At 45.7% G+C, this 72,089-nt stretch overlaps 1 long non-coding RNA gene and 2 pseudogenes across 1 annotated transcript; all 3 read left to right on the top strand.

Moving 5' to 3' along the window:
* The first annotated feature begins 14,581 nt into the window (after window positions 1-14,581).
* On the top strand, window positions 14,582-17,010 carry LOC136503889 (uncharacterized; annotated as a pseudogene).
* Window positions 17,011-33,324: 16,314 nt separating this feature from the next.
* Window positions 33,325-51,815, top strand: LOC136503888 (premnaspirodiene oxygenase-like; annotated as a pseudogene).
* Window positions 51,816-52,143: 328 nt separating this feature from the next.
* On the top strand, window positions 52,144-54,512 carry LOC136505947 (uncharacterized). Its single transcript, XR_010771362.1, has 3 exons — window positions 52,144-52,373; window positions 52,471-52,610; window positions 53,651-54,512. It is a non-coding gene; the product is annotated as an uncharacterized lncRNA (long non-coding RNA).
* The last annotated feature ends 17,577 nt before the right edge of the window (window positions 54,513-72,089 follow it).

The following is a 72,089-nucleotide window of genomic DNA, read 5'->3' as shown; positions in this document are numbered from 1 at the left end:
TTTCTGGGCCCTAAGAAACACTGGCTAACCGTATTATGATGATAAAACAAAAGTTGCATTGTTTTCTACAAAATTTGTACTTTAATTTTTTTATTAAAATCCCAAACACACGTTCTATATTATTGTCGCTCTATAAAAATCACTTTTCAAATATGCTTTAAATCAAAAATTTGAGAAACTCGTTTCAGAAATTTTTCTTAGGCCTAAATCATGGTGCTAAACAAGATCGTAACAACAGGGGTGTTACAGTTGCATAGGTCCGTGGCCCGAGCGAGTTTCTGGCAGACTCGTCTAGGAGTTGCCGGCCTTAGGCCCGGGGGTACCCTCCTTTCTAATATAGGCCTGCCATGGGTCGGGTGATGGAGAGCGTCTGGGCTTTGGCTCTGGGCAACCTAATCACCCAGCATGCACGCCATTCTGGGGGCTTCGGTAGCAGGCCCCGATCCTCTCGGGCTGACCTTAGCAATCGTAGGTCAGGGTGCAAGGACAACACCGAGCTCAGACGAGGCCCTCGTTGGGCCACCACTAGGCGGTTCCTGACCCAACTCCGGGAGTTTGTTGTTTGTGGGGGCATGCCGCCTGGGCACCCGTCGATCGGTGGGATAGATTCTTCATCTGGGGAGTTGGCGTTGCTCCTGAGGCTATCGTGGGGCCTCCTTGCTAGCAGGCGAGGCGGTTTCTAGATGCGCCCCTCCCTCCAACACCCCACGCAGGCGGTTGATGGTGCCTGGGCTGTCGTGCCTACCGGAGGAGTTATGGCATGCACTCCTACGCCGTCCTAGTTTGTCTATGAGATGGTTCATCGGGCCACGTGGAGCAGATCTAGCGGAGGGGCCGCGGCACTTGGTGTGCATGGACTCGGGCCATTGATGGAGGCTGGTGGGCCCAAGGGGAGTCTGATCCCCTCAAGTCCCATGAAGAGGTGTGCGTGGAGTGGGCAGCGCGCATGGTGGAGAGTGGAGCGCGGACTTGACTTGTTGTCAATGCCCTCTCTAACTCTACCTTCACTGCATGGCTGCCATCACACAATCGCCCAGGGCACATTACGCGGATTGAAGGGGTGCCTGGCCAGTAGCTCCCACGAAAGTATAAGGATGCCAGCGAAGGGAAGCCAATGGCACGGCATGGAGGAGGATGTAGAACCACAACGTTGTGTGGGGGATCGGTGCCTCCAGCATTGCTGGTGGCTCGAGTGGCCGTGGTCTTCTCCTCAAGTGCTGCCAACGCTGACGCTTTCCCTTCGCTGAGGCCCGTTGAGTCCCTATCCCACTGTCCTTCCTTGAAAAATTGAAGGATCCCAACAACGTGGATCGCTCAGGGTCCTTCTATTTTATCAGTGGAAGAGCCAGTGGTCCAAGGACTCGTTGAGCCTTTACACTGGTGAGCTCAGCCAGGAGCCCCTAGCTCAGCATGCGGTTTTGGCTGGCTAGAAGGCGCCTCTGACCTCGGTGCATTTCCGAGCGCCGGTGGGGCAGGGGCTGACCCGGCCCTCACTATGCCTGTCTGTGTGCCATGGAAGCTCAGTCAGGGGTTCTGACCGAGCGACCATGACTCTTGCCACCATGGCGACGGTGTTATAGCGGTTTTTGCTACCCTATATTGTAATCATTTCATTCCTAGTCAAAAATGAAATGAAATTATTTCTGTTTATAATCTCATTGCTCGTGAGTCATGCTCGGTGACTTAGGTCCCTCGTTGGGATGGGCTGTTACGACAATGTCTTCAGTGGCGAAGATTACCATGCCCGTGCTACTAATGGGTAAGCCCGTGAGAACCCTAGGTTTATGGTTGTTCGATGCCCTGATCATGTCCCCTAGAGGGGAGATCCTCAGCTTCCAGACCGTTCCACTCGTCTAGTTCCCAAGCCCATCGTTTAGTGCTCGGGGGCTCGCTACCTCCCTCAGTGTGTCACCACGAGCGGCTCGAGGTCAATACTAGGACATCATTTGACGGGCGACTGGTTTCGCTTATGAGCACCTGGCTAAGGCCTCATGTGCCCACCCATGAATGTCCCTCACATTTTTGGTGCCTCAGGCGGCCTTAAAGCCTGATGGTCCAGTGACAAGATCCTAATATATGGGTATATTAAGCCTCAGGTCCAATGGTTCCCGAATGAAGAAGACCCCCCATTCGACCCCTCTAGAATCGCCTAGGGGCTCGGGGGCTATACCCATCGGGTACACTAGCGCACACCCTCTGGAGGAGAAACCCTGCCGAGCCTGACTATGCCACGACCTCCACGAGGGCTAGAGAGCTTGCCTAAGCCCAGAGGCCCCCGATCTATGCCAGCACTTCGGCCCAACCCTTGGCTCCTACCCAGCCAACGATGCTAGCCAAGGCCTGGGCATATGAAGACACGCCTAGATCTACCAAGGCTCGGGGGCTCCCCGGCGCTACCACTTGGGCATGGCATTGCCGGCCACTTTCCCGACAAGGTCACGCATGGGGCGTAATACAAGAAGACAAAGCTTCCCTGTGGCCTCTAGGAGCTTGGAGGCTCCCAGGCCCACACGTCAGCCCCTAGAGCCGACCTCCTTCACCGCCAAGAAGACTCTAGAAGGTCCACCAAGGGGAGGCTGGTCCAAGCTGACATAGCCTGACATGCAGAGTGTCAGAACAGAGCAGTCAAACAACTCCCAAGGCCTCTTTGGCTCCACAACATCGCCATGGTCCACAACGCATCGCTGCAAGGCCCTCCTAGACTCCGGTGCATGTAGACCATAGACTCATTCCCCCAACCGCCATGTACCTGACATATCTCATTATATAAGGTATAAGGTCAGACCTAGAGAGGGGGATGATCATCAGAAGATCATTCCATTCATTGGCCTCTACTCAGCATCGAGAGCAAGGCAACCCACAGAGGGGCACCGAGAGCTCCTCCACCACATCCTGTCATCTTCCTCCACAACAATGCTTGCCGTGGTTTTGACCCCATGATAGCTGGCCTTGAGACCCTCAGCGATGCCCCTTCTAGGGGAGCCCCGCGCCGTCATGTGGCTGAGAGACACGATCTGCTGTAGGATCAGGAGACAAAGAGATAGTTGCAAATGAAACGAAATAGAAAAAAGAGAAGGGAAAGATGACATAGCTGGTAACATGATGGTCAGGGCTATGCCATTAGCACTTGCAGATTCTTTGCCTAGTTCCCTCATCACCTGGCTCATTCCATCCATCCTAACCCCGCTCGCCCGGGGGCCTTCAGTCGCAGCCTTCCTTCAGAAAAGAGCAACAAGTGATGAGTTAGCTGTTCCTTCGGCATAGCCGAGCATCTACCAAAGTTGCTCAGGAAAAGGGGAACAGTAGTGAGGTGGAGTGAGCGGAAAGGTCAGGAGAACGAGAATTATCTTGGTTTTTTGTTGTTGGGGAGGTGTGCTGGCGAAGGAGGTCGGCCGGCGCATCTTGGCTCAGGAGGCCGAGCTACTGGGCGAATGGACCGGCATTGGCCTTCCCTCATAGAGAAAGGTCAGAACTCACCTCGATCGAGTTAGCCCCTTCTAGGGGTCGAGCGCCCTAATGGAGGGGCCAGTCGTGACATCGCTACCGCTAGTTGCGTCAGGCACTTTATCGGTGCTCGGTTGATCGAGCGTCGCTGTCACCTTGGCTCCTCTCACCGGTGCCCTTCCTACATCATGGCTAGAGCCAGCGGGATCATTGGGGACAAATAGTGTGGCCACTTGGGCGATGCAGTCTTGCTCGTAGTAGTAGGCCTGCTCGAAGTTGCCCTCGGTGGTGATGACCCCATTCGGGCCGGGCATCTTCATCTTTAGGTAGGTGTAGTTGGGGATGGCCATGAACTTGGCCAAGCATGGCCGGCCAAGGAGAGCATGGTAGACATTGGGGAAGTCCACCATCTCAAAGGTGAGTGGCTCCTTTCAGAAGTTGTCCAGCTGGCCAAAGGTGACATTCAGCCTGATGCACCCGAGAGGCACAACTTCCTTCCCCGAGATGATCCCATAGAATGGCACCTTGCTAGGGCACAGGTTGCTCTGCGGGATGCTCATCCTATCAAGGGTGTTGGCATAGAGGATGTTGATGCCACTGCCCTTGTCCTTCAGCACCTTGGAGAGGCGGGTGGTGCCCACGATCGAGCTGACCATGAGTAGGTAGCGTCCCAGATGGGGAACACGATTGGGGTGGTATCCCTAATCAAAGGTGATGGTCGTCTATGATCACTAGAGCCATGTCGGGGTGGCGAGAGTGTGGACAGTGTTCACCTTCTACTCAGTGATGCAGTGTTGACAGCGGGACTCGTACGCCTAGGAGCCCTCGAAGATCATGAGGCAGCGCTCGGCCTCGAGGAACTCGGTATCCTCCTAGGCGCTGTCTACCGGTTAGCTAGCCTTCGGAGCTAGCTTCTAGACCTTGCCCTATTGGCTGAGGGTGCTACAGATGTAGCCCCTCATGTTAGCACAGTCCTTAAGAAGGTGCTTTGCATGCCCCTGTGCAATGGGCAGGGGGCCTCAAGTGCCTTCTCAAAGTGCTCAAGGCGCGTACCCCACCTGTGGGGTTGAGGCCTAGTGGCGTAGTCGACCATGGCCACCATATCCTCCCCATGGTGCTTCATGTCTCGGGCCCTCTTCTCACAGCGATGCTGGACTAAGGCAGGGTCATCGATGCCGTCTCTACCGCTGAGGTGGCTGACGGCCTTGGCCTTGCCACTGAAGTTGGCCTAGATGGCCTCTTCAACCATGGCAAACTTAGTGGTGATGTCTAGGAGCTCTTGCGTCATGTGTGGGGTCTCGCGACCAAGCGCATGGACCAGCGCTTTGTAGGTCATGCCACAGGTGAAGGTGTTGATCACATCGGTGTCAGTGATGTTGGGGAGCTCATTGCGCTTCTTGGAGAAATGTTGAATGTACTCTTGAAGGATCTTGTTGATCCTCTGCCTACAATTATGCAGGTCCCATGAGTTTTTAGGCTGGGTGTATGTACCTTGGAAGGGACTGACAAAGACGGAGCAGAGGTTGTCCCAGCAGTGGATGCAGCCGGGCTTGAGCTACTTGAGCCAGGCTTTGATCAAGCTTGACAAAAGTAGGGGAAGGTACTACATGGTGAAGTCATCATCCAACACCCTAGCCCTCATGGCGACGCGGTAGCCCTCAAGCCAGTGGTCTAGGTTGGCTTGCCATCATACTTAGAGATGTGCGTGGGCGGCTGGAAGTGCCTGGGGTAGGAAGCCACCCAAATCCTAGTCCTAAACGCTCGGGAGCCAAAGTGATCCTAGGGATGGCCTCCATCCCACCTCTCAGGAGTGTAGGACCACACCTGAGCATGGCATCTGGCCTCAATGGTGTAGCGCATGTCGTGGTCATCACCGATCCAGATGCGTGTGGGCAAACGACGAGGATATGGATCATGCCTTTGCTCCTACCGGGGCTTGGCGCCCCTGGTCCATGGATGGTCGGAGTTGCTGCTGAAGGTGTCACCGTCGCTTCCTCCCGTCAGTGGGCCATTTGCATCGGAGCGGTCCCCATTGATGGTGGCCGTTGGCTGGGATGACCTGGAGGGTATGGCATAGCACCGTGAGCCTAAAATCTTGGCCTGCTACTCGAGGGAGACGTGAAGTAGCTGCCTTGCCTCGTGTAGTTGCTCATTGGTCTTTGGGTCCGGCATGTTAGAAGATGTCCTCCAGATGATAGGCGATGGCCACCATGTTGTACGCCACATGAGGGAAGCGTAACAAGCTGGGAGCCCTCATGTGGGCATCGTCGTCGTGGGCAGGGGCCTGCATGGCTTGCTGCCATGCAAGCTCCTGCCTTTGGCACTCGAGCTCTGCCTCATCGGCCTCCAGGTCCACCTACCGAGTCTGTAGATGAGCTATCTTCTCATGAAGGTAGTTCACACATCTGCAGGGACTCTGGTCCAATGGTGTGAGCTCAGGAACCTCCCCGATGGGGTCCTTGCCGTCGATGTGGAAGCACATATGAGATGAGGCGCCGTAGTCGATGTCGTCGGAGTCATACTCTGGGCTGTTCCCCAAGAGGACCTTGAGGAAGGTGCACAGTGAGAGGACGTCAGTCCCCACTGTGCCATAGAGGATGGAGCTCCGTGGCGCCTTGCGGTGGACGAGGTGTTCTAGCTCCAGCTGGAAGGACGCCGCCGCATTCTAGATCCCAAAAGGGAGGTCTAGGAGGTAGTACAGAAGCGCTCGAGCAGCGGGAGCACCTCGCTGATGGCAATCTGGTGATGGACGTTGGCCAGTATGTAGAACATCTAGCGCTGGCTCGATACGGTGGGGTTCAGGCTTAGACCTCATCGGATCTACCAGGCCAGGACCTCAAGATCTGATCCTAAGAGGCCCGACAGAGAGTGCAGTGCCAAGGGCTCACTACCCACCGGTGTAGCCACATTGAGCGGGTGGAGGTCACCATAGCAATTGGCAACATAGGCTAGGCTCCCAAAGTTGAGGACCTGGCCTGGATCGAAGGTGCCGGCTATGATGAAGAACTCGCCGGGGAAGCGGATGCCACTGTCTGGGGTGGCGCCGCTTGCTCCAACAACGTGGTGGGTGGCTCTGGCCACCGTAGAGCCTAAATCGCACTTGACGTGCTCCTCTACCTAGCGTGCCAACTATTGTGGGGTCAAAACCACGGCAAGCGTTGTTGTTCATGGTAGTGTCAGAGTGCGTGTCTCCGGTGGCTCGAGTGGACTCAAGAACACAAGAATCATAGAGGTGACACAACGGTTTATCTAGGTTCAGGCAGATTGGTGCCCTATGTTGGTATTTCTTAACGCAAACAGAAATAATCCGCAAGCGCGTGGAATTACCGTTGTAGCATTTCACTCGGGAGTATTCAGGGTATCGTATTTCCATGAGGAATAGAGGTGTAAGTCTCTTAAGCTAGTTCACCTAATGATAACAAGAAGAAGGATAGCTCAGGTAGCGAGGTTTTCTAAGAATAGAGATCCTAAGCTAAGATAGCTTTGCCACTATATACTTACTTCGGGCACTGGAGCGCACCAGGTCTGCAAGACGATATCGGCTTGTAGCCTACGTTGAACCCAGATGTGGGGGAGTATGAAGGATGGACAGGGCTATCACCACCTGCCGCCTACCCCACAACCCTAGGGAACAAGGCAAACAAAGATACCCTCTAGCCTAGACACCACGTCTACGCTATCGACTACTACTCTAGCATCGATCAGGGTTATCCGTCTCTATCGGGGCCCTTTACTAGAGTATTTGTCACAAGGACGCATGATAAACCTACATGTAAATAATGAACAAGACTAACATAAAGTAGAACTCAGCACCAAATATAAACACAAACCTTATACTCCAAGTAGCATTCAGAATGTAGTGGTACAAGTGGAGAGAAGCCGACGATTTTTAGCATTCCTTCCGCTAAGTGTACAAGGGGCCCAAAGTACACAAGTGGAGGTAGCTGACAACTCCGATACTTCTCCACTCTTACTCACTCAGTCCCTACACTAGAACTAGCTAGAGAACTAAGATATGAATGGACCCCTTCTCTTTTTGTCACATTGTGACTCTCTTGTGTTGTGTTGTGTTGTGGAAGCCCAAATGGTGTGTGTGAGAGAGGGGGGTACTCCTCTACTTATACAAGGCTCTAAGGCGGTGCTCTGGCTATTCTAGGCACGAAGCCCAGGGCTGAACCACCTTAGCATGGAGCCATGCCACCGCCTGTCAAAGGTAAGGCTGAGGAGCGCTAGTAAGGGGCTGGCCACCCCCTAGGACCGACCTCCCCTTGACTGTGCCACCTCGCCACCGCCTTTGTGTGGAAGGCCATGGGCTAGACATGGTTCACTGCTCCATGGGTTTTTGCCCTGGTTGAATTAATTTGATGGGCGTCTCCCTTGTTCTTTTGCGCAAATCAGTGTCAGAAAGCACCTTTCAGTGATTTATTCCATGTATTTGTGTTTGTGACCTGCAAAATAATGTTCTCCAAATACATGTGGAACTTGATTAATAGTAAATGCATATATGATTAAAATTCCTAATTTCTCCTCTTTTTGAGACTTATTTGGCGGTCGGATTTGGTCGTTTAGGACCGCCAACAAGCTCCCCCACACTTAGTCCTTTTTTCGTCCTCGAGCAAAGTTTAGAGATAAACGTAATCAAGAGCATAACATCCTAAGATATATGCCTTACATAAAAGTTATTCCAACACATTCTTTATACTAGTGGGATATGTGGCGTTAGCTAACATGTTTCCTTGGGTTGTTGAAAAGTGGAATAGTCCTTGAAACAAAGTCATCTTCCCAATTTCACATCTTAGCAACTTGGAGTTTTGCAAGTTTTTTCTCAAGAAAAACCATAGTTCACTTTATACTCCTCAAATGGCACTCTCAAATCACTCAATGGTGTATAAATCCTTACCAAGGCATAGCAATGTTTTGCCTTCTTTTGTTTTCTCCTACTTCTAAAAAGGTTTATGTGGAGCTTTAGGTAGGGATAAACAATATAGCATACTTGTATTGCATATGTTGTAAAGTCAAATCGAGGATCCAAGGAGAGAGGTGCCATACTCTTAGATCAAGATGTGCATGTGCGTGGAAAAAGGTAAACTAAAACTATATTTCTTTTGTAGATATGATCTCTCTTATAACTTATTATTTTGAAACATGGCTATCTTTCTTCTTTCCCTTTTTTCAATACATGAGCCTTCATGTGCTCATCATTTTTTTTTCTTTTGTACTTGGACCTTCATGTGCCCATATTTTTTTTTCTTTTTGCATAGCCCATGTCTCTTCTTCTAAACCACATATTTAGAGATAGATCATTATCTTTTTAGAACATAGAGTATTTGTCTAACAATATTTTTTGTCTACCCCCAGTGTAGGAGCAGAATTTTTTTAAGGGATCTGGATGGAAGCATGTTTGTGCGTACTCCTAATATGGGAGCAGCAAGTATATGTGGGCGTACATGATCTTAATCTTGGGAGCATGATAAATCTCTCAACAAGGGTCAACAAGACTTGACCAAACTTAGCACAATAACAAGCAGCTTATGTAGAAGGTTTGAAACTTGCAAGATGTCATATTTAGCTTTGGTAGAAATTGCTCACCAATTGAGGAGTATGTGATACTATGATTCTATATTTTATCAAAACAAATTCTCCATGTACTTTGAACAAAAATGGTAGGATTTCTAAGTCAGAACTATATCACACCTCACAACAACTTAGTCAACATGATTATCCTATTAGAATATTTTCCCACGGACAAAAGTGTATGTATATGGAACAAACTTTATGCAAGCTTCTATCTTAAACGTGTTATGAACATGTCACTTTTCAAAAATTTAAGTGTGGTGAATAGGGGCATTGTTCATCAAGAGAAGATATTAGGGATAAATTGAGTTTAATTTTAGTGATCAACATTTATATTAGTTCAAACTCAAAACTGGAGGGAGTTCAGGGTTGTGTTGTGCAAACCATCGTTGAAGAAGAAGGAGCTAAGTCAGAGGTGGTTTGACCAAACCAAAGGTTTGGTCAACCCTCTCTGGAGCTATCCATCTATCCTTCTTGCTTGTTGGATTATTCGATGTTTGTGCAACTTGTTGGTGGGAGGTTTTGAATGTGTGTTCATTGTGCACGAGAGACCCCCCCACACACACTTATTATTGTACCTGTTTATTTAAACAAAAAGAAACAAAGGTAGAAACAAACAAGGGCTCTGCTGGTTTGACCAACGGGGAGCCTAAATCTTATTAATTTTATTATTTATTTATTATTTTTTTAATTTGTTCACCTAACATTCTACCATAACTCATACAAGGTTAAAGTAAAGTTGCAATTATTCCTAGCCTTGGTTTATCTCCATATTATATTACCTCCATTGTTTATGAAAGTAATTGCTCAAAGTTCATTAATCAAAATTCAACACCACGTCAAGTTTTGACTAAAGAAAGCTATTTTAACATAAGCACCATGCTTAATTTAAAAGAGCCTATGGATGTATCACATGTGAATACACCCAAACTAGAGCATACGACATAAACAAGATAAGCATGAGTTTGTATGAGCAAGTTTCTCTTATGGAGATAAAACATGAGTAAAGGAGTTGGTGAACTTTTTATTTACCTTTGCATACCTGAGTGTTTTTACAGGCAGCATGTGTGGATGGAAGCTTTGAGGCTACTGCAGCAGTGGCTTTATTGCTCATGGTCCATCTTAGGCGAACAACAAAGCAAGGCCGTACACACAAATAATGTGCATAGACCCTGGGCCTTGGTTGTAGGAGCAAAGGTCTGGAAGAGGAGAATCCTCCTTCTCTCTCTTTTTTTCATGTATATCTTTTTTCACTCCCCATTTTTTATATAACACTCTCTTTTTTACTCTTTTTTATAGCAATATAGAGCTGGCATCTTTTCTTTTTAACCAAGATGACCTTTGGTGTGAACGGAACATGTGACGAGGTCCTTACCATCCTCCCCCACACTCACTACGCTAGATTCTCACATTAGGAACGGGGGCATTTTTACTGTAGGGGCGGCTAGGGTTGGGGCGCCCCTACAGTGGGCGTCCTTGGGCCCCAGCAGCCCAGCCACCCCTACAGATGGCACTGTAGGGGCGGCTGGTAACCTGAGCCACCCCTACAGTTGGGGTTGATCTGTAGGGGCGGCTCAATCACCAGCCGCCCCTGCAGTGCCCATTTGTAGGGGCGGCTGCCACCAGCCGCCCCTGCTGTTCGACTGTAGGGGTGGCTGAATCACCAGCCGCCCCTACTGATGGTGCACGAATAAATAGCAGCCACCCCCTTCTTCCACCTCAGGACGCACTCTTCTAAAAAAAGGTTAGGAGGCCTTAGGCTCCTCCTAAAAATTGCTCTACTAAGGGGGGAGGTTTTGATCTCAAATCCTTTGGTGGAGAGGCTCTAAAAGGTAAGGAGATGCTTCTCCAACTCTTTATTTGAAGTTTAATTCGTTGGTTAGTGAGTAATTTGATTTTTGGTTTTCTCTCTCTTTCATGGAGCTTGAGCTAGTTATGAGTGAAATTGGACCTTAATTTTCACTATACTATGGTAAATTAGGTAGGGAAGTAAGATTGCATCCTTTGTTAGTACATCTTTGTTGATTTTAGTGTAGTATTAGTGAAGTTTGGTGCATGTGTCATGAAACCCTATATCTAGATCTAAATCTAGGATTTTGTTTTTTTTTCTTTTTCAATTTTTTCTTTATGTGACTAGGGTTTGCATATAGGTGAATGTGTAAGATTTTAATTGTTGCTAATGTGTAAAATATCCTCTACCATGGCTACTAATTATCATTTAATATTTATTTTGATTCCTTTCTATAATGTGTGTTTTTAATTAGTTATGGATAAATAGGCCATTAATTAATTATCCTCTACCATGAAATTGGAATGGAGTTTGCATGAATGGTGGTGGATGAAATATTAAATGTTGCTAATTGTTTTCTTTGAAATTGTTTATTTGAACCAATTAATTTATATTTTAAAATATTTATGCATTAATAGTCAATTAATTAACTATCCTCTACTACCATGGTGCATGTCTCAGGTATATACAATTATTCTCGAGTAATATTCTTTCTTTGGTTGTTTTGTTTCTATAAGATGGACTACAGGAACTCTTGGATGTATGGTTCGTTAAGACACGACGCTCTTTTCCGTGATGAGGTGGACAAATTCATCAAAACCGCAGAGAAGCATGCAGCGACATTGAAAGAGAATAGTAACACGATTATTTGTCCCTGCAAAGATTGCAAGAACCTTATTGCATTTCGAGATGTGAGTACCATCAAAGAACATCTGATTAGGAGAGGATTTGTTCTGGACTACACAGTGTGGATTCATCATGGTGAAACAGTGGTTGTTGATGACAGCAACGATGATCTAGCTGATGAAGCTGAAACCCAAGCATACTTGTCTCGATTCACAGACGATCTTGAGCAACAAATGGATCGTGACTATGGCAATCAACAAGGTGGTGGCTTTGGCAATCAACAAGGTGGTGGCTTTGGTAATGAACAAGGTGGTGATGATGCTGGTGATGCCAGCAATGATGGCGAAGCACGTGAGGGGGATGCAGATGACGGTGACAACTTGGATGAAATGCTTGGGGCCTTTGGACCAGAAATATTAGAAAAGAGCAAGAGAGGTCTAGAAAATCTTGAGAGGGTGACAAAAGTATCGAAGAAGACTGTGTATGATGCTGAGAAGGGCTAGCTAGTTTATGTAAGTGTGTCAATGTTCGTAAGACTACATTCATGTATGTGTGTGTGAGACTACATTCATGTATGTGTGTGTGAGACTACATTCATGTATGTAAGACTACATTTATGTATGTGTGTTTGAAACTACATTTATGTGTGTGTGTGTTTGAGACTACATTCACGTATGTTTGTGTGAACAATGTGTACTAAGAATTTATCAAATTATGAAATTACCAAAATAAAAGTTGTAGATCTCCATGAGTTATTCAACTTTGGTATTCATTATTTTTTCAGTTGAAATGATTTGGGGGTCCAAATTATGGTTTCAACTTGTCTTTTTTCAAATTTCAAAATTTGAAAGGTTCAAATTTAGTCAAATGACAAGATAACCAAAATAAAAGTTGTAGATCTTGATGAGTTGAACAACTTTTGTATTCATCACTTTTACATCTGAAATCATTTAGGGTTTGAAAAATTGGTTCGAACTTGTCAAATTTTAAATTTCAAATTTTAAAATGTGTAAAACATTGTCACATCCAAGTTTGATCAAACTTAAATACTGAAGCATGATTTTAGAAATTTTTAGGAAAAAAAACCATCACATTTAGAGTTAGTATGAGGGAGAACAACTAGTTACAAAGTTTACCCACAGATTAAAAAGAGAAATCACACTGTTCTAGATGATCCTTACATGATCATAGTGTACAGTGTGATTTCTTTTTTTAATCTGTGGGTCAACTTTGTAACTAGTTTTTCTTCCTCATACTAACTCCAAATCTGATGATTTTTTTCCTAAAATTTTCTACAATCATTCTCTATCAATTTATTTTGTTGGTTTTGTCAATATATACATATGAAAAGTTTGAGATATTTAAATTTTGAATTTCAAAAAAAATGCAACTTCAGACAAGATTTTGGTACCCCAAATGATTTCAGCTGAAAAAGTGATAAATACCAAAGTTGAATAACTCATCAAGATCTACAACTTTTGTATTGGTCATTTCTTCATATGACAAAGTGGTAATGACATTGTTCACAAATGTGACACATCTCTCATAAAGGTTTTATAAACATGTGTAAGATTAGTGAACAATGTGTGCTAAGAATTTGTCAAATGAAGAAATGACCAAAATAAAAGTTATAGATATTCATGAGTTGAACAACTTTGGTATTCATCACTTTTTATGTTGAAATCAATTTGGGTCCCAAATTTTAGTTCGAACTTGTCGTTTTTCAAAATTCCAAATTTGAAAGGTTCAAATTTTGTCAAATGACAAGATGACTAAAATAAAAGTTGTATATATTAATGAGTTGAACAACTTTGGTATTCATCACTTTTTATGTTGAAATCATTTTGGGTCTCAAATTTGGTTCGTACTTGTCATTTTTTAAAATTTCAAATTTAAAAGGTTCAAATTTTGTCAAATGACAAGATGACCAAAATAAAAGTTGTAGATCTTCATGACCTCTACAACTTTGATGTTTATCAAATTTTCATTTGAGATCATTTGATGTCTCAAAATTTTTTTAGTAGTTTTGCATTGGACCTCCTTGAACTCAATTGCCTTTGCTAATCTTCCTTGTCCAGTCTTCTCAAGTCATCTGCACTGAACTTGCAGATAAGGGCCTAGGCGATTTCTACAATTGCATTGGAGCTCCTTGAACTCAATTGCCTTTGCTAACGATCAATTGCTCCAATGCACTTGTTGTAGTAAAACATCTGAAATAAATGGCCAAGCACAAAACACAAACACAATTGTTAGAAAATTCCAGAGAAGCAGGGGAGTTTGGCCGCCAACCAGGGTGGCCACGTCGCCCGAAATTCCGATGGCCGTCCGATTCTCCTATCCACGGTCCAGGCTGCCTCCACCGTTCGCTACAGTGCACCCCACCCGCGATGAAACCCTCGTCGGCTCTCCCGACCCCAACGCCCTCCTCCTCTCCGCTCTCTCTCTCTCTCTCTCTCTCTCTCTCTCTCTCTCTCTCTCTCTCTCTCTATCCATGCCGCCATGGCGACCGTGCGTGGAGCGCACCGGCGGGCCGATGCAGGTGCGGCCGCCCTCCTCCTCCCCTCCCCCCCACACCCCCACGCCATGTGCTCCCCCCCCCCTCTCTCTCCTCTCCACTCGCTACCTCTCTCTCCCGATGCGGCAAGGACGACGGCAGCCGCTGCGCGCAGCCAGGGCGACGCGGGCCGCAACCGCCGCCAGCACTTCCGTGGGAGGCCTGGCCACTAGCCTCTACTACCCGGCCGCTGCGCAGGTTAGGGTTCGCTCTCTCCCTTCCTCCCCCTCCCCTTCCCACGCCCGGCGCCGGGGGCGGACGTTGATGTAGCCTTGTCAGCTCAGTCTTCCTTGCTGGCGGAGGCCCAAACCGATGGATCTGGCGGATCCGGTGCCTCCCGTCTGATCTGTGCAGGCAACAACCTTCCGGAGGCCATGGCCGTTGGTGCCGTGGTGGATGACCGTGGGCCAACGACGGCGCTGCCCACTGCCTCCGTGGCGGTGGCGCCCATCCTCCTCCTCCTCCTCCTCTGCCCTCCCTCCCCTTACTCTCCCTCTCTCCCCTTCCCTCCCGAAGCGGCAGTGAGCGCGAGGCGATTGCTTTCTACACTTCGGCTGCAGTTGTCGTTAGCTCAGGGTGGCACAGGCCCACCCGCCAAGCAGGCTGCAAGCCTCCTAAGAGCACACATGGTCTTAGACATTTTATTTGATACATTCATGTCTTAATTCGATGAAACTCAAATTTGATTTGATACTCAAATGGTACATGTTGCTATGTTCTGGCTTCAGAGATACAAGTAGAACTACCCCTGTGTCGAGACTATAGATCAGCATTTATCTACATGTTTGAGTAGCTTTATAGAATAGTTTTCTCGTTGTTCTGGAAGGCTGGGTGCACATAAGCACCCTTCAGGTACTCTCTCAGATTTTAAGTCAGGTTCATGTTCCTGTTCTAATGTGTCCTTTACCATGGCATCCAGCAAAACAGAAGTGTATGCCGGTTTATGTCAGAATAGGTCCCATTTTTCTATGCTGTTCAGACTGTTCTATCTTAACATTGATTTATTTACAAATTAGTGAGCTAATTTCCTGTCTTACTTGCAAGGGGAACTTCACAAACACTGGTTCAAACTGCCCTAGCAAACATAGTGGAACCAAATGGAGAGGACAGGAAGTGGGAGAAGGGCAACAGTGGACTTATTTGCTTCCTATGTGCTCAGCAGTCCCAGTAGGAGGATTTGTGATGCTATCAAGGCTATGATTAGTCGCATGTGCACATCTTGCCAGAATTGTGCACCACTTTAGTATTGCTCAGAATGACTTGCAATTTGGAATGGAGGGAGTATCAGGTATACTGATATTTACGTGTTTGCCAATAACATCACCTTGCTCCTGATTTCTTGCTACAAATTTGTCATTGCTAGGTTATACTACTACGGTTGCCGGAGGCCTCTCATCAGGGCATGATCGCAGGGATGGACTGGCACAGAATGCTACTTTCACGGTAGATTTTGAGCTTGTTTATGTCCCCAAAATTTGTGCCCTGTTAGTAGCTGACAGAGGAAATCGAATGGTTAGACAAATCAATCTAAAGGCAGAAGATTGTGCGCGTGAAAAACAGTCAGGTAAATACTGAATGGACCTCCAACTTGCTTTAACTTAATACTGCTGCATAGGTGTTGTGACTTAGTAACTTATGTTTAGTGCTTGACTTTATTGTCTTTTACTCTGGGCACCTGTTATGTCAACAGCATTTACCTGTCATGGTACCAATGTCTTCCAATTTAAAAATTTCATGCATAGCCTAAGATTATTTGTGCACAAAGGCTAGTAAAATGTGCTGATTGTTCCAGTGTATATAAGTAGCTTTTCTTGATAACATGTATTCTGCCTTATCCGGATATGCATCAGGGTTTTTGCTCCATCATTCAACTTATATTTGAGATACTTTATAATTAGTTTCTACTAACTGCTTTGGGGATTCAATGATGACAACTTCATTTTTCCTTGTCTCGTATTTCTGGCCTCAAAACATTTTCATCTATAGTCTGTTAGCAATGCCTGACAGGTTTCATAAAAAAAACTGACAGTGTTTTACTTAGAATAGTGATAGTGATATGGTGCTATGTGGACTCCCTGCTCCATTTTTTTTTGAGAAATCGTAAACATATACTACAGTGAATAGCCTATGTAGTTGCTAGTCTTGCTAACGGGTTTGTTGTGAAAGCTGTGACAATATCACGCTGCCGATGTTTGGCTTATGGATTTGCAGGCTTGGGGACTACATCGGTGTCGGTCATTGCAATATTGTGTGCGTTGCTCGGTTCAATTATCGGGTTCTTAGTTCGTCATTTTTACCCTGTCAATGTGAGTATTCTTCTGCTTCAATTCTTAATTTAGAGGAGATGAATACATGCACAAATTAAGACAGTGCAATCTGAAACATATAGGCAGGAAGTCTCCATCAACCACTTTTTCAGCAGGATACAGAAGCAATTCCTCAGGACACAGAGGAAGGCAACTCTGATTAGCTTCTACGACATAAAAAGCGCAGTTGCTAGCCCCATGGGCTACACCCTCCTGCTTAGACTGATCAGACTCGGCCGTGCCTATCTAGCCATGGTGTTCCCTAGTGTTAGGTTACAGCAAGAAATTCCCCTTAGGCCTTCTCGTCGTCGTCCTGAGTTACGCAAAACTTGCACTGCTCCTAACATTGGTCTTAACAACAAAGCTCCCCTTCCTCCTACTAGGCAACTGGGGATCTGATAAGCTTTGCTGGAGATGCCGGTGATAAGGAGGGTAGTGGTAATGCCAATAGTCAGGAGGGTAAGGTGCCATCTTATGTGGGTGACTTGATGGACTAGTGTATATTTGTGGCGGTCAGATTCGAATTTGAATTTTATATATATATGTGGTCAGATTTGAATTTGAATTATTTTTTTGCTGGAAAATCCACTGTAGGGGCGGTTCTTGATTGAACCGCCCTTACAAATACACATAGCAGGGGCGGCTGGTGATACAACCGCCCTTATAGAAGTCCACTATAGGGGCGGCTGATATTACCAGCCACCCCTACAGAGGGCACTATAGGGGTGGCTGAAAACACCAGCCGCCCCTACAGAGGCACCCTCTATAGGAACACCCTGAGAAGGACGACTGGCACAGCCGCCCCTACAGAGGCTCTAGAGCCGCCCCTACAGTTAACTTCTGTAGTAGTGACTTAGACTTTTGTGTAAAAGTCAAGTGTGCAGTGTCGGTGTCTCCTCTTGAGTGTGTTCCTTCACCAAAGGACATCGACGTGTATGGTTGATGCAGCTCCCATGTTCTTTAGCATCATATGTACCTTGTTCTTCTTGACCTCAACCTGAAAGGGTTAACAACCAAGAATACCCGAAGGTGCATACTAACTTGAAAACATGTTCTTGCTTTTATCGACAAGAAAGTTATTTTTTCATTACTATTATTATTATTTTATGATAATCCGGGGTATCTCACGGCAGTGCTTAGTTTATGGTCATAAGCTTGACCGTGGGAACTTTATCTTGCAACTATCAATGGTGGTGTAGTTCCCAGCTTCACCACCAAACATATAACATTATCGTTCAAGCTGCAAGGTTAGCGCCACAATGCATCTATCGGATTTGCAATATTTGTGATAAACAAAGGCATTAACAACCATCCTCTTTAAAAGTTTGGAGAGAAGGATCAAGAGGTGGTTGTGATCCTTATGGAAGCATGTGGCACCAAGCAGAATGCCCATGGCACAGAAGTTTTTGTTCTCAAGAAATACATTGGTTGAATGTAGACCGCTATTAAGAATGACGTTTGGATAGCCATAGGGACCTAGCTTTGGTTCGAGGGAGGGTGGTGATGGTCGTTCTATTTCACAAGCAAGGTTAGGTGAAACGAATGAGAATTTGAACTTCATCTCCTTGAATGGGTCATGGTTGGGATGATGTTTCGCCATTGGATTTTTTTAGACGTGGCGACAACAGTTTTCCCGACCTCTTCATCAAGGCTCCCATAGGATGATTTTTTTTCTTGAAAAAGTTTTTTTAGGGTAGCCTATGAGAAGATCAAAATCGAGGCTAGCAAAAGGATGTGGTAGTCAGAATGAACCTCGGTTTTGTCTATTGATTCAAGGTATTTCCAAAATCGTCAAAAAGTTCGTCCTCGAAAAATAGAAAGTCTTCTGGTTCGGGTGAGGGTCTCTGGATGGGAGGTATTGGTTTGGCCTTAGTCGAAGAGACTTCCTCATGGCTTGATTCTACACGGAGGGTTTCGATGGAAAGGGTGTTTTCTAGGATGTGATCTAGAAGCGCTTCTCCTTCCGCTATGGTTTTGTGGTCAAATGACCCTTTGGTAGCGATATCAAGCTATAGGGCAGATTTCTTGCTTAAGACCTAACCAAAAGTGTTGTATCAAAACATGGTTTGGTATAAGCTAGGCTGGGCAAGAGTGTGTTAAGATTGAAAATCTAGCCCAGGCTGCACCTATGGTTTCCTTCTCATGTTGGTGGGAGTTGAAAATCTCTTGTGGCAGGGAAGCAATTTAAGATATAGGGAAGAATGCAAAATAGAATATGTCCCTCAATTCTTTCTAATCTCTATTTACCTTCCCTACGTTGTGGGTGGAGGTTGTTTCGCCCTCTCAAAAGAAGGGAAATAGAATATGTCCCTCAATTTTTCCTAATCTCTGTTTACCTTCCCTATGTTGTGGGTGGAGGTTGTTTCGCCCTCTCAAAAGAAGGGAAACAACTTCTACCGAAGGTTTTCTTGTGCGATGCCTGAGATTGTCAAGCATGCACAGAGGTGCTCAAAATTCCCATAGATGATGGTAAGAGTTTTTGTAAACTTAACCTGAGAAGGTTTGTTCCCGAACCATGGCTATAAAGCCAGGACGGAGTTCATAGCTAGAAGCTGTGATTGGCTTCAATGGTGGTGGCTCTGAGAACACGTCCTTAAGAGCAAAAAGATTTTTAGTTGAAGGGCTTAATGATGAAAAAGTATTTTTTTTCTTTTTTTTGAAAGGTAAAACATAAGGATACATGGGTGAACTAGGTTTGGAGATAATATAGCAACCGTTCCCCAGCAATGGCGCTAGAAATGTTTGTTGGTATTTCTTAACGCATACAGAAATAATCCGCAAGCGCACGGAATTACCGTTGTAGCATTTCACCCGAGAGTATTCAGGGTATCGTATTTCCATGAGGAACGGAGGTGTAAGAGTCTCTTAAGCTAGTTCACCTAATGATAACAAGAAGAAGGATAGCTCGGGTAGCGAGGTTTTCTAAGGATAGAGATCCTAAGTTAAGATAGCTTTGCCACAATATACTTACTTTGGGCACTGGAGTGCACCTAGTCTGCCAGGCGATACCAGCTTGTAGCCTACATCGAACCCGAACGTGGGGGAGTACGAAGGACGGATAGGGCTGTCACCACCTGCCGCCTACCCCTCAACCGTAGGGAACAAGGCAAACGAAGATAGCCTCTAGGTTAGACACCACGTCTATGCTATCGACTACTACTCTAGCATCGATCAGGGTTATCCGTCTCTATCAGAGCCCTTTACTAGAGTATTCGTCATAAGGACGAATGATGAACCTGCAAGTAAATAATGAACAAGACTAACTTAAAGTAGAACTCACCACCAAAGATAAACACAAACCTTATACTCCAAGTAGTATTCAGAACGTAGAGGTACAAGTGGAGAGGAGCCAACGATTCTCGGCATTCCTTTCGCTAAGTGTACAAGGGGCCCCAAGTACACAAGTGGAGGTAGCCGACAACTCCGGTACTTCTCCACTCTTACTCACTCAGTCCCTACACTAAAACTAGCTAGAGAACTAAGATATGAATGGACCTCTTCTCTTCTTATCATATTGTGACTCTCTTGTGTTGTGTTGTGGAAACCCAAATGGTGTGTGTGAGAGAGGGGGTATTCCTATACTTATACAAGGCTCTAAGGTGGTGCTCTGGCTATTCTTGGTGCGAAGCCCTGGGCTGCACCGCCTTAGCATGGAGCCATGCCACCGCCTGTCGAAGGTGAGGCTGAGGAGCGCCAGCAGGGGGGCCGCCGCCCCCTAGGACCGACCGCCCCTTGACTGTGCCGCCTCGCCACCGCCTTTGCATAGCAGGCCATGGGTTGGACATGGTTCACTGCTCCTTGGGGTTTTGCCCTAGTTGAATTAATTTGATGGGCGTCTCCCTTGTTCTTTTGCGCAAATCAGTGTCGGAAAGCGCCTTTCAGTGATTTATTCCATGTATTTGTGTTTGTGACCTGCAAAATAATGTTCTCCAAATACATGTGGAACTTGATTAATAGTAAATGCATATGTGATTAAAATTGCTAATTTCTCCTCTTTTTGTGACTTATTTGGCGGTCGGATTTGGTCGTTAAGGACCGCCAATACCCTACATCTAGCAGCTGATGATCCTTATACTCAGGAGCACCCAAAATCTGGGGGTCACAACAGAGTGTAAGGGAGAATGATATAGATTTGGTAGGGGGTTGCTCGATGCGGATCCTAGGACGCCTCACCGCCAGTGGGGCCTTCCCCCTCGCTAGAGAGGAGGAAGACGACGGGTGCGGTGGAGGAGCTCTTGGGGCCCCTCTCTAGATTGCTCTGCTCTCGGTGTAGAGCTCAAATGGAACCGTATGGACTCAAATGATCTGCGTCGAATTGTCCTCCCCCCCCTCTTAGGATCCGACCTACCCCTTATGTATCGAGGTAGGTCGGGTACATGGCGGTTTGGGGGAGTTGTCTCTATGTTCTACATGCGTCGAAGTCCGGGAGGGTCTTGCAGCGGCGCCGTGTGGACTGTGGCGATGTCGTTGAGCCGAAGAAGCTCTGGATGTCGTCTCGCTGCTCTCTTCTGACACGCTGAGTGTTAGGCTCCGTCGGCTTAGACCAGCCTCCCCTAGGTGCACCTGCTGGAGGCTTCATGGTGGCGAAGGAGGCTGGCTCGATGGGCTAATGTGCGGGCCTAGGAGCCCTCGAGCCCTTGTAGCTAGCGAAGGAGTTTGTCTTCTTACATCACGCCCCGTGCGTGACCCTGTCGGAGGAGTAGTTGACAGAGCCGCGCCCGCGGGGCGGCGCCTCGGCGCTCTGGGCGCACCTTCTCATACCCAGGCCCTGGCTGGCGTCAATGGTCGGGAGGGAGCCAAGGACCAGGTTCAGGCTTCCGTCGATTGGGAGCCTAAGGCTCGGTCGAGCCCCCGAGCCCCAAGCAGTGGTGGTGGGCGTGCTTGGCCTCGGCCCGATTCCTTGGCCTGAGGGTACGCGCGAGCGTACCCGATGGGTATAGCCCCCGAGCCCCCGGGCGAAACTGGAGGGGCCATCAGGGGGTCTCTCGGTCAGGAATCTTTGATCCCGAGGCTTAACATACACCTATGTTAGAATCTCGTCACATGTCTAAGACAATAGTGATCATAAGGATATCTCTAACAGTTACAAAGCGAGCAAGCAGAGTTGCTCAAAATGACACTGCTGGTTCTAATCTTAATCTGACAGTGTTTTTAAAACTATCAATGTCGGTTTAGGAATAGAACTGGCATTGATGTTTTTTATCACTACCACTTGCCCACCGTTGGCTCAATTTCTAGCAGTGATAGGGGGTATTGACCCGGCAGTGAAGTGCTACTACGAGGTAATGCACTTTGTAGTTGATGACCTTTTCGGTTGAATTCATTTAATGCACAAAAAAATTCATTTATTTTTATTTTTTTCAAATGAGATCGGCTGGAGAAAAGTCCTAGATCAAAGTTGTAGAACTATATGAGATCTGAATCTTTTCAGTTCAAACTTTTATCATTTGAATTCATTTATCGTCTAAATATCTATTATAATATTCACTACCGTGAATACAAAAGGAATGTATCAGCCACTTAGTCATAAGAGACTCTGTGTTATTGAAGCAATGAAACCTAAGGTTGTGAGTTTGATCCTCCAATTAAGGCAGCACCCGCGCAAAAATTCATGTGACTTGTGATTCTTCATATTTGCTATTTTTTATCTAATTTTAAAATTCTGAAAAATAATTTTTATAGACGGCTAGAATTCGACCTGCCTCTAAAAGCCGATTTCTAGCGGCGGGCCGAATATAATCCTGTGGCCTAAGCCTGTGTGCGGTAATGATAGAAGCTAAAGGATATTACATAAACTTTTTTTGACAAAAGGATATTACATAAACTTGATTATTATGTATGTATCTTTGCAATGCTACTTTAATTTCAATAGGTATCGGTTCAGGCAGTGTTACTTACATATCAACGTGATTGAGACGTGGCAGCATAGATTCCTACATGGCCGTTTGCTAATATCCGATTGTTCTCTATTTTTGTCGTATTTGCAACTGCTCATTAAGTTTAGATCTAAATTGCACTGTCTCTTTTAAAAACTATCTGTAAAAATGTATGTATCAGAACTGCACTGAAAAATAATTAATTGATTCCGTACGTTAACAGCGCGGGATCTGTCTCAAAAACCTAGATCTGACAAAGTAACTTGTGTGCCAACCAAATAACATGTGTGTGTGCTCAGTCTCGTATGTCCCTGTTTACAGATGAAGGAATCTGTCTCACGGAGAACATAATAATCAGTACAAATCAAGAGATACAAGAATTTGAGCAATGAAATTGAGACCTACGAGCATCTCAGCCGGTGGAGAAACCTCCTATCACCACCAGTTCGGTGTATGGTCTGGCAGCGAAACATACCCTAGAGATCACCGCCAGATCGTACGCTGAGGCACTAGTGAAAATACTTTTTATTGTCGGTTGAAGTGCCGACTGCGTCTTGTCGACCCTCCAACAATGTAGGTTACAAAACAGTTTCACCGCCTCTTACAAAATAAACAGCAGTGATAATGGTGCCGGGATGACCCTTTTCATTAGTAGTGTAGGTTTTTCCTTCCACATTGTAGATCGATGTTTTGTGAGTAGGGGAATCAAAGGGGTCACACATGGGAAACATATGTATACTGGTTCAAATACAAGGTACACTCTATGTCCAGTGGAGAATGGATCTCTTATCTTGCAAGCTCGGAGGGCTCCATACCCCTTTTTATATAGTGACGGGTAGGGTTGCAGATGGTCCTACACAGTTACTAATAGGGTTTCATAGTTTATTACAAGAATAATCTAATAGGATCTTAGCAAATCAAAACAAACATCTTGGCTTCCAAGGCTTTGTGACCGATGGTTTGCTTTCCAAGTCGTGACATACCTCGTTTGGGTTGTGCTTCTCCTTCGACAAGCTCGGCCGACTCTGTCCATGTTGGGCTCCTTTTTTAGACAGTGAGGGTACCCATGGTCCATGACACCAACGGTTTCGGTCTGACTCTTCTTTTGGAGTACCTTATCTGATGAAGTCGTTTTGTAATAATTTGTGTCAAATTTACGAGGTGGGGGTTGGAAGAAGCTATTTTTTTCCAGCTATGGCTCACAAAAATGGCTCTAGCTCCTGGGCACGGCTCCTTACAAGGAGACACAAGAAGCCAGACCTCGATCCGTGCCAAACTTATGAGTAATAAATCAAAAGGTTATAATAATAGTAAGTGGCTAATTGAAATACAAATTAATCACCCTGTTCGCTGGTTGGTTTTAGCTAGGCTTATTCAACTAGCCAATAGTGTTTTTCTCTCACACCAAACCAGCATCAGTCAGTCCAAACCAGCCCAGAAACCCACCAACGAACACGACGAATGAGTTATGTATCCTTTATTATATGGATGGATAATTTTTGAGTCTGTCTACCCAACAACCATGTGTTTTATGCAGTTTCAACACATGAATTTTTTTGCACCATAGAATTAAGATTCAACAGCCTCTATCCTCCTTCTACCTCCAGCCTTCTTCTATCTCCAGCCTTCTTCTCCCTCCAGACAATCACAAATCACAAGATCACAGATCCACAGATCACAAGAAACAATTTTTTTCTATGCAAAGACAAAAGGACAAATCGGACCAGCCCCGGGCGATTTTTGCAGCCTCGCCTCGCTCGCTGGTATGCATGCATATGTCTCGCTCGCTGGTATGCATGCATATGTCTCGCTGGTATGCTCGCTGGTATGCCTCGCTCGCTGGTATGCATGCATAGAAGCAACAGTTTGACTGCATAGACTAAAGACAGTTGAAAAGAGAGAGGGAGAAATCCATGTGTTTTTTTGTGCTAAAACACATGTGTGTTGTATAGCATTTCTGTAATTTTTTATGTGTTTTTTTGTACTTTTCTTTTGCTCGTGCGGACTTCTGGGAGTTTTGATTTTTTTCCCCTCTTCCCGTTAGTCCGTGTGGGACAATTTTTTTCCTTTTTCTTTTGCTTCCCTGCATCGTGAATGGAGTTCTTATTTCTTTTTTTGTTTCCAATAAATACTAAAACAACAAATCATAAAAGCAATGATTAAAGACCATTGAACTCTAAGCCTTTTATAGAATCGAGATTTTCACCACCACATTGTTACTTATCTTACTAGAACATGGTTTAGTTAATGGTCCGATTAATTAAACTGTAAACTAAAATAATTAGCAATTTTTTGTCTGGTTCATTCTAAATAAATACGTCTCTGCATGGACCAGTACAATCCATGACGAGTGTTGCCATGTGGATAATAGGGAGAGATGTCCCTTCATCATCACCATCTAACACACCTATACTTGACATATCAACAACTAATTCCTTTTCAATTTAAATAAAAAACAGAATTATAGAATTTTACGGATCCTCAAATATTATCAATATCAACTTTTTATATTATATATTATTGATGTCATTTATCATCGTAAAAACAAATTGTAGTTTTAAAATTTTATAGCACTCCCATTCTTATTTTTCATGAATATTTTTTATACCTTATTTTCTAAGCATTCCTATTCTCGTTTTCCATAAATATTCGATAGCTTTTTGTTTTCTCCTGTTGCCGCGCACGAGCATATTTGATAGTAACTAAAATTTTCTTTGCGTCTCAATATGGTAAGGGGTAGTTGCATCGAGAGATTAAGTTTTCAAGTGGATGCATGAAGGATTGAGATTTGACTTCTTTATATATGGTTTGTTTGGATCCACCAACTAAACATTAACTGGTTATATTTAGCTGCTAGGGATTCAAACGGCTCAACTAAAAGACCAGCTAAAGTTTAGCTGATTTTAGCTACTTCAACCTAGCTAAACCCAGTTAAAGTTTAGCTGAGTCTATTAGCTGGAGGATTCAAACATCCCAACTAAAGTTTTGCTAGGAGAAATTTTAGCTGGCTAAAGTTTAGCTTTAAAATTTTAGCTAGCTAAACCTTAGCTGGGTGGATCCAAACCGGCCCATATATAGGCAGTGGCGGAGCGTGAGCTAAAATCAAGAGGGGGCAGTTCCATATGCTCATGCTACACCTAGCTAGCTGTAACTACCTTCCGGGTTGCGCTTTGTTTATGAGCAAGAGAAGCCAGCAAGTGCATGAAAAATGAGATGGCGTGATTGTGCACGTAAAGATCGTTTGATGACACTGTGTACGATCTCCTACATCATTCAGTACAATGCCCATCAATACTTTAAGAAAAGAGAAATGCTTGAGAGCCGTAATGAGCAGCAAGTGCAGTAGATATCACACCCTAAAATTTTTGATTTTGGGTTATGCAAAGAAAACACTAAATAAAATAAATTATTTTAATATTTAGATAAAATTTACCAAGTTTAGTTTGAGCTAGCGCAAATTTAGTTATAGGAAAAATATGATTTTTTCAAAGTTTTCTAATTTTGATGGACGTTTGAATGATGTGATGTTTGCTTGTTGCTTCTTTGTGTGTTGAGAGTGAGCAAAGTCTTCAAAATGCGTTAGTAGGTCGATTTTCCTTCTCCGGCATGTATTTATCTTTTTCTACAATCAAATTCTTTGTTTCTCGACTCAAGTTTTCGTTTGGAGCTTTCTAAAATCTTTTCTTTGTAACGTAAATCACTCCTTTTACTTCCTCGTCCGTCAATTAATCTCTACAAACTTCTCAGAAATTTTTCCAGCTTTTTCTGAAACTTGTTCCTACTTGTCTATGAGCATAATTTAATTTTTAGATACTCCAAATTATCTTATCATGGGCTCTAAATACTTTATTTGGGTTCGTCATGTTCTATAATGTCTCTGGGAATTTTCTCTGAATTTTCAGAGTTTTCAGAGTATTTTTCATAGCTTAAATAATAATTCTAGACTTTTCTGGAATTATTTTATCCATGAAATTAATTAATTCCGAAAATAATAAATCTCTCATTTTCTTCAACGCTCAAAGCCCATGTGCAATAATCCTAATAAATCCTAAAGACACATGCATTTATTTACTAATGGGCTTTAATGATTATTTAGGCCCATTAATAAATGTGGAGGATGCAATATCAATTAGTACCATATTGTTAATTGATGTAGATATGGGGAGTTTTTCTCCCAATAAATATGTACCAACCCCTTAGACAAAGCACACCAAAACTATCATAATTTGAGAAATCCCTCATGTAGTAACTTAGATTTTTCTCATCCTTCTCTCGCTATTGCCGTCGCCGTTGTCGTCGTTGTCGCCGCGCTGCCCAGCCTGGCGCTGCGCCGCTGCCGGCCAGTAGAGCCCAGCCGAGCCTCTCTCTGTGACGTTCGGTACGTGGATGGATGGAGGTAGAAGATGCCGATAATTACAAAATTACCACTGGTTAGTAACCTTCATCGTTTATCCGTTTTTAGTGGTTCAAGTTGCGTTAGATTCGTGTCGCCGAGATCTACGCAGTAGAGTTATTAGTTTATATGTCACATGTTTATGAATTTATTTTATTAAAATATTAATTGTGTTTATAATTAATTAATCGATGTTTAATTAAAGTCGATTTAGATTTTTGATTTCGATTCGATTGCACGAGTTTCATCGCAACGTGTGATATGTGTTCATGACGATGTGTTCCATGTTACCTTATTACGCTTTCATAATTAAATATTAATTTGATTAACATTTATTTAATAGTCTTTTTAATTAAAATCAATCTAGTTTTTAATTATGTTTCCGATCTACGCTCACTTTGTAACGTTATATGCTAGGCGATGACGATGTTATATTCCATGTCCCGTGTTTATAGTTTTCAACACAAATATTAATTGGATTAATATTATTGCTCACACCGTTTTCTGAATTAAAAGCTAATTAGTGTTGTAACTTCGTTCTTACTGAGTTGCGACCGTGCCGACCATAAGATAGGTGTTAGCAGCGATGTTTAACCTATCTCACATCTTTGAAAATTTATAAGTTAAATATTAATTTGATTACTGCTTTATGTAATCCAGATTTTAATTAAAAGTAACATAGGGTTTAACATTCGCATTTTTATATGATAATGTTAATTTGATTAATATTGACATAAATGTATTTTAAATCATAATTTGCTTAGCTTAAACACATCGCACATGTTAAAATTGAATAGATACTCTCACATGTTTATTTCCTATGCAAAGTAAAGTTTAAATGGCTTAAATAATATGAGATATGTTGGTAAATAAAATATGACTAGTTTAATCTGGCTTCTAAAATAAAATGTGAATTTATGTAATCTGAATTAACATGCTTCATATGGTTTTGCTAAATTAAAACAAATCAAGCATGTAAGCTTTTCTTTTATAATATAGATCTCCCGGTAGTCGTTTCCTTCAACGGTAATTCCATTCTCGGTGTTTCTTGTGATCTTGTGACCATAGTGACGAGCTCTCTTTTAGTATGTTGTTTTTCTCTCATGTGGTGAATTGTTCTTAGTTGCTTTTATTTATTGCTTGTATGATTGCCTATGTGTAGTGCTTGCTACGAGTAGACGAGAACCGCTTCTGGACGCGGAAGATCAGAAGGTGATGACCGAAAGCTGATGGTATGAGAGGAGCAAGTGTTTAAGGCAAGTATAGCATGGGATCTTTCTTGTTGTTCTATACACCTTTTAATCATTTAATTCATGCTTCATGTGTCTACCTTGACTAGCACTACGGATATCCTAGTCTTTTGTACTTGTACCTTACCTTTGCGTTATTGCATTGGGTAGCTATGCTAGTGCTCAACCAAAGCCATGATCTTGTAACTTGACTAATGGTATATGCAATAAACATTAAAAGATATTTTTTAGCAACATAGAATCAGGAGGCTAGAGCATTGGGCTGTTTTTATGGTGCTCTAGATTCCTCTTTCTAAGGACTTATCTGTAAGTGATCATCCGGGACTTATAGTACAGCTGTGAAGGCTACATGGCTCTGGCTTTAGCTCAGTATGAGGACCTTTTCTAGCTTGTTAGTGGTTACCTTTATGGCACAAGAGGGACTCCGACTTGTATGATCTCGGCCTGCCAAGAGGGTGCACTTTGGTTTTTTTGTATTTTGTTAGTCACTCCTTGGAGGGGGTTCATGTTTATTGATGGGGAAACCTTAGCGGCGCTAACTTGTTAGACGAACCTTTAAAAGGCTTCATAGTGAACCCTGCCGACCTTCTTAGGTAGTGGGTCAAGAGGCTGATCACCTCGGGCGAAAGGGTAAATCACGACTCACAGTGAAAGTGTACAACCTCTGCAGAGTGTAAAACTGGTATATCAGCCGTGCTCACGGTCACGAGCGGCCTTGGAACCCTTACGGAATAGATGGTGAACACTGATGATACTGATGATAAAGATACTCACTAATAAATATTGTTTATGCTATTCATTATTCATGTTTACCTGATCATATGTTTATATGGTGATAAACTTATTGCTACTCAATTGCTAAAATCATGACTCATTAAAAGCTAATTGCAGTTAAACCAGTGTCAGCCTTTTGAGTCTCATGAACCCCGTATTATATTTGTTGAGTACGACACGTACTTACGCTTGCTTTATTTTTTTTAAATCTTTGATAAAAATCCCGGATGGGTACCAGATTACTAGAGTTTGTAGGAATTAGGCCTATGATCAACCAGTCAGTTGTCCCTGTGGAATTAGAGTCTTCACCTGAAGATCAGAGTTGTCTTTCCGCTGTTTTCTGTCTAAGGTTATATTCTTTATACTAAGTACGTTATATATTGAGCATTGTCTATTGATATTACCCTTATTTATAGCTATATGTGCGATTTGACTTTCTAGGCTCACATATGGTGTGTATCTGGTTTTGTTATTAAAATCGGGTGCCACAGTAGAGCCGTCGCTGTCAGACATACATTGTCTTACTTAGCAATTGTTGTACGCAACATCAGCCAACTGCCATGGGGAATCTTCCACTTGTATATTTCCCAGGCCAAAATAGAGGGCACCCGGTAGCGTAGCCAAAACCAAAATAACGAGCAAATGCGTCTTGTAGCTCTTCCACTTGTATACTTAGGCCCTGTTTGGTTCCTTATGACTAGGGACTAGAGACTAGATTGTAGCCTCTTTTAGTCTCTAAATTGCCAAACAAGAGGACTAAAAGAGGGACTAGTAGTCCCTAGTCCACTAGTCTCTTGAGAGGTGCTAATTGGGACTATATGCCCAAATTTCCGGCCCATACCCCCTCAAACCCTATCATCTCGCTCACTCCTCCCCGCCGCTGCCTCGTTCACCCACACGACACCGCCTCGTTCCTCCCCACGCCGGCGCAGCCCCTCCCACTCCTCCACACGGCGCATCCGCCATGGACGGCCAATACAACCACTACCGGGATTTCTTCACTCAGGCATCGCTTTCTTCCTACGCCGCATCCGGCTCCTCTGCTTATCCTGCCTTCCCCGCCGCCGACGAGTTTGGCCACTATTCCTAGGTCCCGCCTTCTCCCTTCGCCGGCAGCAGCCAGTCTGCTCCCCACATGCGTAGGGAGAACCTGGATTTGAATTCCCAGGCCGACGCCTTCCCCCACCTCGACATCTTCCCCAACCAGGAGCAGCTGCAAGCGGATGGAGGTCGTGGCGGCCATGGCCTTCCTCCGCTTCGCCCTGGCGGCAAAGGCAGTCTCAGCCACTTTCACCCTCCACGCTCGAGCTCTCATAGCCGATCTGGAGGTAGATCCGGCGGGCGGCCATCACAATCCGGTCCGCAGGGGCATCCAATGGCCGGAATCGATGGTGGTGACCACAGGGGAAGGGTGCCCCTCTGCGTTGGCCATGGATCCACATCTACGGGCACTGCAGAGGATGTAGACCGCGCCGACGGAAACGAAGGACAAGACGACAACGACTTTGATCCGTGTTTTCAGTCGGTAAGATCCACATCTACGGGCATGGAATGCTCGAGCACTAGTAGTCAGTTACTACTAGTTTTAATATTTCTTGTATTATATTAGATTGTTGGTTAGCTTAGCTACATTCTATAGATAATAGATTGTAGTTGTGGTAGAGCAGAGTAGTGCTTTCTATTTTCAGCTTTTCTGTTCTGGTCAGTGGTAGGTACCTTTGCTGCTAGTTCCATGCTACTTATGTAGTTACCTCAATCATATTTATTTTAACTAGGAGCATTTCCATGCAACATATTTGAGTATTGCTTCAACCATGCTACTGTGGTAGCGTAGAGGAACTAGCTAGACCTCCAAGTCAACTTGGAGCAGGGCAATGCTGCTATGCCGAGTCCATACTCCATAGGTTTTTGTTGGTTTCATGGACTAACAGGAGCTGGAGCGCTGCGAACCCTGTTTTTTTAATAATGAAACTAAGTTCCAGCCTCTACCATCCGAGGACGGTACATAGCTGAAAGCCTCTGCCATTCGAGGATGGTACCCAGCTGAAAATGCTGTTAGCTGTGTCCATCTGTGTTCTTTAGAACGCGTTTCATCTGTGCTTCAGTTGCGTTTTTGTTCGGTGCTGGGTTCCTTGGGATTCCCCTTTTCTTTCATCGTTTTTGTTTGGATCGGTAATGTCTAGCGGTGCCACCTTTAGGCTTTGGTGACTGAAATTACTACTTGTTCGTTTCTGTTTGTATGCGCACCAGGACTAGTGTTTCCTTGTGTTTATGATTGTTTTCGAGTTCTGACTGACGGGGCGCAGGTCTGTGTTGGTGTTCTCTTGTGGAACTAGAACCAAGGATGGAGTGGGCTGGGTTGACCCAAAATCCAAATCCAAAGAAAATTAGTTGGACAGAATGGGTAGTGTTTGTGACAACCAAGAAGGCGCGCGCGAAGCGATACTGTATTATGCATTTATGCTTATGCATGAGCTCTCTAATTTAATCTAAACACTAGATCATCATAAAATGGTGGTTTCTAGCCCTTAAGTGCAAACGTGGTCACTTCTTTTTAATACCATGGTAATGATACAATAGATGACCAATTAACCATGGATGCGACATTCCGTGTGAGTACCCACAGAATAATGTGAAGTTGTTGTATTTATTGCCATGCTACTTGTCTAGTTAGAGTTAGACTACTTTTTACAGTAGCATTACCTTTTTATAGTTTTAGTTTATTGTCTTCATGTGAAGTAGTATGTGACTGTTATTTCAATCAGCTGAATCCTCAACTACCTCTTATTTGTCTGCATTTTGTACACCAATTTACAGTTGAGTTTTGCCGCATTCTAGATATGTGATGCCATCTTTTTTCTGTTATAGAAGGATTATGACAAGGCACATTGGAGTGACCAAAACATATACTATTTCTGTGAACTTTTTATTGAGCAAATGAGAAAAGGGAATTGGAATAATGGGACCATGACTACTAGAGGTTACAACGAAATTCGAAAAAAATATTACCACATCACTAATCTCTGGCATGACACCAAATGCATGAAGAACCAAGTGAAAAATTGCAAGACAATGTACCACTTCTGGTTGAAGCTTAATCAAAACACAGGGTTAGGCCGAAAACCTGATGGTACAATTGATGCATCGCCTGAATGGTGGACCAACAACACAAAGGTACTTACTGCTTTGGTTTCACCTAGACCATGCGCCAGGCTCGCCGTGATGTGATCTAATCATTTGTGTTCTTCATCTGTGCATTTCAGGGACAAGCAGAGTGCAAGAAATTTCAGTCGGGCAATCCTGCTTACTTGCACCTTCTAATCGAGATGTTCCAAGGTGTGACAGTAGATGGGTCATCTTCATGCATCCCTAGGCAGCAAGCATGTGATGTTGTAGGGGATGACGCGGTTGATGTTTCTAGGGCTGCTGCTTGGAGTCCTGTAGGAAGTGATGCAGATGTGTTTGGGAACAGTCCAGTGAGTAGTTCCAGCCGCAAGAGGGCAAGCAGCAGTGCCACTACAGCCGAGAGTCCATCCAAGAAATGCAAGTCAGGCGACAGTCCACCCAGGAAAAGCAAGACACCTTTGCTGAACATGATGAGTGGAATCATGGACAAGTTTGATCAGGACAGCAAGCTTTCAAATGAAAAATTGGATCAATACAGAAATAGCAAGGTACTCAGACATATGAAGAAGAAGCAAGAGAAGCAGGAACAAATAGACAGATGCTTGGCCCTGGCGAAGGAATGTGGGGCAGCTGAAGAAACAGAAGAATTCTTCATAGCTACAACATTATTTGAGAAAGAATACAACAGGAACATCTTCTGTAAACTCACCACATCGGAGTCAAGGTTTCTGTGGTTGAGAAGATGGTGCCAGCGCAGCAGCGGGTGAAGTGTGAACCAATGGAGTGTTTGATGTATCTATGATGGCTGTAGTATCTTAAGTAAAGTGTAGTATCTTTGGACCTATTATGCGTGATGAACATCTTCTATGCTTGTTAAACCTATTATATGCTTAATGAACCTATTATGTGTGATGAACATCTTATGTGCTTGATGAACCTATTATCTGTGATGAATTTATTTATGAGTGGTGAACCTATGTCTTGACTCTTGAGTGGTGAACTTTTTTTATGAGTGGTTAACCTATGGTCTGATGCGGTTTCCTGTTTGTGTGTTCAGGTCGATGATGTTAATGTAGCAACACTTGAGGGAGATGGCACTAAAGATGATGATGATGATTCAGAGCAAGGGTCAGATGATGATTCAAGTGACAGTGCTAGTTTGGAGGATGATGATTCAAGTGACAGTGATAGTTCGGATGATGAAGATGCTGCAATAGAAGAGTATTTCTTGAGGGCTCAGAAGAGGAGGTGGCAAATGGTCCTTACTGCATCCATGATCGGTATGATTCACTTCGACAAATATATATGAACAAAGCTGAGTATAGAGTACCTAAAGAATCTGGATACGAATGGGTCATGAGAAACCTAGGTAATAGGACTGGTTGTTACAACATGTTTAGGATGCACAGAAATGTTTTTGATAAGCTTCATAATGTCCTTGTGGAGTCATATGGATTGAAGTCCACACGTAAGATGTCATCAGTGGAGGCTTTGGGGATGTTCTTATGGATATGTGGAGGACAACAAGCTGTTAGACAAGTTGAAAATAGGTTTACACGATCACTCGAGACAGTTAGTAGGAAGTTTGAGAAGGTGCTGGCTAGCGTGTCCAAGCTAGCAGCTGATATCATTAGGACAATTGATCCTCATTTTAGGTCTGTGCATCAAAGGTTACAATCCCCTCGGTTTTCTCCTTTCTTTGATAAATGCATTGGAGCCATAGATGGAACACATGTCCCTGTAGTTGTGCCAACTAATCAGGTAGTGCAACATACAGGGAGGCATGGTTACACTACTCAGAACGTGTTGGCAATATGTGACTTCAATATGAGATTTACCTTTGTTGTGGCGGGATGGCCTAGATCCGTTCATGATATGAGGGTATTCAAGGATGCAATTGAGAAGTATGGCGACAAGTTTCCACATCCACCTGAAGGTATTGATGTCTACTATCATCTCTTGTTTCACCTAGATTGACATACTTTTCATGTTACTTTCCATGTATCACCTAGATTGTGTTAGCCACTGTTACTTTTGGCGGATCTTTTTCTGTAGATTTAGTCCATGCAAGTGCAATGCTTAACAGTGGCTCAGTATGTGTGCTAGTGATGCAATAGATATTGTGGTGTTGTTGCAATCTTACCAGTAGCCATGCAAATAGCTAATATTTGAAAAATACATGAGCTGAAATTATATTCAAATACATGAGTTTGTATGAATAGAATAGATAACGAAAGATAACGGAAATACATAAGTTGAGTTGGTGATGAAGTAACAGTCAATTTCTGGGCTTCCCCATTTGTCTGGCAATCAGGTGCAAGGCTTTGCTCAGCCCTTGAGATATCACTTAACAAAGATTTGCGCAGTACTCTGCCTTTTCCTCCAAATAGAGTACTACTAGATTTTGAATCTTCTGTTTCCACCAGAGAAGAGTTCCGTTGAGACTTTGACTTCATGATAGGATCAAGAATTTTCTTGAATGGACTAGAACGAGCCTTTTTGTTGCCAACACATTCTGATGGGCATGTAGCATCAAAAACACCCACCTTTTGCAGTGGAAATTAGGGATCCTGTCAAGGCACGGCTCTCCCAATGTTTCATCTGTGCATTTCAATCTGTGAAACTTGCTTGCTTCTGTTTCTCTGCTGGTGCTCTCAGTTTCATCACTGATTGATTTCATGCTGCCCTTACCTGCTCTTTGCCGAGAACGGTTCCCCATAGAGGTTCCTGCAAATGAAACCACAAACATAGCTAGCTACTTAGGTCCAAAACCAACACTTGTTTTGTAGGACAGCATTTCTTGTTAGCTAGTCATAAATGGGGATTTTCTTATGGCACATAAGGTAGTCACAAATAAAGGATGCTGTACTGGAACATCAAAGCAAGAGGTCCATTTTTTACCTATTAATGGAACAACATGGAGCTCTCTGTTTCAGGGGAAAAAAATGATAGGTCAAACTTGAAGATAGCTGCAAACAGTTCTTGCAGGAAAGCTACTAGATCGTGCAAACAAGAAATACTGGAAATGCATCAATCAACATTGTTCTCTGAATGGTAAAACAAAACAGCATTATCCAAAGACATAGTAACTAAGAGTTTCACTTGCCTGTGTGTATGTCAAATATAAACAAATTGCATTTCTTGAGAAGTTGATCGGTTTTCTCATCAGAGTTTCAATCTGTCCCCAGAGGAGAAATAGGATTTGGATTGCCCAATACACAGTTATTTTGCCGGACAAGGTTTTTTTCAAGTTTTTTCCCAAGTGCAATTTAGACCCTGTTGAAATATCCCCTGAAACAAAGAAAGCTATTGCTGGGTCGATCAAACCAACCTTTGGTGAGCAGACCAATCGGCTAGCATCACAGGTCCAGACCGATATGTTGCAGTTACATTGTCTAGATATTGTGCCTGCTTGCTTGCATTTGTCCCGCAACTGCTTCCATACCATGCAGCGGACATTAGAGAGTTAATAGCCATCAATCTTTCTGATTAGGTCACTAAGAGTTTCACTGTTAGAATCAGAGTTAGGTCACTAAGAGTTTCACTGTTAGAATCTCCCAGTTCCATATTTCCCACCAATCTTTGATGGTGCAGACATAGTAACATTGTTACTCTGTCTTTTCTCTTCAGCTGTACCCTTTCCAAGTGTTATGGTTTTCCCACTGGTTTGGCCAGATTCTTTGTTGTTAGTCTCAGCCGCTTTGAATTTCTTGGGGGGAGGGGGATAGCCACCTTCAGTTATCTTAATTCCACTCTTAAGAGTTTTCTCAGGGCCTTCAACTTCCACCTCCCTTTCAAAATGAAAATATCATCTCCAGTAAGAAAAAAAAATACATGCTGTTACTAGTTAGTGCAATAGTACTAGTGTACTCTTGTTCCTTCCTCAATCCTCGATCATTAGTAGCTACTGCTAGAAAAAAAAATATAAATCCTCAGTAAGAATAAGTATAAGTATAGGGAGAAATAAATGGAGCATAGAACCAGTTATATCACAGATAGCTTATATAGACAATCATATACTCCTTGTATTATGAACTAGTGGGGAATTTGGACAGAAATACATGCTGTTTACTTGTTCATTCTCTAATTTTCATGGGGGGTCCTAGATAATTGATACAGTAGCAACATAGACAGTATCTTAGTCAGTAGCTCTCCTTTGGCTGCCTTTTGAATCCTTGATTTTTGTCTATATATTGTGGTGCGGGTTTAGTTGCTACTTATCTGTCTTATTTGAAATGTTTTTGCTGTTGAATGTTATTGAGGTGAAGTTTTAGCTCCTTGATGGTAGATTGACAGCCAACTCTCTCATTGTTGTTAACTGTTGAGGTGAAGTATTCTAGTTGAGATTGTTCTTTCAGCTTCTGGACACTCCTACTGTGAGCGTGGTAGGATTTGTGTTATCCAGCTACTCTGAAACTGGTACTCCAATGAACTTTAGAAAGTTTCAATGCAATGATCTGAAATTCAATCATCAAGAGTGGTTTCGGCTACGTTAATATGTCTTCCCCCAAAAGAGACCTTTACTTTATTACAAGTTGAAACCTACTTTCAAAATGAAAGTTTTCAGCCATTGACTTGTTTGATTTACGTACTGTTGTAAATCTGCAACTGCATTTATGTCTTAATTCCATGTTATGTAGGGAAGTTTTATCTTGTAGACTCGGGTTACCCAAACCGAACAGGTTACCTTGCACCATATAAGGGAACAAAGTATCATCTCCAGGAGTTTCGGCAAGGACCAATGCCAAGAGGTAAAAAGGAGCTCTTTAATTATTCGCATTCTTCACTTCGAAATGTCATCGAGCGGTCTTTTGGAGTTTTGAAGATGAAGTGGAGGATATTGTTAGATTTGCCGAGTTATCCAATGGCAAAGCAAAGCCAAATAATTATGGCTTGCATGGCCGTTCATAATTTCATTCGAGAGACTGCTTTAGCGGATACGGACTTTGATATGTGTGATCAGGATGAAAACTACGTTCCAATTGCCGAAGCATCGTGTTTTTCTCAAGGAAATAGACGACGTATACGTCAAGGGGACGAAGATCAAAATATGAATCAGTTTCGGGATTGGATAGCTGATGGTTTATTTAGGAGATTGTAGGTCTGATGATTTGTAATATTGAATATTTATGAACTGCATGAACACTATTTTGAATTTTTCCATGATTTGGGGAGAGGAAAGCCTGCCGGCAACGCGGCAAGGCAAAGCAAGCAGCACGGTCAGAAAAAGCAACACGGGAACAAGGGTACAGCCCCTAGCTGATTTGTGTATTGAATAGGGGTATCATGGTCTTTATGCAGTAGATTAGTCCCTTGAACCAAACAGCATGAGGGACTATAGTTTAGTCCCTGTGTAGTCCCTAGTCTCTAGTCTCAAGAAACCAAACAGGCCCTTAATACTTCGCAGGCCAAAACAGAGGCACACAGTAGTGTAGCCAAATCACCAAGTTTGGCAATCATGGACCACGGTGTGTGTACTACTGTCTTGTAGCTCTTCTTCCACTTGTGTACTTCCTTCTCAGGTCGTTGTGCAAGAAAGCTCCCCTGGGATCTGGTAGCCGCCGTGGACTCCAGCTCCCTCCAGGCCCATGGCAGCTCCCCGTCATCGGCAGCATCCACCATCTCCGCGGCTCCCTTGTGCACCGCGCTCTGCGGGACCTGTCCCTCCGCCACGGCCCTCTCATGTTCCTTAAGTTCGGCGAGGTCCCGGTGGTCGTAGCATCCACGCCGGACGCCGCGAAAGAGGTGATGAAGACCCACGACGCCATGGTTTCGACGAGGCCACTGAGCTTCGCATGAAGACGGTGACCAAGGACCGCCTGGGCATCGTCCGGGCTCCGTACGGCGAACACTGGCGGCAGCTCCGCAAGATCTGCACCATGGGGCTGCTCAGCGCCCGGCGCGTCCAGTCCCTGCGGCCTGCCCGCGAGGAGGAGGCGTTCCGGTTGGTCCGAGCTGTCTCGTCCTCATCGTCGTCGTCCACCGCAGCAGTGCCGCTCGTGGACCTCGGTAAGCTGGTCGCCATGTACGTGGCCGACGCGTCGTTGCACGCCATCTTGGGCCGGCGGTTCAAGGTGAAGGACAGGGAGACGTTGCTCCGCTACTTGGACGAGGGCGTCCGGCTGGCCGGCGGGTTCACGCCCAGAGACCTGTTCCCTTCGTCATGGCTGGCTCGTGCTCTGAGCCGCCGGGCAGTACGTGCGTGAGGTACAAGCCTACTACCACTCCCTGTTCTCCTTCATGGATGGAGTGTTAGGTGAGCACCTAGAGCGACGAAATTCACGTGAAGAAGAAGGCGAAGAACGCGACGGTCATCAGAAGGATTTGATTGACGTTCTCCTCAGGATCCAGAAGGAAGGAAACCTTCAGTTCCCTCTCACCACGAGGATAATAGAAGCAGTGATATTTGTGAGTGTTTATTAATTGGCTAATGTTAATTTTCATGAGATCTTTGCTAATGTAAATGTTAATTAATATCTTCAGTTCCTGTGTGAAATAAACTGTATTCCATGTAGGATCTTATTGGCGGGGCTATCGAAACAGCAACAACAACGCTGCAGTGGGCGATGGCTGAGCTGATGAGGAATCCAGGCATCATGGCCAAGGCACAAGCTGAGGTTAGGGGAGTGTTCATGGGCCAAACGAAGGTAACCGAAGATCGGCTAGGCGAGCTATCCTATCTGCAGCTGGTCATCAAGGAGACCCTACGACTGCATGTCCCGGGGCCATTGCTCGTGCCAAGGGAATGCACGGAGCAGTACGTGCCGGATATTGGGCTACGACGTGCCCAAGGGAGCCATGGTGCTCGTGAACGCCTGGGCCATCGCTAGGAGCCCGGATTGCTGGGAGGAGCCGGACGCGTTCCATCCTGAGAGGTTTCTCAGTGACACGAGAGATTTCAAGGGCAACGACTTCGAGTTCATCCCGTTTGGCGGCGGGAGGAGGATGTGCCCTGGGATGGCATTCGGGATGGCGAACATAGAGCTCGGTCTCGCCAGCTTGCTCTTCTACTTTGACTGGAGTCTCCCGGAGGGCGTCGTTCCCGGTGAGATGGACATGACCGAGACCATGGGGATGACTGCTAGGAGGAAAGCAGACCTCTTGTCTGCTACTCCGTGTGTCAAACTGCCGAGTTAATGTTAATTTGAATAAGATGCTCTATTCACAAAACAAAAATGAATAAGTTGCTCGAGCTTGAGCTTGTATGTAATCCTGTCGAATATGTTTACGCTTTCGGTAGTTGTTTAAGTTGGCGTAGAATCGCAGGTGAACGATGCCATGCTCGTTCCATGCCATGACCGCCGTTGTGTGCTGCCGCATCATGACGTCGCGCTGTGCATGCCCACGCCTGATCCAAAAATGGAGGAGATCGTGGAGCACATCGCATGGCGGAGCGATCGGGCTCCAAGCCTATCTATCCAATTATGTAATGGAATCAGGGACGGATCCAGCGGTGGGGCGGGCAAGGCTCTAGCCCCCCTACCGCCACCGGACCCATGGAGCCCCCCTAGAAATTTTTGTCATAGATGCACCTTAAGGAGAGGCTAAAGCTGTCTAGAAGTTGAAGAAGCCCTCCTAACATTTATCCTTTATTCGTCCCTGGAATGGAAAACAACCCGAAAAGCTGCGGCTATTTAGCAGCGAAACTCTCTCATGCTCATCCACTCTCGCGTGTGTGTGTTTGTGTGTCCAAGTTCATGAACTCACCGTGGTGATCGCGGCCGGAGCAACACCGTTGCCGATCCAGGAATCAACCGCCACGGCACGGTTCCAACAACCGGTATCAAAGCTGGTTGGAGGGGCGTTCTGGCAGTGGGTGGCAGTGTGGAGGACTCCGGGTGGTCACATCCTCCCTACCCCATGTGTCGGCAGCGAGAGATTGTGGAGAAGATGGGCAACACAATACCGGGTACTAGCACGACTTCTGAAGGCGTCAAGGAAAGTTCCCTTTCATGGCCGATGCTTACCCGCACGAACTATGCGGAGTGGGCTTTGTTGATGCAGATCAATTACGAGGCAATGGTGGTGATATTGTTCATCGCATAAGCACTTCTGGACTTGTTTTCTACCTTGGAACCAGTTTAGGGTTTAGGAAGTTAAGCTGCTAGACAACATATTGATGAAAGTCCAAACATGCTGAATTTCCAGGAAGCAAGGACAATGGAAATGGCCAATTAAAAAACAGTTTTGCTATTTATGTGTTGACAGTTTTCTTGCAAAGAAATCTGTAAAATTTTGAGCTATTTGTTTTTGCTCTGTGATGTGTGTTCTGGTTGTTGGATTTTTTTCAATGCTTCTAACTTTGTTGGAACTACTTTTCCTTTAATTCTTTATTAGCAAAACTGTAAAAAAAATTGAACACATAAATTAGCCATACGGTACTGTAACATGACGAATTTGGAGAGGAACATGAAAATAGTTTGCTGACTGTATTGTGGTCTTTAACTCTTCATCCTATTCAGTATGCAGGACGACACAACTGCATTCAGGTTCTTTGCCGAGTGCCTGAGGCACTCGGCAAAGGCCAAATTGTACTCGGCAAAGCCTTTGCCGAGTGCGGCACTCGGCAAAGAACACACGGCAAAAATTTGATCGGCAAAGCCCTCTTTGCCGAGTATCTTTTATCGGGCACTCGGCAAAGGCTTTGCCGAGTGCCCCGGGGACACTCGGCAAAGAAAAGCGACCGTCACGGCGCCGGTCCCGTTGACGGTCACTTTGCCGAGTGCCAACCCTGCAGGCACTCGGCAAAGATTTTTAAATTTTTTTTTTAAATTTCTTTGCCGAGTACCAACCCGTGAGGCACTCGGTAAAGATTTTTTTATTTTTTTAAAAAAAATTTCTTTGCCGAGTGCCAACCCGGACGGCACTCGACAAAGAGCTTTTATTTTTTTTGAAAAAATTCTTTGCCGAGTGCCAACCCGTGAGGCACTCGGCAAAGATTTTTTATTTTTTTTTAAAAAAAAAATTCTTTGCCAAGTGCCAACCCATAAGGCACTCGGCAAAGAGCTTTAATTTTTTTTGAAAATTGCTTTGCCGAGTGCCAACCCTACAGGCACTCGGCAAAGTGTTTTTATTTTTTTAAAATTTCTTTGCCGAGTGCCAGACATTGGGCACTCGGCAAAGATTTTTTTTTTAATTTCTTTGCCGAGTGTCCTATGGATGGCACTCGGCAAAGTTTTGAATTTTTTTTAAAAAAAAATTTCTTTGCCGAGTGCCCTATGGCCGGCACTCGGCAAAGTTAAATTTTTTTTAAAAATTTCTTTGCCGAGTGTTATGGTCACAGCACTCGGTAAAGCTGGAAAATCTGTTTTCGGGTCGCCCATTTTTCCAGCTTTGCCGAGTGCTGTGACCATTGCACTCGGCAAAGGGGTCCTTTGCCGAGTGCAACACTCGGCAAAGTGACCCAAAACGGCAAATTTTTTTTTATATTCCATCATGACAAATACATTCGTACAAATATATATCACATATATATCTCATCCATCACATATATATCTCATCCATCCACACATCCATCCGCCTATATCACATCCATGACAATATATAATAATAAGTGCTCAAGTCCATCCAAATAAGTCCACAAGTGCATCAAAGTCCACAAGTGCATCAAAGTCCACAAGTGCATCACAAGTATATCACAAGTCCATCACCAAGTGAACAACAAATGTAAAAAATACAACATGCACTCATCTCGGCCACTGCGACTGTGGTGAAGGCCCAGATGCATCATTCGGAGGTGCATGAGGTGGATTATTCGAACCACCATCGGATGGAGACTGCACAAAGGAGAAAAGATTGCATGTGAGATAAGATTATTTTGATAGCTAATCTAGGACCATAGAGGTCATACAAGCAAAGCACAAGCAAAAGTAAAAAACTTTGATACTCACAGGAGTAGCTGCAGCTGCAGGACGCGGAGGCAGAGGTGGAACCAATAGCCCAGGTGGCAGAGACAAGCCCATACGTTGCCCAAGCCCTTGTAGGAAATCCGTAATGTCCACCAGCCTCTGCGCCTGGGCCTGCCGCTCGGCCCGCTCGGCCTCCAGCTGGGCCCCAGCTCCTGACGTTCCTTCATTTCTTGTTCCAGCCGGGCCTGCAATATTTCACTCTAATGTTTCAGTAATGCAAAGCTAATTAAGGTGTGTAAAGATCAATGTATGACGAGTAAAACAGGAATAACCTTGAGTGCATCGACCCGGTGCTGTGCAACGGTCAGCCGTGTGCGAATGGCCGGGCTCTCGCTCGTGCTCCATGCTCGGATCTGGGAGAGAGAGGGAGTAGAGGCCGTGTCGATGACGCCATCGCCAAGCCAAAACAGCCCATGCTTCTTGCCTTGCCCCGCCCTTATGACGGCCTCTCCATCGAAGTTCTGGGTGCTCGGATCGTGGTCTAACCCATGGAGCGACCTCGCCACCTCAGTGTACTCACTGATGCGGGAGTGGACGCTCGGGTTCGTGTATGCCTCGGGCGGGTCCTCCAGGTTGAAGGAGACGTCGGACGTCGCCTTGCCCTTGTGGGCCATACAACATGCCTGGAAGTCTGAGCAAGCTTGGCCACTATGTGACGCCGACTGCGAGAAAGATAGCACGATGATTAGAAATCAGGCAGAACTGAGTGTGACAACAGATAAATCAATTCGTGTACCCATGCTTGTTTGTATCCGGCGAGGTTGCGGCTGCCTTGATGGTGTGCTGGACCTTGCATCAGCAAACGACGGTCCTGGGCATCCCTGTGCATCTTGAGGTACTCCTCCGTGAACCACCTCTCCACCATCATCGCCCAGCACTCAGGATACGCTTGACACCACCAGGGAATCATCTACACGTCATCAAGTATTGGACATATAAGAAGATCAAATTAAACCAACTTAATCTCAAAACGAATCAATATTAATGTTCTTCATTTACCTCAAGGTACTACTCCTGGGTCAGCTGCATCTCTCTTGCATCTTTCTTGGTTTTCCTCTCTCCAAGCTTTGACCCATAGTAGGTTACAATGGCCTAGATGCGCACCTCGTGATGCATGTCGGTGACGAGTTTTTTACAGGCTTTGGTAGTCGCCTGCTCCGCCCTGGCCTCAAATCCCTCCTCGCATCTGTAATAAGTCTGCATACAAAAGCGATGTATCCAGTCATTATTTCAAGAAAAGTCCAATGAATGCGACGTATTGAGCAATGTTGTGTGAGGGAGACTTACCCAAAACTCTGCCTTCACCCGCGCCGCCTTGTTGGGGTACTCCGCATCGGAGGCGACGACATAGTGGTCAAACGAGTAGGCCAGCTCCGTCTTCGATGCGTACGTGACAATGCCGGGGAAGTGTTGCCTGCACAGAAGACCTAGGATGCCGTTGACTAGCCGTGCGCTACCACCCAACACAACCACCCAGTTCCTGCACAAGTGATTAAGAAAAATTATTAGTTTTTTTCATCATATCATATGAAGTAGTGGTGATAACATATACAGTTACTTACTTTTGTCCTTCGGGGTGAATCACTGGGCGTTGGTGAGGAAGCAGAACCTGTGGGAGGCTCGCGGGACCTCGCAAGTAGACACTCGAAGAGGAGTTGGAGGAAGCAGAACCCGTGCCTACCGCCTCCCCCCTCCTCCTCCTCCTCCTCCGCCTCCTCCTCCGTATGCCGAACCAGCTCCTCGTCTGACTCGTCCACGGGCGTCACCTCCTCCTGCAGCTGGCGGTCCTCCTCACGTGGCGTGGGAGGAGACGGCCCCCTCCTACGGCTAGCGGTCCTCCTCCTCCTCCTGTTCGATCCCTCTGCCACCCCCTCCGCCCCCTCCTGCGGCCGGCGTGGTCTTTGGTAAATCGAGTTCACGGACCTATGACGGTCGCCCACCATCTTTGTTCAATCACCTGCAATAAAAAAGAAAAACAAGACGTAATTAGAAATAGGTGCAAAAATGAACAAAACATAATTACAAAAAACATAGTAATACATGTATTATAAATATATGCAAAAATGAACAAAACATAATTACAAAAAACATAGTATTACATGTATTAGAAATAATCTTCATGATTGAGATTAGCTGGATCATAGGTCTCGTCATCACTATCAACATTGTCCAACTCATCAACACTATCCGAAGGAGGAATGTTGTCTTCATTCTCATTGCCCAAATGTAATCGCTCAAGCATTTGTATGTCCTTCAGATTTCGCACCTCGTCTCCAGCGTCCTCGTCATCATCCCTTTCATTGTCTACTTCCATTACTATCTCTTCGGTTAAGTCTATGTCAAACCTCCCTTGTAGCCCCTCTTCTTGATAGAACTCTCCATCATATGTGTTTGGGTTGAAGTTGTAATCTTCATCATTTGGGACTGGTAGTTTACCGTGTGGAGATACCTTGTGCACAATAGACCAACCCTTAAGATGCTCGGCGTCTTTGCACGCGTATGACGTATAATAAACCTGGACGGCCTGTTGAGCCACAATGTAGACATCTTTTCCTGGATAGACGGAATCCTGTCGAATCTCGACTAGCCCAAGCTTAGGGTCCGTCTCGTTACACCAGGATGAAACCAGTGGCATTTGAATATGACAGGAGTAAGAGGTTTAGAACCATAAAATGATAGTTCGTAGATTTCTTCAATTCTTCCATAATAGTCGAGTCCATCAGTGTCGGGCGTAACAACTCCGATGTTTGTGGTTTGTCGTTTGGGCCGACTCTGCTCGTAGCTTGCTATGTGAAAACGATATCCATTCACGTCATAACCGGTAAATGACTTGACCCTAACGGCACAGCCGTTTGCAACCTGTCTCAACTCATCACTTATAGGCGCATCAGTTTGGGCTTTCTGTTTGAACCAACAAATGAAATCGGGGCTCCCTGGTCCTGCACCCCGTGAAAGAAGGGTATCATTTTCTTGCGGGGTAGGTTGCCTTGATCCATGCCAGGATTGACGAAGAAATTCCCTGTACCAACGAGAAACAAGGGGGTTGGACAAAGAAACAAGGACATACGGCGAAATAAAACAAGTTTGTTCAGAACCTACCCAATGAACGGTTGCACCTCGACAAGGTTGGTCAACACATATAGCATGATACTGCGCCACTCTTCATTTTTCAATTGCTTAGTGGTTGATGCACTTGCGCTTCCGAGTTGCCCTTGGAAAAGGCTGAGGTTTGATTCATTTTCACCAGCATTGTAACGAGGGGGTGGATTATAAACGTTAGGAAGTTTCTCATTGTAGTATTTCTCTATGAAGTTCGACACCTCCTCTAGAATGTATGCCTCTGCAATGGAAGCCTCAATTCTAGCTTTATTTCTACATTTTTTGCGAAGAGTCTTCAGACATCTCTCGATTGGATAGCACCAACGGTTCTGCATGGGCCCCCCATCCGTGCCTCATACGGGAGGTGCACAATCAAATGCTGCATCAACAAGAAGCAGGCGGGTGGAAAGATCTTCTCCAACTTACAGAGCAACACGGGTGCCGCTTTTTCCAAGTCATCAATGACGGTCCGAGAGAGCTCCTTGGCACAAAGTTGGCGGAATAAGTAGCTCAACTCTGCCAGCACTTGCTAGACATGCTCCAGGACATAGCCTCGAACCATCGTCGGAAGAAGCCGCTCAATCCATATGTGGGCCTAAGTTAACTCCCCTCTTTAGATTCACTGCATACCCATCTGGGAACATTAGCTTCTTGATCCATTCAAGTACTTCCCTCCTTTGGTCCTTTTTCAAGACGAAATCGGCCTTAGGCCTTCTCCAGGTCTTGCCACGACTAGGAGGTTGCATCTCTTGGTTTGGTCTATCGCATAACGTTGCTAGGTCTACTCTAGCCTTTGGGTTGTCCTTAGACTTTTCAGTGTCCATGAGTGTTGCCCAAAGTGCCTCGGCGACATTCTTTTCAGTGTGCATTACATCAATGTTATGTGGTAGAAGAAGGTCATCGAAATAGGGGAGCCTCGTCATGCCCGAGATATGAGTCCACATATGCTGCTCACCATATCCCACAAAACCACCTTCTTCATTGGCCACGAGAGCACCTATCTGAGCATGAACCTCGGCACCAATCATCATCCGCGGTGCAGGGTTTGTCACTTTGACACCTTTCGTAAAGTTCTTGATGTCTTGTCTGAATGGATGGTCAAGAGGTAGGAATTGACGATGTCTGTCGAACGACGAATACTTGCCACCCTTCTGCAACCAAATAAACCTCACACCTTCCTTGCATATTGGGCATGGGAACTTCCCGTGAACACACCAGGCGCAGAATATCCCATACGCCAGGAAGTCATGCAGGGAGTAGTGGTACCAAACGTGCATTTTGAAGGTTGTCTTTGTATCTCGATCGTATGTCCATACCCCTTTGTCCCAAGCACGGACCAATTCATCAAACACGGGCTCCATGAACACACCCATATTACTTCTTGGGTGTCCAGGAATTATCAACGACAAAAATACGTTATGTCGTTGAAAGGAGACACCGGGGGGAGATTAAGGGTGATAACAAAGACGGGCCAACATGTGTATGGGGCAGCCATCATTCCATAAGGATTGAACCCATCTGTTGCCAACGCAACACGTACATTACGAGCCTCATCTGCTTTGTCATGATGTTTGTCATTAAAGCGGATCCAAGCTTCACCATCGGATGGATGTACCATCTTGTCAGGATTGTACCGTTTGCCATTTTTGTGCCATGTCATCTGTTTCGTGGATTCCTCGGTCATGTATAGCCGTTGAATTCTCGGTAGGAACGGAAGGTACCATAGGATTTTTATGGGGATCGTAAGTTGCCTCTTCTGGCCATCATCAGAGTCTACCTCCAGGTACCTAGAGGATTTACACTTTGGACAGAACTTTGCATGCTCGTGTTCTTTCCTAAATAGGATGCACCCTTTCGGACAAGCATGTATCTGCTCATACGACATCTTAAGTGCTCGAAGGAGTTTCTGTGACTCGTACATGCTCTTTGGCAGAATGTGGCCCTCTGGAAGCAGGGTGCCAATCACGGCCAACATCTTATCAAAGCCAGGTTGACTCAAGTTTAACTCGGACTTCAACCCCATTAAGCGTCCAATGGCATCCAGTTGAGACACCATTGATCGATCGTGAAGGGGTTTCTGTGCCGAGCCCATCATGTTGTAGAACGCCTGTGCAGCTGCCTCCATCTCCTCCTTCTCACGTCCCTCATCGAACTGTCCTTGGTGAAAGTCATCTAACATGTCTGCTACCCCGGCATCAGCATCAAAAGCCTCCACCCGTGGTCTCACCACCTCCTCTCTCATACGATGGGCTTCACCATGGTGGACCCATCGGGTGTAGTCCGGCGTAAATCCATTCTTCACAAGATGTTTACCCATTTCAACCTTGTTTACCCTTCTTCTGTTTCCACATTTGCTGCAGGGACACAAAACTAGGCAATGTCCTTTAGCAGCGTTGCCAAATGCGCTGTTCAAGAAAGCATCGGTCTTGTTCATCCATTCCGTGGTGTAATCACTCTGACTTCTCCAGCCCGTGTACATCCACTAACGGTCATCCATCCTCTAACATATGTATCAGCGAGTAATGTAACCATCAATTGCATCTACATGGTGTTCCTACTGTCTAATAGGTGAGGATAGGTCCTAATCCCACCCGCAGATGGTAGATGAAGTTAGTTTCCATGCTCTACTCCTATCCGAGATAGAATTTCAGTAGCACCTCCCCGATGTTCTCCAGATACACGTCCTGCCAAAGAAGAGTGCGTATCCAGAGAACAACAGGGAGGTGATGCCGAAACTCTGTCTCGGACCAGAGCAGAACATGGGAACTAACCCATCTACGCATCTGCGGGCTATCCAAAAAGCATGGATAATCCAAAATAGATACGGTCATAGATATGCAAAGATCTGCATACCTCCAACCGTATCTCTTTCGAACGGGAGACGCCTAACTGGGTTACGCGATCTACGACCATGATACGAAAAGAGGGGTTATACCTAGGGTGGCGGCAGAGTCAGGCTAGCGGAGCCATGGCGGGTCAGTGCAGTGGCGAGACGACGCGGTGTAGGCAGACCGGCATGGTGGCGAGAACTCCGACTCAACTCCGATGGGCTCTTCTCTACAAAAATGGAACAAAATACTGTCATTTACAAAAAATTTCGACAGAACCTCCCCTGCACGGTGAGGTTTCCAAAACCTGCAAAAAACAACGGCACGATGACCGACAAGCACATATGGCTCAAGAGAAGCCATGTAGTTTGGATATCAATCCATGCTGAAGAATATATCCAAGTAGTACCACTACTTGTACTACTACTTCCACTATTGCTACTACTACTACCACTATTGCTACAACTACTACCATTAGTTGTACTACTACTACTACCACTACTTCTACTACTACTACCACTAATTCTACTACTAATACTACCACTAGTTGTACTACTACTACCACTAGTACAACTAATACTACTACAACTACCACTACCTCGACAATAATAAGTGAGAAGGCATACCTGACGGGCGTCGGGGTAGGGGCGGGCGGCGTCGGGGCGGGCGGTCCACGGGGCGCAGCCGGGGGCAGGGCGCGGCCGGGGCAGGGCCGGCCGGGGGTAGGGTGCGGCCGGGAAAAGGGCGCGGCCGGGGCGCAGGGCCGGCCGGGGGCACGGCGCGGCCGGCGGCAGGGCGCGCGAGCAGCGGGCGGCGCGGCCGGGGGAGGGCCGGCCGGGGGCAAAGCGCGGCGGCGGCAGGGCGCGCGGGCAGCGCGGGTCGTCGGGCGCGCGGGCAGCGGGCGACGCGGTCGGGGGAAGGGCCGGCCGAGGCCACGTACAATGCTTACAAACCAGGACATCTCTACATGTGAGATCTGATATCACATGTAGAGATGTCGTGGTTTGTAAGCATCGTACGTGACAACGTGCACGAAATCTTCTAAAATTTTTATCATAGCCTCCACATATGATATCACGATATCTCAATAAGTTTCATGATTTTCGGACATCGTTTGCTTTTTATAGAATTTAAAAACTCTTCACACGCAATTTCGCGGACATGTTTCGTGAACAAGATGTCCGAAATTTCGGGTCCGTTCCTGGATACAGCCTCTCACAACACTCACTAACATGACTATCAATTTTTGAATCATTAAACTCCATTATTCGTACCACGTGTAGTTCAAATTTCTATTTTCGAAAAAATTCAAGTAAACGAAATAAAGTAACTAAATATATCAAAAAGCCACAAAAAATCCTCAAATTGTAACTAGGAGTTCCTGGTGCTTTAAAAGGGCTGCACAAAAAAATGGAGGACAAAAACAAAAAAACAAAAAATACTTTGCCGAGTGCCGGGGCATGGCATCCACAGGAGCACTTGGCAAAGAAATTATAAAAAAAAATTAAATCTTTGCCGAGTGCCGTGCTAGGGGCACTCGGCAAAGTATTTTTTTTAAAAAAAATTCTTTGCCGAGCGCCAGATCTGAGACACTCGGCAAAGAATTTTTTAAAAAAAAGTTAAATCTTTGCCGAGTGCCAGATCTGGGGCACTCGGCAAAGAAATTTAAAAAAAATCAAATCTTTGCCGAGTGCCTAACAGCAGGCGCTCGGCAAAGAAGGCCGTGACCGAACGCCGTTTCGCGGGCAGCCTATGCCGAGTGTAGACATTTTGCCGAGAGTCTGGCACTCGGCAAAGAACTCTTTGCTGAGTGCAATTCTTTGCCGAGTGCAGCACTCGGCAAAGAAGGTCTTTGCCGAGTGCCCGATTTTTGACACTCGGCAAAGAATTTTGCACTCGGCAAAGTCTCTGTTTGCAGTAGTGCGAGTGGTGCAGGATCCAGCGAACGCAACGGTGAACAGGCCATAGTGCATGACCACGACAGCTGAACTGATCGCATGGTTACAAAAAAACTCTTGTGGCATTCCGGGTTGAAGAAGTGGTCCTATACTCCTATCAACAAGATTTAAGATGAGGAAGGTGTAGAGTCAGCTTAACTCATGTGATGTCATGGAAGCTGAACTGCCAAAACGGATGACAATAAAACTCAATTCAATGCTGATGCGTGAAAACAAAATGGACCAAAGGAGGATCTAGGGAGGCAGCCAACGCACAAGTTTGGCCGTTTCGAGCAGGATGGTGTTACTTGAGTGAGCTAGGAGCAGCGGTAAGGAAGACAAAAGGATTAGACGCTAAGATCATAGGAAACAAAGTCAATCTAACAGCTGAAATAATACTGATGATGTGGCTTCACCAGAGAAGGGAGAAATACCAATCAATGAGACTTAGTGATTCTATCTATCTAGGTTATATATAGATTAGTGACAGTAAGATTTCAATTGAATTTTTTTGTATTTCTTGAAAGATGGACAAATCCAAAATGAGGTCACAATAAATGGCGAAAATTATCCCATGTTTGACTGCTGATTTAAGTTAGGTTGATCTTTGTCTTTTTTACGCTGATGTGTGAGCTCAGAAATCATCGATTCTTCGCCACTAGAGGCCAATCGAACCTGGCTGTCAGGAAGGAACTGAACCCAAAATAGGAATCTGTTCCAGTGTCCCTACTCACTAAAGAATCACTTGTGAGAAGGAAGGAGAGAAGAATGGAGATGTAAAACTGAAACCACCACTAGAGAAGAAGGAAGAGACAAAACTAAAACTATCCTCTTTGCTATGACTTTTTGCTAGGAGTCAAACGATCAGACCAACCACTGGAGATTGCAAAGATGGGGTAAACTGGTATACGTATAATTTTTAATATATGGAATCAAGTTCTGTTACCAACTCTGCTGCTACTGTACCTGAACCGGCAATAGGTGATGCAGAAGGAGAAGAAGCTGCGACAGGAAGGCCGAAGCCCAGAGCTGCCAGGGAGAGAAGGCCCAACCCGTTTATTACTGGCCCATCGTGGATTCGTTAGTGACGAGAGAGTAGTACTTAAAGGGAGAAGAGAGTAGAGAGAGGATTATGAAAATTGTAAACCATAACTGAATTCTGTTGATCATTCCTCATCCTGCCTATCGTGCTGTGCTTCTTCTTCCCCAAATTCCTAAATCCAAATTCCCTTTTCTAGCCTACGCTTCTGCTAACAAGTTCTTTGAAAAAGCCAAGATGGATCAGATAGTAATAAATGAAGTTGCCATCCAAAGCTTAAGGTTGGAAATGAGAGCACAATATAATTTGAATTTTAGCAGGAAAGATATCGAAATGTGAGTCAACGCTTGAGCAAGTCAGCCCTCAGCAATAGCTAGCGATCGTCGGTCAGCTACCACCAGAATGGGGCCATCGACTCAACTACGACTTGAGAGTTGAGACATGACAGTCAAGCAAATCAAGAAGAGAATATGCTTCCTGCTTTCGTTTCTCCGTTTCGTCAAAGACGACACACATCATCACCGGCACGGTGTCGGTGACCAAGCTCCTGCTGCCGTCCAGGGGGCTCGAGGGTAACATCTCGGCGTCCCTCGGCAACCTCACCGGCCTGCGAGCTGCGATGCCTCGACCTGTCGCGCAACTCGATCGCTCTCCGGCGCGCGGCCTCCCGCTGGAGCTGATGTCGTCAGCAAGCATCCTCGTCCTCGATGTCAGCCTCAAGCGCCTCAGCGGCGAGCTGCAGGAGCACTGCCCCTCCCCGTCGTCGCTTGCGTACCATCCTCTGCAGGTACTCAACGTCTCCAGCAACTTCTTCTTCGGAGATTTCCCATCCACGGCGTCATGCCGTCGTCTTTTTGCTTCGGCTCGCCGTCGTCCATCGCCGTGCTTGATCTTTCCTGCATCCTGTTCACTGGCGCCTGGCGGCATCCCCACTAGTATAGGTGAATGCTCTGCACTCCGAGTGCTCAAGGTTGGCCACAACGACATCGGCGGCGCTATGACGCTATCCCTGACGAGCTGTTGTTCAATGCTACCTCGTTGGAGCATGTCTCTATTCCCCACGGTAGCCTGACAGGAGAGCTTTCATGGTGCACTTATGGCCAAACTTGGCGGTGTAGCGATCCTTGATCTTCAAGGCAACGACTTGGTCGGTGAAATTCCAGACTCCATAGTCCATAGGCCAGCTTCATTCATTGAAGGAGCTGCATTTGGGATACTGTCAACAAGCATGTATAGGATAGCTAGATTAGCTCCACTCCGTTCATTTTGTGTACCCGGCCAGCCACCTCTCCTCCTTTGTAGGATCTCCTTCTTTGTAGGATCTGCATGTACTCATGCGTGGCTAGCCAGAGCTAAAGCTCCTGTATATGTAACCTCAATGAGTGTAATACAAGCTGCGGTTATTCTTCCCAAACTCTTCTCTTACATGGTATCTGTCGACCTTTGATCCAATTTCTCACCTTCCGCTGCTCACCGGCCATGGCGAGTCCCACCGGCTCCATCTCCTCCGTTGGCACTAATCCCTTCGCCGCAGCCGCTGAACCTTCTTCTCCCTCAGCCTCCACACTCGTTCTCATCAACATCCGCAGCCACGTCCCTGTCACCCTTGCCACCGACGACGGCAATTTTCGTCAGTGGCGCTCACACTATGCTTATGGGAGTCAACTTCAGGGGTGAGACTTTGCCTGATGATGTACTCTGGCTTACTGGGCTCACATTTGATACAGGCCCATTGCGGACCGGATACTCGGGAGCTCTTGGTCCGGACCCGAGTGCCACGCCTTGGCCCGGGTTCTTCTGGAGACGGGCTCAGGTGGGGGTCGGTGACAACGAACAACTGGAGAGATCATCTTTGCGATTTCTTTTGGTACGTTCTTCTTTGTGGGAGTGCTATATGATCAGACAGTCGTGTCCCGAAATTTGGCGGTGCAAACCCCGTTCTAGTTTCTGATAAACTGGTCACTTGTGACTGTTGTTCATATTCAAGATGAATATCTAGTGAACAAGGATTTTACCGATTGTTAACCAAATTTTAGCTCCTGTTCAGGTTTAAAAAAAAATCGAAATATATGGCACTGAAGGAGATTTGTAATTTGGGATTTGCTGTGAGTCATCGAAATCCTTTGATGACGCACGTAGCCATGTAAGATGATGTGAACTGAAACGACATAACTGTGTCACTGTTGCGTGTGTTCAAGTATTTGCTTCTTGATGCCTCCCCATCTATTGATTGAATTCCTGAACCAAATCAGTAATGCTAGAAGTTTTGCAATGACCCTTGTCTAGTACTACTTTAATAAGTACTCAATGTCAATACTTTCAGTTGTTCTGTAGCTTATGCTCTGTTTTGTCTTTGGTAGATGCTCATCTGCTTTATGAAATCAATTGGATGCACTCTGACTAGATTCTCTTTTTCATCATTAGATGTCCTCATGAACTGTCTGTGCATGCTTAGCATCTTGTGCTATTTTTTGGCCCATTTAAATCTATCACTTTAATATTTTTCTATCTCCACCTGAATTTTCAAGATTGTGCCTTTTTGTCAAGCCATATGTCTTGGCATTGTTATATGGGTTGCCACGCCAAGACCCATAGTGCTGAGCCATGGGCATTCTTTTTTGAAACGGTGCCATGGGCCTTTTTATCACCCATGTGCCTTGGCCTGGGAGCTCATATAGCTATGCAAAGGTTCATGTCGTGACCAAAATGGCTATATGTTCAAAATTAGCTAGAGCAGCTATTACGAAAAGAATAGACTTAAGTGCTAAATGATAAAAAAAAAATCCGTATGCTTGCAACTTATTGCTGGCTGAGGAAGTAAATACATTGATGAAGCCAAAATTAACCTTGCAGGAAGATCATCATGCTTTTAAGCATAAGTCACTTCTATTTTCATCATGGCTGCAGATCAAGGATGGCTTTGCTGAAGGCAAGGACCTGGTGGTGACTGTCATGTCTACAGTGGGGGAGGAGCAGATTTGCGCACTGAAGGACATTGGACCAAGAGACTGGTCTCCATGCCATGTATTTTACCGCATATGCGCATGTCTGCTGGGTTTTGGTCAACGGTCGTTTTGGATATCAAGGAGCAAGGATTACCGAGGATCGTTTTGGGTCTAGGGTTTTGGGTTTGGGTCAGACTTATTAAAGTGGTAGGGGTGTGTATCACATACATTTACCGTATCAGACTTACTCATCTGGAGTCCACTACCTCATCCTTCTATACGGAGTTATATTTTGCGCAAGATTGGGAAAAAGGTCTATCTGACCAACCTTATACAGCCTCATAGTTGAGCCTGTCCTGTTCACTTGAACTACTTCAGCGGTACTTTTCAGCGGACGAACAATATTTTTCTCTCACAACAAATCAGCATAAGCATCAGTATAAGCCAAATTTCAGCGAATAGCATGGGTTTTTCTCTCACAATAAATCAGCATAAGCATCAGTATAAGCCAAATTCTACTATTTTTACTGCTAATAGCATCTCCAAGAGTGCAAGTCCTAGTTTTGACAGCTGCTGAACGTATCTGCAGGGGAAGAAAGTAAAACTGTGATGGCAACAGTTGGGTACAAGTCACATCTTTTTGTGCGATTTGTGCTGGAATTGTGTTGTCTATTGCAATCATAGTGGGATCTATTTGCTCGTGTTGCAATCATAGTGGCATCTATAGATGCTCGTGGTGCAAATCTTGTTTATGCTGAATCCACAACTAATCCTTCCCAACTTGAAGGACAGAAGCTCAATATGTCAACCGGATAATTTCGTCTTTTCATTTGATTTGATTTGTTCAGGTATTTTCAGAAAAAACAAAAAGATTCCATCAGTTTTGCGGCTGTGGGATCATGCTTTGTGATTAGAGCTCTACGTTTATACTGTATTTTGGTTCTGTTTATATTGTTGTGGGCTGAATTACGTATGTCTGCTATCACTGCTAAAAAAGATTTGTAGCAACACCATCTTTTTTTTAGGGGCGGCTTTTTATAAATAGTGCCCAAACGAGCCGTCCCTATAAATGGCTTGATTTGTAGGGGCAGCTCTATATTCAGCCGTCTCTACAAATCGGATTTATAGGGGCGGCTTAATATTAAGCCACATCTATAAATAAACACCGAATATTAAAAATTAAGTACTAAAATTTAAATTTTTTCAAACAACCTCGGATGGAGAAATGACCGAATAGTAACATTGTTTACAAAATTTACATATCTCTCTTATAGTTTATAAAACTATAAGAGAGATACGTAAAATTTATTAACAATGTTACTATCACTATGTTGGAAGATTAAATGACCAAAATAATAGTTATAGATCTCGGAAAGTTATAAAACTTTGTAGTTGATAACTTTTTTATTTAAATTCATTTTGTCAAGAAAAACTACATTTGAATTTCTCAAATTTGAATTTCACATTTTTCAAACAATCTCGGATGGAGAAACAACCAAAATAAAAGTTGTAGATCCCAAAAAGTTATACAACTTTGTAGTTGACAGTTTTTTTATTTGAAATCATCTTATCAAGAAAAACTACGTTTGAAGTTCTAAAATTTAAAATTTTAATTTTTTTTAAACGACCTCGGATGGACAAACAGCAAAAACAAAAGTTGTAGATCTCAAAAAGTTATAAAACTTTTTAGTTGACAACTTTTTGATTTGAAATCATCTTTTCAAGAAAAAATACGTTTGAGTTTCTCAAATTTAAAATTCAAATTTTGTAAACGACTTCAGTTAGAGAAACTACCAAAATAAAAGTTGTAGATCTCGAAAAGTTACAAAACTTTGTAATTGACAACTTTTTTATTTGAATTCGTTTAGGACCTTAAACAATCAATTTATGCTCGATTTAGGATAATACGTGAGAAAAAAATACAATATAGATACAAGTAATAGTGTGTTGCGGTGGTTAGAGGAGGGAGCGCGCGAGGCCGAGATCATAGGTTCTAATCCTAGCCCGCGCGAAGTCTCCAAAAATCGAGCAAAAAATGCCGCGGCTACGGAGCGGGTGTGTGGCGGACTAGTGGGGGCGGATTAAAAAAATTGCTATTTTTTTGGCAAATTTTTCATGATTTTTTGAAATTAATTTATAGGGGCGGCTCAATATTCAGCCACCCCTACAAGTCGATTTGAAGGGACAGCTGGCCAACCGCCCCAACAAACCGGACATTTGTAGGCAGGGTTGCTTAGGGACGACAGGTAAAACCACGATTACAAATGCACATGCTGCTCCTACAAATACTAGATGGCCTAGTGTATTTGCTCCATTTTCAGCCTAGTTGCAGCCAGACTGTGTGGGTTTGTGGCTCTGGCTAGCTTGAGGAGCAAATTGGCTGCTTGAGCATGGATATTTTTGAACTTTTGATCTATATACTATAGTTGTGTTATTAAAATAAATCCGTTTTACTTGCGTAAAGTATAGCCAGGGTCCGCTTATAATTTCTTGTTAAAGTATGTATTGATTTACTTGACCCCGGGCCCTCTATTTCTTAAATCAGAATGGATATTTTAGCATTTTTAAATACAAACATAGCTTTTGCTATATATATTTAGGCACCCGCAATGGGTGACTTATAAACTAGCTCTAAGCATTTTTTTCATATTTTAATAGAAGAGAGAAAAACTAGCTCCTGATCAAGAACATATGAGTGTTATGTGGGCTTAATCATACTATGAGTCATTACTAAAAGCTAACACTATTAGAGAGATTGGTTTAGAACTAGTAACTGACTCTTAGTGTTGCGGGTGCCCTTAGAGCATCTCCAAAAGTTTAAAACCCACTTCTAATATCTAGGTATATAATAAAAACAATGTATTTAAAAAAGTCAAAACATCTTATAATTTGGAATGGAGAAGATATATGTTTAACCAAATAAAAAATTAACAAATATTCTATAGGAATTATATATATCCAGGGAATATGGCTCACTCTGCATGTGAAGCTAAATATACCGTCCTAAACGTGGTAGTCACAAAATTCGTGCTCCGAAAGTACCTGAAAGCGCTTCAACCTTGTCAGCATCTATCAGCTTGGTAATTCTTCCGCCCGCGCCAACCCAACGACCGTCCATTTATGTGCTCATCCACTCGTCTCCAACGGTTTTCAATAAAAAAAATCTCATCTCACCGCAGCGCCGTAGCATGTCTCCGTGAGACCATGACCGCGCTCCGTCGTGCTGCCTCGGCGACCACGCTCTCCGCCTCTGTCGGTGCGAAAAGTGACCAATAAGTAAATATTTGTCGTTTTGCCGTACGTTGTGATCGGATGTGGCCTAGCACTCAATGACACAGGGTTTATACTGGTTCAGGTAACGTGCCCTATGTCCAGTTTGAGTCGGTCGGTGACTTTATTCCTAAGCCTAGGTGCTCAAAATTTGCTGTGGAGTTACAAACAAGTGGGAGTAAGATGGGGGTATTAGAGGTCCAGTCGGACTCTGGACCGAAGGGCCAAGAGTGACGGAAGCTCCTACGTGCGCTAAGTATTCGAATGTATGCTCTGTGCAGCTTTAGAGCTCTAGAGCCGTGGGGCTATTCGAGTGCTCAGAATATCTAAAGCTAGCAGATAGAGAGTCGGAATGATCCGTCCGTCGTCCGTTTTTTGTTGGGAGAGTGCGCACCGCTTTTATAGATGAAGGGGATGACCTTACAAGTTCGAGAGAGAGAGAGAGAATGTGTGTGCCCTAGTCTTGTTGCCCACGCCGTCGAATACAAGACAGTTTGTCGGCGCCCACAATACTGTTGACGCTTAGATGCATGTGGCAGGCTCCATTGTGTTCTTCTGGTATGGCAAATGTCGACGCCTACCATACTATAGGATAAATGTCGGCGCCTACAACACTATTTGTATTCTGACATGTCTGGAAGGCTGCACAGTACCCCTCTGGCATGGCCCGACAGTACTGTCCTACAGGTGTGCAGGGTACGGTCCTCGGTATTGCGGTTGACATGAGCGCCTTACCTTATCTGCTCTGCCTGCTTTCTTGGGTCCTCACCGAGCGGGCGTCCCCGGCCGGTCGTTCCCAGTTGGCTCCGACATCGCCGGTCGGAGAAGAGCCATAAGCAGAGGTTCGGTGTATTTCCGGTCGGAGAAGCGGGTCGGAGTCGGAAGCGAGCGTCATCCCCTCCTTGGCCAGGCCTTCCGGTCGAAGAGGCGGGTCAGAGTCGAAAGCGAGCGTCGTCCCCTCCTTGGCCAGGCCTTCCGATCGGAGACTGGATCGCTCTTTCGGCCTGTCGTTAGGTATCTGGGCCGGCCCAGGAGTTTTGTGTCGTTCATAACGCTGTCTGCCAGTCCGAGATTTTGCTGGGAAGCGGGCCCATTAGGGACCCCGGGTTTATGAACCCGATAGGAGCCCCTGAGCCCCGGGCGATTCGAGTAGAATCGTCTGGGGGATTTTTTGTTTTGCCAGCGGGTGCGTGCGAGCGCACCCGGTGGGTGTAACCCCCGAGCCTATGTCCGACTAGTGAGTCGGTTGGAGGCTAAGTATCTTGCTATTCTTTCCTGGGGCGCAGACTCCTGTGTTTCTACCGTTCGAGGTGTTCACCCGTGTTTGTCCCGCTCGCGACCTGCGCGGTCGGTTGATTTTCCTGAGTCAGCATCGGGCGGCCTGAGCCCCTGAGCCCCGTTGGGTTCGGTAAGGGTTGGTCTAGTTCCATGCATTACCCCGTCCGTAGTTTCCGCAACCGGACGGGCTAAGCTAACGTCGCTTGCCTCGATGGCTTGAGTGACGCGCTCGGTGAGCTCACTAACGGGCGTGTTCGTACGGAATCTGGGTCCATCATTCATAACAGGGTCGGCATAGCCCTCATGTGGCATTCCACTGCTCCTTAACCCGCTTATCGGCAGAAGCCTGGGTCGTTGCGAAGACCGACTCAGGTGGCCCGCTGGCCTCCCCTTGATGGAGATTCTGTGGGCATGGCTCGAGGTTAGGATCGAACGAGAAGGTTGAGATGATCCTGTCTGCTTCTAAGCATACCGGGCGAGGGCCGCTGGGGCTCATCTGTGTTTTCTCCCGTGGCTCTGTTTGACGCGAGGCGGCCTCGAGCCCTTCATGGGCCGGCCTTCGAACCCCGGTCGGTCGTCGCTCATGTTGAATGAGGCAACTACCGCTTCGTGATGCAACATGAAGCGTTGTGATGCATGAATTGCATATGCGATGCTTTGGATGTATGGGATGAATGAATGATTGTTTGAATGAATGTGTGAATGCGTGCATGAGAATGGATGAATGAATGATCATGCATCAGGAAATAAAGTAAGAGGGTTTGGTAAAGTTACCTTGATGACTCGAGTGACGGGTTTGAGGAGTTCTTATCGGATATGTCTGAATGGGATCCATGTTCGTCATTCATGATGGAGACGGCATGGCCCACATGGGGTGTCCCACTGCTCCTTACCTATCTCTCGGTAGTCACCTAAGCCGTCCGATCGACTCAGGAAGCCTGTTGGTCTCTCCTTGACGGAGATCCTATTGGTGGGCCCTTCCAAGCCTTGCCTGGGAAGGCGAAGGGCTATTTGCGTGCGATTGTGCCTTGTTTCCTACACCCAGGTTGTGGTAGTGGTGGGCCATGCCCAGGCCACGTCCCGTTTAACCAGGCATTGTTTCATTGGGCAGTGCGCATATCCCATCAGTCAGGACGTGTCCCACTGCATTCCTATCCACATTAAATAGGGGAAGGGAGAGGATTTTTCGCCCCAATACTTCGTCTTTCTCCAACTGCTGCCTCTCCACCTTAAATAGGGAAGAGGGGGGTTTTGTCCCATTCCTTCGTCTATTCTCCAACTACTGCCTCTCCTCCTTAAATAGTGGAAGGGAGAGGGTTTTTGTCCCATTCCTTCGCCTATTCTCCAACTGCTGCCTCTCTCCCTTCTTCCTTTTCACCAAGCCCGTTCACGCGTCACGGCGGTTCTGAGGAGAAAGAGGGTAATGCGAGGGAGAGGAGAACTCATAGATCCATCTATGATTCCAGAGCGCAATGTCAAACTAGAGGCCATCCAACGTAGATGAGGCGGTGCTGGCTGCCTTCGTCGAGAAGGGGCTGCTTCCACCAAAGGAGGTGGCGCACTGGAGGGCTCCTGCGCTGGGGGAGGCTATTCCGTGACCTCGGGCGATGAGGTTGTCTCCTTCCTCACCTTCCATGAGCGCGGGATAGGATATCCCACGCACTAGTTCTTGCACGGGCTCCTCAATGAGTGGGGCCTAGAGTTGCAGCACCTTAATTCGACTAGGGTGCTGCACGTTGCTGGCTTCGTCACTGTCTGCGAGGCCTTCGTCGGGATGGAGCTGCACGTGGACCTCTTCCGATGGATCTTCACCGAGCGAGCCTTGTTGAAGGGGAAGCCACCTAGGACCGCGCCGGTTGGGGGCTTTGCCTTGCAAAAGAAACCGAGGCCACCGGGCTCCTACCCCGCGTACTCCCCCTGTGACTCCAATCGAGGGTGGCATGGGGAGTGGTTCTACATCAGGAACCCAGCGGAGGCACCGTTCTCGCCGTTCACCAGAAGAAGGCTGATGAGGTGGGAGAGCTAGTCGTGGGGGCCCTCCAGTCAGTAGAACAAGCTGGAGGTCATCGAGGCAGAGCTCCAGAAGCTGGTGTAGCACGGCCTCGATGGGCTACTGTAACACCCTCAGTGTTACATTGCACTGTTTTGCTAAACATCGCACGAGCATCATGGTTTTATGCATATGTGTATAACATGAATTATAAAGCAATGTTCGGTCCTTGAAACTTTTATATGAAACATGAATCAATGTTACATTTTGTGTCACTTAATCGAATTTTTGTCGAACGAAAATGCTATAGAATGTTTTTGCGAACGGCGATGAAATATGTGCGGTCGAGGACAAGGATAGCTAGTTAGTACATCAAATAGGTCGGAATTGGGGTTCGACGCAAAATCGTTCGAAACGACGTCAGTTCGCGTGGGTTTGAAAGAAGGTCGACGAAGCTACCGTTGGCAAGTTTTGTAGAACGATCGGCTTAGGCAGTAGCACGATGTCATGACTTTGAGTGATAGCTTGATGTACCCTCTTGCGCATCGAACAATTAGTTTGGCGTTTGGAGCTTTGCGAACAAGTTTTCTACCTACTTTAAAAAGCGTGCACGGCACTTGAGTTGGCACTGGGCGCGGTCACCACTTGGCCTAGCACGCTACTGGCTTGCCAACGCACTACCACGCCGGCCGTGTTCCACTGCCGCACTGGCCGCATCCTAGGGCTGCGCCTGGGCGTGTGCACGCGCGCACGACACTTGTGCTGCGAGCCTTGACCGCCTGCCACCGCGCTGTCTGCGACCACCGTCACTGCCCGGACTGCCGCCGCTGCTGTCTCGCCAGCGCGCGCTGGAGCGCCGATAGCGTCCTCGCTGCCGCCCATGAACACACCGTGCATAGGGCTTGGCTGCTTGCTGCCCTCACTAGCGCGCGGGTCACCTCGCCGGGACACGCTGCGTCCAGGCCGCCGACCGTGCCATGCCCTGCTCTGCCCTGCCTTGGCCGAAGGTGCGCCGGGTCCGCGCTACGCACCACCAGTCACTACTGCTCCCTTTGACCCGCCTTGGCTGCACATGCACGGAACGATCACCTGCGTCCCCGTCACCTCGGTGTCGCATTGCCCTGTGCTCGTCTTGTCCGGTGTTGACCGCGGTGGCGCCATACCGCGCCTCGTCACCTTGCAACAGCGGCCGTGCAAACGGCCGTCAGGGGTAGGTCCCGCATGTCTCGTTGTCCCCCATTATTGTACGTTGCATTGACATCCACAGCCGGGCCGAACCGAGCCGTGCCAAAGCTTCCCTGCCTTCGCTGTCGCCATGGCCAGCGGGATCCCTTTTTCTTTAATTCGTCGTGACCACAGCATTAGACTCCAATTCGTCTCATGCTCAGCTTCGCTAGGTAGCTGGTCGCGCCCCATCCCCACCTTGCTACGTATGCCGTTGCACAGGGCCGCAATTTGTAAATGTCGTCCCGCCGGGTCCATAAGACCGGACGGACGCGCGCCGTCGGCTAGCCACGCAACCAAAGCATCCCACCCCCAATTCCATGCTCACCTAGCCCGTCCTCCAGCTAGTCATCACCGTGCTCACCGCAGTCTTAGCCCTATCGCCGTATAGCAGTCAATGTCGCAGCCGTGCCACCGTCGTGCACCGCCGCACCACCTCGCGCGCATGTGGCCAGCTCGGCTCGTGCCTTTCCCGGACGAGCCAGCGCGTCGTAAGGTTCTGTGGTGAGTCGCTGAAGCTCGCTAGCTACTTCCTCAGCCCCGGTCTTGCTGATGTTCACCGAAACGGCATCGCCGTGATTGCAGGCTGCCCGCCATCGTGGTCCGACCCCGCTGCTGCGTCCTGGTGCACGTTTCCTCTGCCCTGCACTTCGTGTTCGCGCCTAGGTTTGAGTTGGCTCGTTTGTTGGGGAGGAGGAAGCCTGAGGTGGCTGGCGTGGGTCGCCGGTGCCGGCCCCGCCATGCCGGTGCGCACGAGTGGCCGTAGGGGTATCGTCGGGGGAAGGACAAGTAGTTCGGAGGGCGTATCTATAAAACCGTAGACTAAATGAATAGTGCCTTAGAGCTCGCTGTAAATACCGAGTAGACCAAGGGCTCTTTTGCTTATTGCACCCGGTGCGCGTAGCTCCGAGTTGGGCCGCCAGTGTTGGGCCGCGCTGAGGCCTACGGGCGCGCGCACAGGAAAATGGCGTGGGCCAAGCCAGCGCGAGTTGGGCCATGGGTTGGGATTCGGTTTCTTAATTTCCAGGGAATAGACATATTTATTTATTTTAGTTGTGAATTGAACTTCGATAAATCATAGTAAATTGCATTGTTGTTCAAAAATAGTGAGACTAATTTTGTTAGGTTCGCAAAAACACCATCTAACTGTTAGTGTAGTTAGTTCACAGTTAGCTGTTATGATCATAGGCTCATAAATTCTAATTAGAAAGCTTAGTATTATGTAGATTAATATTTGTAGGAATATCTGTGGGTAATTGGTCATAGTTATAGACATGAAAATTTTACAGTAGACTTGTTAGGTTATTAGGTACTTGCTGTAGATTTTGTAGCCATAGAATGGGATGATAAATAAAATAGCTATTGCCCTTGTTTTATCGTATCTCGATTAAATCGGTATTAGGAGTAGCAATACCTGTAGTTCCTATAAGAATGTAGGTTATGTTTCATACTTGTTAGTAGTGATGGTATGTAGCTTAGCCTTTAGTAGGTAGACCCCACTTAGTAGTTTAATAGATGTACTTTTGGGTTAAGAATTGCGGTTGTCATATTGTTAAACATTGCATCATCATTTCATGTAGATCATGAACTGGTAGACTTCGTGCCCGTCGGCGAGCCGGAGTACGACGAGGTGATCAAGGAGTACAAGGAGGAGATCTTCACACAGGAGGAAGCCCAGGAGCCTGTTGGTGCTGACCCTACTGACCCGGCGCCTGCCCAAGGCAAGCCCCGGTGCATAACCCATATTTTTATGATCACTGAATATATATATGTGATGTGCATTTAAGTTACAGGCATTTTATGGAAACTACCTGCATAAACATACCTACCCATGAGTCCTACTAGTACAGGTCGAGTAGCTGCTATGCTCAGGATATCGGTAGCATGAGTAACCTGTCGTTACTCGCAAATAGGTAATAAAATATGAACACTCATGATATAATGATGGAAAGGAAAATGGTGACCGGGCAGGGATATGGATTGGGTACTGGTGGGTGTAAGGGGTTGTGTCCTGCGGCCAATAGGGCATGACTTGGTTACACTTTTTCTCTGTCCGTGTTGATTAAGGACCGGTCGTTGCATATGACTCTAGGCAAGTCACAGATTATTGTCCCGAGCGCATACTTGGGTATGGGCGCAGGGAAGGCTTGCTGCTCTCTTGTCGCGGATCTGGCTCTTTCCGGACTGACTGATGGGAAGAGGAGGTGGTGGAGGTCCTTGCACCACACTGAGTCCGAGACTCAGGAGTGGGGGCTTGGAGTCCAAGTTTGGACGGGGGCCTGGACACCTAGGACAGGAGAGTGGTGGGTTAGTCCTGCTTGTGCCTGGGGTACAAGCGGGGCGTGTGTTTTCGGGGCACCCATCTAGGCACATTGATTCGCGAATCGCCGGGTGATCCGGTACGGCTTGTCTGTGGTTTAGCACCGTAGTAAGAACTGAAAGTGGAAGAGAAGAAGAAATATAACTGATTGCTCAACCCTTGCTTGAAAGTAGAACATGTGCTTATATAGATTGGCTAGATGATAACTTAATACGGCTGATAATAATAATACATAAATAAGGACTCACTATTAGTATTGCTTTCTGCTAAAGAAAACCAGCAACCCATCAAGCCTATCATATTCCTTGGAGTCGGGAAATTATTCCCACTAGTCGGATAAGTCTTGCGAGTACATTGTGTACTTACGGTTCATTTACCCCTGTTGCAGGTGATGCTTGAAGAGTACCTTGTGTGGAGAATCCTTCTGGTGGGCTCAGATGGAATCCTCACTGATGAGGACATCACTCCTTTGGATGTACCAGCTGATCCTCCAACCGTCATGCAAGGTCCAATGACCCGGGCTCAAATGCGTCAACTCAATTTACAGGTGAGCTCGTTCTTAAATGATCCTTTTCATACTTTTGAGAATAGACTACTACCTAATGATGTTATCTTGCTTAGGAACATTGGAGAGGGTCAAGAGGGACTAAGAGGACGTGGAGGAGGTGATGATGACCAGCAAGGACGTCCAACACAAGCCGGAGGCCCAGTCCAACACGAATTCGAGTCTGCCTCGGCCTCCAGGACCAGTCTGCCTTAAACTAGTCGCCCAGGACGCATCCGGACTCCGTTTTCGATGATCCACATATGGATGGAAAGCTAATTTGATAAGGAAGCCAATCCAATTGGTTTCACGTCAAAAGCTGTTCGGAATCAACGGGAATCGTCGAAACAAGTCAGCGTCCAGAATCTGCCAGGGTACTGCAACACCGTCATACATTTGCAATTTGGTTGCGATCTTTCTTGTTCTTGCTTGTGTTCTTCATTGCGCAGGCAGGGATTAGCCTTCTTGGCGAGGTCAACCTAGTATGTGACTCGGTTGATAACCAGAGGAGCTGTCGTGCTAAGATTGCAGGGTTCGATCTTTCGATCTGAAGCCGGATCGGTGTGTCATTCTCCGCCACAACGATAGTTACCATCACCTGACGGAAGATCGGGATCCCCGTCTCCATTAAGTGGTAATCAGAGCTAAGGTATACCGTCAGGTTCACTTGTTATTCCCTAGTTTGAGTGTTTCGTATTCGTCCCATAGTCTAGTGCCATACTCATTTTTCCTATCCTAGAACCTTCCGCGCCATAGCCTTTGCATATTTCAGTTTCAGAGTCCGTCGTGTTGAGTTTGTGTCCTGGTCGAGGTCTTGTTGCTGGTTAGGTCGTGTTAGAGTCCAGTTCGTGTGTTTCCCCCCATCGTTTCCATCAAATCTTGGCTGTTGTGACCAATTTTGCACACATTGTTCCTGTTTTGTCCTCTAATTCGGAGCCAATTCTTAAAACTGGTCTAGTTTTCGCATACGAACTCCGTTTTCGACGTTCCATATATGCAAATCGATCAGAAAAAAATTTCGGATCCATCCATCCCTGGCGGTGCCAGGGTTCGGAATTTTTAGATTGGCCAAAAAGTGGTCACAAGATCCTGGTTTCGTGGTCACAAGGTTTTTGTCAATTTTCATCCAGTTTTCTGAAAATTCCACAGGCCACGTCTTACACTTGTTTGAGCTCATATTTTCTGTGGTTACTGCTTTTGTGCTCCTAAGTAAAGGAAAAATATAAAAAAAATAAAATAAAAAAGTCAAAATTTCCCAAAAAACAACGACAGCCCAAAAAATAGAAAAAAAGAGAGGGGCAAAAGAGGAACAATATCTAGAGGAGCACATAGAGAAGCCCAAAGTGAGCTGTGTTTGCGTGTGCTGTCTGGTTCCTTGTTTGTGTTGCTGTTTCCATCCACCATACTTATTTTTCTCATACCTATCACCTTGCTATCCACCATACTTTTGTCACAACCTGATACTTGCAACACTTTAGACCAGCAACGAGAACAAGTACTTTGGACTATAATTCAGCATTACTTTCTGTTACTGACTTGTGTGCCAAATATACATATTACTCTTTGTTTGCCTTCCAAGCTCCACAAATTCTTCAGATCAGTACAGACAAAGGGCCTTGCAATCTCGGTACCACTACCTCACAGGTATCACGAACCAGCCGCCGGTTGTACCGCCCACTGCTTGCGTTGGTAAGAACTTGGTAAGAGCTTGGTAAGACGCTTCCACTTGCTGTGAAAAGTGACACCACTACAACCACATAGTCATTTGGTAGGGATAACTTTCACCTGTTTGTTCCTGTTTTTGTGTTTTCAATGGCAGCAGGTGAACAGACTGCAGATAACAATCCTAAGGGTTTCAGCGAGTGTGTCAGCCAAGAGCAACTACAAGCTGTTGTAGAGGATGCCCAAAAAAGGATGAATGAGGCCGTCAGGAAGGCCGTCACTGACGCACTCATTGAACTCAACATTGGCAATAGCATGGAGAGATTGGACAAGCGAATTTCCATGCTAACCGACAAGGTTACTGAGTTGGAAACCTTCATGGCGGGCAACAACGACGTTTTCGGCAGCAACACCGATGGTCAAGACACGGTGCATGATGCCGCTGGAAACATAGGTCGAGCAGCTATCCGACAAGAGAGATTACGGCAACGTCTACACCGCAACACGACAGGTATGGGTGGTGTCCACCACCACCACCGTCAAGGTAATAATCACCATGTGCCCGATGATCCTTATGCTAAGATTAAGTTCACAATACCATCTTTTTCGGGTCATTATGATGCTGAGGGATATCTTGATTGGGAGATGACGGTAGAACAAAAGTTTAGTGCCCACCTTGTACCTGAGCAGCATAGAGTTAGACAAGCTACTAGTGAGTTTAAGGATTTTGCCATTATTTGGTGGAATGGGCTAGCTGCACAGGATGCTTTACCTGGTACATGGGAAGAACTTAAGGTAGCTATGCATGATCGTTTTGTTCCTCCTTATCATAGAGACTTGCGTAAGAAATTGATGCGTTTAGAACAAGGAGATAAATCTGTACAGGATTACTATGGTGAGCTCCAAAAGGGATTGATGCGCTGTAGTGTTGTAGAGGGAAACGAAGATGCCATTTGTCATTTTTATTCTGGTTTGAGGCGTGACATTCAGGACATTGTTGATTACAAAGAATTTAACACTGTCAACCAGTTGTTTCAGTTTCCTATGCTTGCAGAAAAGGAATTGCAGGGGCGTGAACAGCAGGGCAAGAGCAAGGTCAGCACCAGCACATACACGCCACGCTCGGCACCATCTTCGGGGCTGACCAAGCCAACCACTTTTTGGACACCTCCACCAGTGAGCAAGCGACCAACAGCCTCTGGAGTTTCCGCCACACCTAAGACACCTCCCACATGACCTTCAGATTCAGGTAAAAATTCTTTGCAGGTGCCTACCAAGAGTTCCTCATCCGTTGCATCGACGGGATGCACTTTGGGTATTCAGTGCCACCGCTGCCATGGCATTGGCCATGTGCAGAAGGACTGCCCAAGTCAGCGGGCATATATTGCTATAGAAGATGGTTACATCAGCATCTCTGACATTGAGGATGAAGAAGACCAAGATGCAGATGAGGAGGACGGTGAAGTCCTTGGCGACGAGGCCACGGCGTCCTATAGGAGCATTATTGTACAGCGGGTGCTCAGCTCACAAGTCCAGCAGCCTGAGAAGCTACAACGCCATAACTTGTTCCAGATTTTCTTCGTCATCAGCGACCGTCGAGCACGTGTCATTATTGATGGAGGTAGCTGCAACAATTTGGTGAGTTCTGATTTGGTCAAGAAGCTTAGCTTGACCACACGCCCACACCCACGTCCATATCATATTCAGTGGCTAAATGATTCTGGTAAAGCAAAGGTAACACAAACTTGCAGAGTTTCATTTTCCATTGGTTCTTATACTGATTCTGTTGATTGTGATGTGGTACCTATGCAAGCTTGTTCACTTTTATTGGGTCGTCCTTGGGAACATGATAATGATGCTACACACCATGGTAGAAGTAATAAATACACTTTTGTGCATAAAGGAAAGAAAATTACTTTGGTACCTTTGACCCCTGCTTAAATTGTACAAGCTGATAGAGAACGCGCTGCTAGTTTGAATGATGTTCAATCTGAAAATCAGTAAGTTGCTAATTCTATTTTCCCACCTAAAAAGGATAAGTCTACATCTATTTCTAAGGCTGAGGGGATTAAATTGAAGGGTGGTGTTATGCTTGCAACAAAATGTGACTTTGCTGAAATTTCTGTTGATGATATTTGCTATGCTTTGGTATGCAAACGAGCTATGTTTTCACTTGATGATATTATTAGCTCGGTACCCTCCTGCTATCACTAACCTTTTGCAGGAGTATGAGGACATTTTTCCAGCTGAGATACCCCCGGGGCTGCCACCTATGAGAGGGATAGAGCATCAAATCGATTTGATTCCAGGAGCGGCCTTGCCCAACCGAGCTGCATATCGAACCAATCCTGAGGAGACTAAGGAAATTCAGCGGCAAGTCCAAGACCTTTTGGACCGCGGGTATGTACGTGAAAGCCTTAGTCCTTGTGCCGTTCCTGTACTTTTGGTTCCTAAGAAAGATGGAAGTTGGCGTATGTGTGTTGATTGTAGAGCCATCAATAATATTACTATTTGGTATCGTCATCCTATTCCTAGGCTAGACGACATGCTTGATGAGTTGTGTGGTTCTATAATTTTCACTAAGATTGACTTGCAAAGTGGCTACCACCAGATTAGAATGAAACTTGGAGATGAATGGAAAACTGCATTTAAAACCAAATTCGGGTTGTATGAGTGGTTAGTTATGCCTTTTGGTTTGACAAATGCACCTAGCACTTTCATGCGCTTAATGAATGAGGTTTTAAGAGTTTTTATTGGTCATTTTTTGGTAGTTTACTTTGATGATATATTGATTTACAGCAAGTCTTTTGATGAACATATGGATCACATACGTGCTGTTTTTAATGCCTTACGTGATGCACGTTTATTTGGTAACCTTGAGAAGTGCATCTTTTGCACGGATCGAGTTTCTTTTCTTGGCTATGTTGTAACTCCACAGGGAATTGAGGTGGACGAGATGAAAATTGAAGCCATAAAGAGCTGGCCGGTTCCCCAAACTGTCACACAGGTGAGGAGTTTTCTTGGTCTTGCAGGATTCTACCGCCGCTTCGTCAAAGATTTCAGCACCATTGCTGCCCCATTGCATGAGTTGACAAAGAAAGGAGTGGTGTTTCATTGGGGAGAGGCACATGAGGAGTCCTTTGACACTTTGAAGGACAAGCTTACACACGCACCATTGCTGCAACTTCCAAATTTTGGTAAGACTTTTGAGCTAGAATGTGATGCTAGTGGACTTGGCATTGGTGGTGTTTTGATGCAAGATGGTAAACCTGTTGCTTACTTTAGTGAAAAATTACATGGTCCTGTTCTTAATTATTCCACGTATGATAAAGAATTGTATGCACTTGTCCGTTCTTTAGAGACGTGGCATCATTATTTGTAGCCTAAAGAATTTATTATTCATTCTGATCATGAATCGCTTAAGTATCTTCGCTCTCAAAATAATCTGAATCGTAGGCATGCTAAATGGGTTGAATTTATTGAGTCTTTTCCTTATATTATCAAACATAAGAAAGAGAAGGATAATGTGATTGCTGATGCTTTGTCTAGAAGATACACATTGCTGTCTCAACTTGATTGCCGGATTTTTGGTCTTCAATCCATTAAAGAACAATATGCGCTTGATCCTGATTTTAAGGATGTGTTGCTTAATTGTAGAGAGGGACGCACATGGAATAAGTTTATGATCAGCGATGTGTTTTTGTTTAGAGCTAACCGCCTATGCATTCTAGTTGGTTCCGTTCGTCTTTTGTTGTTGCAGGAGGCACATGGAGGCGGATTGATGGGACATTTTGGTGCCAAGAAGACAGAGGAGGTGCTGTCCACACACTTCTTTTGGCCTAGGATGAGGCGTGATGTGGAGCGGTACGTGGCTCGGTGTGCCACATGTCAAAAAGCTAAGTCGCGTTTGAACCCACATGGTTTGTATATGCCTCTTCCTGTTCCTTCTACTCCTTGGGCAGATATATCTATGGATTTTGTGTTGGGATTGCCAAGGACTAAGAGGGGGAGGGATAGTATTTTTGTGGTGGTTGATCGTTTTTCTAAGATGGCACATTTTATTCCTTGTCATAAGAGCGACGATGTTGTTCATATTGCTGACCTTTTCTTTCAAGAAATTGTTCGCTTGCATGGTATGCCTTCTACTATTGTTTCAGATCGTGATGCAAAATTCTTGAGTCATTTTTGGCGCACATTGTGGAATAAATTGAGGACCAAGCTGCTGTTTTCTACAACATGTCATCCCCAAACTGATGGGCAAACTGAGGTTGTGAATTGAACATTGTCCACCATGTTGAGAGCCATTTTGAAGCGCAATTTGAAGATGTGGGAAGAGTGTTTGCCGCATGTGGAGTTTGTATATAACAGGGCAGAACATTCCACCACCAAGGTAAGTCCTTTTCAGGTAGTGTATGGTTTTAACCCCCGTGCTCCTATTGATCTTTTGCCTTTACCTACCACTGAGAGAATACATAGTGATGCTAGAGAGCATGCTGATTTTATTCGTAAGTTGCATGAAACAACTAAAGCAAATATTGAAAGCATGAATGAAAAGTATAGAATTGCTGGTAGTAAAGGTAGAAAAGAGATTAAACTTGAACCGGGTGATTTGGTTTGGTTACATTTAAGAAAAGATAGATTTCCTGAGCTACGTAAGTCTAAATTAATGCCAAGAGCAGCTGGTCCTTATAAGATTATTGAGAAAATAAATGATAATGCATACAAACTTGAGTTGCCATCCGAGTTCGGGGTTAGTCCCACATTTAACATTGCAGATTTGAAACCTTATTTGGGAGAAGAAGATGAGCTTGAGTCGAGGACGACTCCAATTCAAGAGGGGGAGGATGATGAGGACATCACTCCTTTGGATGTACCAGCTGATCCTCCAACCGTCATGCAAGGTCCAATGACCCGGGCTCGAATGCGTCAACTCAATTTACAGGTGAGCTCGTTCTTAAGCGATCCTTTTCATACTTTTGAGAATAGACTACTACCTAATGATGTTATCTTGCTTAGGAACATTGGAGAGAGTCAAGAGGGACTAAGAGGACGTGGAGGAGGTGATGATGACCAGCAAGGACGCCCAACACAAGCCGGAGGCCTAGTCCAACACGAATTCGAGTCTGCCTCGGCCATTACTCACCCTTTACCGCTAGATGTTATTTTTAAATTCCGCTGTTATCATTCCGCACTCTGGTATTTGGTATTGTAATAATGTACTTTTGAAGAAACTCTAATGTATGAAATGTACTTGTGTTGTAACTCGTTCTCATTATTGGATCCTTGGGAAAAATGTGGATCTTTTGGGTTCTCCCTCGGGGTGTGCTCGACGGACACCGCTCGCTGTAGCTTGCTTTCGGGGTGCTTAGTGTCTGGTGGAAGACGAGCACCTCTGTAAGTATGCTATTTTGGGCGGTTTTGCCACAACTGCCGGTGTTCCACACCTTCTTCTGCCGTCGGGTTGCCCCACTAGCGGAGAGGAGGTGACCGATGTGGATGTACTCCAGCCCAACGGATCCCAACCGTGCGTCGCCGGAGGAGTTGGTGAAGGACGAAGTCTAGAGTTGACTCGACCGGGTGCTGCAACTGAGGGCCCAAGAGTCCCTCGAAGGAAAGCCCAGACCTCTCCATGCTAGGAAGCTATCCAATCTGGTATGCTCCCCTCCTCTTATTTCATGACCTTTTTTCTCTTGCTCTCCTTTGTTCTAATTTCGAGTTGTCTGTTTCGTAGGGACTTACCAGTTATAAATCTCGGATGCATCTTTCGAGGGGGCCGGAGGGCGTGGCTTGGCATGCTGCCCAGAAGGAGGTGGTAGACGCCAAGAAGAAGAAGAGAGCTGAGAAGGCTCAGAGGAGGCACGAGAAGGAGAAGGAGATCACCCGGTGGGTGTGGGCCAGCGAAAACCGGAGTGACGTGGAGGCAGAGCTCGAGTCAGAGGAACCCACAGAGATGGGTGACGACGCGAGCACCTCCAAGGATGACGGAGACTGGGGCGTCGTTGCAACCTCGGTGGAGTGTCGTGCAGTTATGGCCGGCCACGTCTACCGGCGGTGGGCGGGATATGGAGAGGCGCGGCGACATTCCCACATCATGGAAGCGTGCCACGAGCTCG

This window comes from Miscanthus floridulus, chromosome 14 (genome assembly GCF_019320115.1).
Source record: "Miscanthus floridulus cultivar M001 chromosome 14, ASM1932011v1, whole genome shotgun sequence".
NCBI classification, from domain to species: Eukaryota; Viridiplantae; Streptophyta; class Magnoliopsida; order Poales; family Poaceae; genus Miscanthus; species Miscanthus floridulus.
The sequence above is the reverse complement of the archived record's forward strand: the minus strand, read 5'-3'. Positions and strand labels throughout refer to the sequence as shown.